A 72,089-nucleotide genomic window follows, 5' to 3' on the forward strand; every position below is an offset into this window, starting at 1 on the left:
TTTATAATTTAATTTTAATATTACTTTTCCTTGAACTTTTTTATATTTTTTGGAATTTTAAAGATCTTTTTAAGTTTGTAGAGATTTTTTTATATTCAATCAGTACCAAATAAAATTAAATGTGTTTGTAACCTCATTGAAAGTGTCAGTAGCCTAGTGGTAAAATGTCTTGCTATTTGTCCCAACTAACCTGAGTTCAAAACCAAGGATCTACTTCTTTTTATTTTAAAATCATGTAAAACGACGTCGTTTCATCTCATTTGAAAACGACGTCGTTTCACTTAACGCCAACATTTAACGTCTAGTTAACGTTCTCTTAACTGTGGGTTCACGGTGTGTTAATATGGCCAGTCAATCCTAAGTTGCTTAATAAACTAAAAAAGTCAACAAAAGTAAAGTATTTTTTTGGTCAAGCTCGAGTACAGAATTTTTTTGGCAATTCGTGCAAAGTTTGTGTTTTTTTTAGCCGAATTCTCATTAAAATATAGTCTTATTTTTATCTACTATAAAAATATAAAAATGTTTCTAGACCAATTCACTAGAAACTTAATATATAATACTTAATATTTAAGAAAATTGAAAGATATTATTCTCCTATATCGTAGATTTTGTGACCAAGATCTTAACAATAGTTTGGTAAATATTATATATTTAAATAGTAAATACATTTATTTGACAAATATATATTTGGTTTACATAACCGTGGGTATATCTATATATTATATATGTATTGTAAACATGTTTACATAAGTTTTTGCATCTAAATATATACACAATATTTTGGAATCCCGTATTTTATTTCAAATAGAAAACGTTGTTATAAAAATATAAAAATAGTAGAACATAGCGATGAAGGTTAGTGATGAAGGTTTAAAATATAGATTATGAAAACTATATAGTGACGAAGGTTTAAAGTACTGTAACAAAAATAAAATTCACCTATTTGTATATAACATTATTTTTAATAATAAAATCAGTTACATTACTATTAATTTAAATTTTGGAGTAAAAATGACAACATGATGCGCGGATTAGAATCTAGTTATAAATAATTACAATGATATGTGACCAAAAAAATTTAAATATAACATATCATATACACGGGTTTTCATCCATATGTGCCCACAGTCACTCACTGATGTAATTCATTGTGACTACATTAATTCATCAATATAATAAAAATTGAAGAAAAAAACATATAATATACAAGTCACTCTTCTTGAAGCCATAATCTCACTATATACAAGAAAACAATGCCCAAACATTGACACCTCTTGGAGACGAAGGCTTTTGCACAACAAGGCGACTTCAATCCATCAGATCATCGTGAATCTCTTTGAGTTTTCAATTTTCATGAGGAAAGTTCGTGGTGGTGGCAGCCAGGCGTAGTATTCGCCTTCCTGTCCCTTGTTGTGGTGGTTCAATTCGTTAGCTACTACTCAACCTTCTCTTTCGATAGTGTCCCGTTCCACGGTCGTGACTCGTGAGCGATCATGAGTCTTGCTGATGTTCTTCATCTTCTAATTATTATTTTTGGTCTTTTTATTTTGTGATATGTATTAATTTGATCAGTGCTGTTTTTGTTCTCATTTTATTGGTAAAATATATTCAGTATGCGTTTTAAGTAAATAAACATTTTAAAATAATTTTTTAAACATATGATCTTATATTATATTCTCAATGCAGTAGCGAGAAGTTTTAGAGTGGTTAATTGTTACGTGTTGTGCACTACATCCGATTAATTAGGATCGAATGATGACTTTCACCTAATGCATCATTACTTAATCTCGCATAGAATATAGAGAAAATTACTTTATGAGTTATCGATTACACATGTACAATTAGAAAATCTGTAACATAGATGTTGAATTTGAAGAAAATAAGAAAGCACGAATGAATCGTACTTTAAACCAATGTTAAACAAATCTTACTTTATACCAAACACAGACTAGAATGTTCATTTCTCAAAGAACATACTCCTCTCATATTCATTACAGGGCATAAATATAAATTTCAAATAATCTGAGAAGGCTAGTAGGACCCTCCATGGGCTCATGGCATCAGGAAACCATACATGAGGAGAACATATGAAAAGTGAAAGAAGCAAGGTCAGGTGGGGACTATAAGAACCAAAGTTTACCCGACAATAACTGCTTTTGCTTTTTATCCATATCAAATTATCAATCTTTGTTCTGTTTGTGAGTTGTAATCTTCCACCTTAAGGTTTTGATATCTCTATTTTTTTTTTCTTTGTGCGGATGTGTATCTCTATACGTTCTAGTACTCAGTGATTAACTTAAAGATCATCTCAAAAACAATTTCAATGAAGAGATACTGTCGAGATTTGTTGCTAATCATCACCATCTTCTTCATCACCTTTGCTTTTGCCGAAGAGCTTCAATGTTGTTCAGACAAAACAACCGACTTGGTTCACAAAGGTTGCTTTCAGTATTTTTTTGAACATCTTATACATACATTTATCAACTGACCTTTGTGTTGTTGCAGAGAGACTAGTGATCAGTGGCAAGAGAGCTCATGGAAGCATTTCACAAATGAGCAGGGCAAGAGGTGTTTATGGAGGTGGATCTCTTATCAGACCTAAAGGAAAAAAGAACATAGCCATGGCCTCCATGACTAAATCTGCTTCACTTGCAATGCTTCAAGTAACAGTTGCAATTCTGATCCATCTTTTCTTGAACTGAAATGTAAAAAATCTTTGATGAATTATTTCTTGATGAGCAAACTGGTCGTGATGCATAAACTAATCTATATACCAAAAGGAGAAACCAATGTATCAAAACACAATTTTAGAACCTAAAAACTACGCTAAGTATTTGATAGTGATCGGGGTTTGATCTAGGGAAGAAAAATGATGTAGGCAACGATATCTTTAGAATACAACGATGTTAAACAGTTTCCAGTAGGTAAAAATGGACTTTATTGATGAATAAGATCGAATACAATGGGTTGAATCAGATCGAGTGATACAAACGAGATCCGTAAAGAAAGAATCTAAGATTGAGATAAGAACAAGGTCGATGTAAGTGTGTCGCTCTCTCTAGGGTTTTCAACGTGTCCTTCTTCATGTCCGTTCTCCTTCCTTTATAGTAAGTCGACCTCGTGACCTTCGTAAGTGCTCCGCGATCTTCGTCTCTTGTTCCGCGATCTTCGGGACTTCGATGTCTTCGTTCTCGAGCTCGATTGCTTGCTATGGGCTTCAGTTCCTTACGGCTCATATCTTTGATCGCGGCCCATTAATTTACTGAGCGAAATTGGTTCCAACAACAATCTTTTACAAATATTTTTCAGTACATAAGTAAACACATTACAAAACAACTTATTGGGTACAAAGAGTGAACAGTTTCAAGAAACAAACATATTCAGACACAGAGTACGTAGAAGAGTTCCAAACTGTTTTAAGATCAAAGCGGACATGATATAGAGAAAGCAGAGCATGAAAGCTGGAAGATCATCCATATCTCGGATGATCCGGTCTTGACATGCGTAGAATCGCCATTGGGAACATGAAATTCGGCTTATTGATCTCCCTCAAACTCATCAAGCTCGAGGTCCACCTAGTTATCTCCTCGCTCCTCAATGATATACACCCGTATAAGTCCATCTACTCAAGATCCGAACATCCTTCACAAACCAAAGCAAGACCTTTAGCAGTCAATGTAGTGTATCGAAACTCCAATCACTTCAGGCATGTGTCTTCCAATCACTTCAGCCTCTACATTGGCGTGTTTAGGATATGTAGCTAGATAGTCAAGTGGCGCGATGATTGTGGGCATGTTGGGATCAAGCAGAGGATATAGATTCCGTTTAAGGATCTTTAGGTTATTAAAGTTCCTCCCCAACATAACCAAAGACTCGTGAGATATGCCATAAGAGTAGCTCATGTCGAATTCCTTCAGGTTTGGACAGTTTGAGGCTATCTTTGTCATTGATGCATCTGTGACATTAGGGCAGCTCTTTATCCAAAGTACCTCTAGTTTAGGGCACCTGAAAATGGAAGAATCATTAACGAAGAGATCACTTCATTTAGCAATAAAATCATCATCTGAAAGAAACGTAACTAGCAAGAAATCAAGCAAAGGGAGCTTAGTTGCTACAAAACTACAAATAATAAATTTCAGATTCTATACTACAACACATTACATTCATAACCGGTTCTACTGATAGACAAGTAAAACACTAACTTAGAATCTCTAGATTTTTAAGATTTAAAGTATCACAACTTTATTCCATTTTTATTTGAAAATATAATTTGCAGTAAAATTTTCCAATCATACTTCATTTTCTGTTATTATATATATATATATATATATATATATATATATATATATATAACAGAGTAAAATTGAGATTACTTCATTTAGAGTTATGATTTTATTTTTTTACTTAGTAATCTATTTTCCATCCAAATAAAATAAAATAAAATTCGACTCTAGATTCACTCTTTTTTTGGAAAATGAAATAATACATTGAAAATGCTCTTAAAATCCATATAAACACATGGTCCAATTGTTAAAACAATTTTTTATTAAAATTCTTACTAAACTATCTATATTCTTCAGAGTCCTAGGGCCATGATTACATTCATTCAATCATGATCATGCAATTGTGTTCCTTGTCTTCCAAGCAAAGCGAGCTGAAATAGTGAAACCTAGCGCAGTTATACGTACCTCTCAGCGGCGTAAGAAAGAGAGCGATCTGTACAGTGCCTGACTCGAATCTCAGTGAGACCGCCTTCGCTCCGGTCAACAACAGATCGGAGGAAGGAATCGACCTTGTCCTCGAATTCAGGATTCCACCAGTTGATCGACTCAGGGAATGACTGAAATCGAGTTTCGAGATCGAATATCGTGTTGAATAACGGGTCATGACATACGTTCATCCAGGTCTTGCAGACCAGCATCGGCCCGATCCATCTTTGGTCTATGCTTAGCCGTGAGAAGATGTCGATGAGACATTCTCTAGTCAAGTCAGCCCAACCCGGGCTGAGTAAGGTTCCCATCTTGAGCTTTTCTCCGTCGACGTTGACTTCCACTATAAGGAGAACTTATAGTTTTCAGGGCGATGACGGAGTACCTACTACCTTCAAAATTTTTGACGTTCTATAACATTTAAAATAATAATATTTCTAGACCATTTTGGTCACATATTATATATCAAGATGGTTTGTTTTCCTTTTTCTATAACGAATGAAATTTAGTAACATTGTTCTCCATAGCGTTGGTTAATTTAACTCAGCAATCCCTTCCTTCCTCACCATTTCGTTTGTTTGTTTGTTTTTTGCTTACTTTTGGTCTTTCATATAAATTGTTCAATTTCCTCTTTATATCTTTTTTAAAAAGGAGTTTCTGATATATCATATCTTGCAACTCTGTATTTTCAAGGCTTTTGTGGTGAAAGTGTTTTGATATCGTTAAAATATCAAAATTCAAATTGCATGGTTTTACATGAGATTTTAAAATGTATTAATGAATGACAAATGAACTTTGTTTGCAGGTCGTAATCCGGTTGCTTTTGAACGGAGGCTAAAGCTCACATCTTGAACTCCATTTTTAGCTTTAGTCTCATCATGTTGTTTAGACTAAACCTGAGCTTGTATCGAAGTGTTTTTTTTTTAATCTTTTCTGGGGGGACTAGGAGCCTCTCTGGTTCAAACGGAGCGGTTGCGGTTGTGGTTGTGGGAGTTTACGGATGCGGGTAGTTACGGTTTCTAGCGGTTTTAAGAGATTTGTACGACTGGTTATGCAGCTATAAATTGATGCGTATACAACATACTTATGACTGGTTAACTACCAAATGCAACAACGGTTAAATAATAAATTAATAATATTTATATTTTATATAATTATAAAAATAACAAAAATCATAATATTATAATAAATATAAAATTATATTTAGAAAGTTACAGTTTTAAATTTTTTAAAAAATTTAGAAAATATTTTTATTTTAAAATTTTATAATATTAATTAAAATATAATATATATATTTTAGTATTTTTATAATTCTTATTTAAAATTATAATTATTTATACTCTATAATAGCAGAATTTATACTAGGATTTTGCTCTTAATTTTTAAACTTATTTACAATGCAATGTTACTGCTTTTTTAAACCTTAAAAAAAAAAATTGGCCAAAATAAATGCAGCCCAAATCATTGCTTTTACCGTTTTGGAAAAAAAAAAAATATCAAAAATATATATCAAAAAAATCCCGCGCGGACGGAAAATCTAGTTCTCTTTATATCTAAATTGAACACCGAGTTGGGAGAATAATCAGTTTTGTGGTTTTCGGGTTTTGTCATCCAATCCAATTTGCTTTAATGGGGCCAATGTTAATTCTAACAAATCCCCAATAATCTCATTAAAAGATACTACGTGTCGTCATATTATTCGTCAATAGAAAATATATCTCCTAATTTCTATCTTTCTCGAATTCGAGATTTCTCTCTCTCTCGGAGGTGAACAATGGCTTCGACGGCGACGACGACTGATTTCTTCAAGCCTTTCCTCTCTCCTTTTCCCAATGGTTAGCCTCTTAAACTCTCTGCGGGTATGTGCCTGAGTGTGTGTGTGTGTTAATTGAAGTGTATAAGCTTTCGGTTTGATGAGCTTTGGAAAATCAGATTTTGAATCACGAATCTTGAGAAAGTCCGCAAGTGTGATTTACCATCTCGATTACACAATCCAATAGCGTTGCAAATACCGAGTTCCATAGTTTTTAAATTCCAGGGAACAAGGCAGGTACTAGACAGAACAACATGGTATGGTTGAATCGAAACAGGTCTCTTCGTGTTAATGGATTGTTCGGAGGTGGAAAGAAAGAGAATAGCGTGGATGGTCAATCAAAGGTACCAACTTTTTCAAAGTTCAATGTCACCATTGGAAACATAGCTGTATGAGACTGTGAAGAAAGCTCAAATGGTTGTCCAAGTTGAGGCTGTTCGTGTCCAGAAGGAGCTTGCTGTGTATGTCCCCCCACTCTATTAACCAAGCCCTTAGTTTCTTCTCATGCCTGCTCTTATTCTGATATTTCCTCAGTGCTGAGTTTGATGGTTATTGTGAAGGCGAGCTTGTCAAGGTATTTATTACACACTCTTTTGATCTCTGTCCTAATATACACACTACGTTTGATATATGTGAGACCAAAGCGTGTCTAATTTGTTACTTTTTGGATAAATTACACCAGTTCTAGCCAATCAGAGTGCTTTGTTTTGTTTGATTATATCTCTTATGTGGTATGTGACATTATTCGGAAGTTTGAATTTGTATCCAGGTTACGTTATCTGGTAACCAGCAACCGATCCGCACTGATATCACTGATGCTGCTATGGAATTAGGTTCAGAAGTGAGTAACTTTTCTCTTGCGTTAGGGAATGATCGAAGTTATATTCTCATGATTTATGTTTTCCTTTGGCAGAAACTATCACTACTGGTTACAGAAGCATACAAGGACGCACATGCAAAGAGTGTACTGGTAAAGACAATCACATACCGTATTATTTTACGATACAACTACTGCCACTATTCATTTTCTTTCATCTCTTGCTTGCTTAATACAACCTTTTGGATTTCACAGGCTATGAAAGAAAGAATGAGTGATCTTGCTCAGAGCTTAGGCATGCCACCAGGACTCAGTGATGGATTAAAGTAACAGAACCAGATCTTTTTTTGTCTTTATACTCAACTTTCATGTATGAGAGAGAAGTCCAGTTTGTTTTTGTATATCAATCGGGCAAAAAGAAACTAGACCTCTGTACTCAACTCTAATGAGCCAAGAGAGAAATATCTGGGGCCCGTCTACTTCTTTGAATATCAACAATTTTCTTGAATGCTCTCAAATCGTTTTTCTGGTTTCCAAATTGTGGAAATGAATCAAGAAGCTTTACACAGAAGAAGACAAAACAAGATTTTACTCGGAATGGATTCTAATTTGGTAGCCATATTGTGTTTGCATGCATCTTTTAGTGGAAACATTTCGAAAACAAACTTTAGATAAATAGTTATTTTCAATAAATTTTCAGAGTTAAAATAAGTTCTCTGTGTGAATTTTACAATATTATTGTAAATAAAGTCATATAGTTTACCTTTGTTCCATGGAACCTTGTTGAGATACAGATTGGAGCCGGTTTTGTTGTCTCATCCATGTCTTTATATGATGCAACTTTTGTTTTGAAGTGTAGACTAATCATAATCATGCAATTCTTGGCAACTTGCTTTAATCATCTGAGATGATTCATCTCTATCATTCTCAATCTAGGCCATTTGACCAGTTATCTCATCAAATGGGTAGAGGCCTTGGCCAGACGGCCATACAGGTAAAGAACAAGACTTAAAATTCGAATGCACGATTATCTATCTCGTTACATGCTAAAAGATTTCCCGTTGAATGACTAGGAGATTCTAGTAAACCTGTTACATTCTTTTAAAACGAATTTTAAACCACGTTAAACTAATTCTTTTTTGAATCTAGACTCCTCCCAACGTCTAGACATTATATCTGAATTAGATTCATAAGTCAAATGAATAATGGTGATTCATGCGATCAATCAAAGGCAATGTTTAGACAAGTTTTAAGGGAAAACAGACATGTTTAAATCTGTCGTTGTTCTACTAATTAATAGCCATTAAGATGTTTGAATCCGTTCTCGATCACAACGTCTCCGCACCGTAAGTCGTAACTATCAATTGTATTCAGAAGACTTGCATGGCTAACGTACCACACTAATACGAGAGTTAGAGGTACTGTTTTATTAGCTCTTATTAATTATTTTTTAAAAAACTGTAACTATTTAGTATAAATCTATTAAATAATTCAAACCAAAGAACTCATGTCGTCGGTTTCTAAATTAATTAATGAATTCTGGAACATTAATTTTGTAATAAAAAGTGATTAAAACTGACATCGATCTAGCAAATCAGAGAGAGAGATGACACTTAAGTATTAATTAAGACCAGATATTCAAAAGCAGAAAACACAGTTAAACTCCAACCCAAAATCGCTATATAAACAGCATCCACCACTTCCAATTATCTTCACCTTTGTGTAAACCAAACCAAACGAGAGACTAACTCTAAAAACTCCAAAAACAAAACTAACCAAAGCTTTGTTCCTACTAAAGAAGAGCTCAAGAAAATGGGTATCATAGTTCCAGTTCTGACTCTTGTCTTCCTCTTACTAACCACAATGAGCCATGCTGCCTCCAAACCGAGGGTGATTCTGGTCGGCGGATCTGCACAGGCATGGAAGGTTCCAGATTCTCCCAGCAACACTCTGAATCACTGGGCTGAGAACAATCGTTTCAAAGTCGGAGACATTCTCGGTACTCTTTTATTTATTCATCTCTTCACATCCATAATATCCATTTCACAAGTTTGGTTTACTAATGATTTTTTCGTTTATATTCCAGAAGCATATCATATATATATAAAATATATATATATATATATATATATATATATATATTTTATTTATTTGATATACTATATGGTTTTATAATGATGAATTCATATCCATTTCACAAATTTGGTTAACTTTATTTTTCCTTTATACTCCGGAAACATGATTTCATGCAATCATATCACATATTTGATATACTATAAGGTTTTATAATGATCATCAACTCATGCATAAATATCCATTTCAAAAGTTTGGTTTAGTTTTGATCCAAAAAAAAAGAAGTTTGGTTTAGCTTTGACATGATATATATGGTTTTACAACGATGTGATCTGTGTTCATGCATGCATGTGGATTATTAGTGTGGAAGTACGACGCGAAAGTTGATTCGGTGTTACAAGTTACAAAAGAAGATTATGATAGTTGTAACACAGAAAAGCCCTTGAAGCAATTCAATGATGGAGACACAAAGTTCGAGCTAGACAATTCAGGAGCTTACTTCTTCATCAGTGGTGCTCCTAATCACTGTGCTAAAGGCCAGAAGATTCAACTTGTTGTATTGGCTGAACGCAATCCTGGTGGTGGTGGTGGTGGTAGCGCTGACCGCGGCGCCGGTGACAATCCTAAGGTTACTCCTGTTAGTCCTCCGGCTAACACTCCAGCTCCAGCTCCAGCCCATAACGCTGCGGGTGGATTGGATGTTGGAAGCGGTTTGTTCTTGGCAGCGTTTGCGATTGGTTTGGCTATGGCTTAGAGGGATTGTGTAATGACCCCAACCCTAGGCTTTGCCCAAGGGTCAAGTCATTTTTCTTTAGAGAGAGAGAGAGAGAGAGAGAGAGAGAGAGAGAGAGAGAGAGAGAGAGAGAGAGAGAGAGAGAGAGAGAGAGAGAGAGAGAGAGAGAGAGAGAGAGAGAGAGGGAAGGAAGAAGCTCACCAAGAGTCCTCGCCGGAGCCACCGCACGCCAGGACGTCATCAAGCTCGTCATCACCATCAACCGCAGCTCGAGGTAACCGGAAACCGCCATGTTTTGAGTTATGTTTCGGTCGTTTTAGTAAATCGATCATAACTTTCTAACCGTAGTGAATCTCGTGCATCCAAGGCCATCATCGTGTTCCTCTCGTCAAGACGAAGCCGTAGACACCAACCGCGTCGCGATCGGAGCCTGGACGAAGCCGTACGCGCCCCCCGAAGATTCGCCTCTGCGCGCGCGTGAGTTACACGCGCCGCCGTCGGACCACCGTCCTCCGCCGCAGCGCCGCCGCCGGACCACCGTTCTCCGCCGTCGCCGCCGGTGACCGACACCGGTGACTCGCCGGCGACTCGCTAACTCGGCCGAGTCGACCCGGTGAGTCAACTCGGTTGACTCGGTTAACCGGTTGGTTAGCCGGTTTGAATTGATTTCAATTCGGTTAGGCTAAACCGGTCGGTTTAAATCAATTGGAAATCGGTTAGGATAAACCGGATTAATTAATTAAATAATTAATTAATTAATTAATTAATTAATTAAATAATTAATCTTTGACCAGCGGGTTGACTTTTCCGTAAATACCCGTTTTAAACCGTTCGAAAGGCGTTCTGACTCGAAATTTCGATCTGATTTCAGATTTGGAGTCCATTTGAGCAGCTGGAGTTCATATATACCACTTCTCTTCATTGCTAAGGTGAGGGCTACTCCGTTAAATCCCGAGCTAGTTTAGTACTACCGTTATGGAAAGTTTAGTTTCGAAACATGATCCGTCTCTGTGAATCGAGTCTGTTTGAGAGTCTTGCTTGTTTATTATTATTATTGATTGTTAAACCGGAAATAGGATAATAGAGGATTCAACGGTTGATTGAAATGATTGATGTTAAGAATTGTTATATATATGTATATATATGCGAGTCCATGTTTTGGAGATTTGCGGGGTGCAGAGACGTTTGCACTGGCTGCCTATGTTTGAGGAGTTTTGCGGGGTGCAGAGACGTTTGCACTGGCTGCCATGTTTGTGGAGATTTGCGGGGGTACAGAGACGTTTGTACTTACGACGCCTTAGAGATTTGCGGGGTGCAGTGTGGACTACTGTGCCAGCGACGCCTGTAGAGTTATATATATTTTTATCCTTATGAGGAAATGTGATATGCTATTATCGCATTGGTTGTATCATGTCTAGTCCACTAGACACATGTGATTGTTCTGTGTGGTGTAATAGGCACCGTGATTGTCTCATGCTAGAGCTAGACCTACATAGTTGTAGTGCTATGAACTGAGTCAGTGGTTTGCGGTTTAGCATCCCATACCTCACTGGGCGATTCCCCTGTCGCTCACCCCTCCTTATTTCCCCCTTTCAGGTGAGACCGATGAGCAGGAGTGATTTTTCGGACCGGTGCTATTGGGCTTTTGGGCTTCTATCGTTTTATCGATTTTATCGTTATCGGGCCTCTAGGCCTTTGGACTTTTATCGTTATGGTATTTCGTATTTTGGATTCTCGGTTTATGTCGTACCTTATGTTTCGGATTTTAATTTATATTATGGAATTCATGCGTGGATGTGGACTTTCAAATATTTATATATGGATATTTCAGATATTTGTATTTATCGAAGTATTTTTACTATTTCGAAAGTGACGGGTGTCACAGATTGGTCGTGAGAATGTAGCGTTTATCGTTTCCAAATTTTAGCAGCATTTTTTCTTCTTCAGATTGTTATATTTTCTTTTGTTCCTTGTTTTTAAATATAAAAGATCTCTCTCTCTCTCTCTCTCTTTTGATTTGTGTTATGGGATTCACTCTCGAAAGTCTATTCTTACGGGATTTTTTTGTAACTGAATTCTTACGACGGGTCGAATCATGATTTGGGATACTTAAAAACAACATTTGTCAGCTCTAATACAAGTACATTATAAAAATTCATAACAAGACAATGTCAATATATCACAATGCATATTGTAAGTATATTGATAGGTCATGGGTTGATATTATACAATTTTAGAAAATACATCGGTTATTAGTGGCTTTTAATTAATTTGTCAATCCCAATTAAGAAATTATTTATGATTAATTTCTTACTAGTAAAGTCGTTTCAATTAGAGATTTCATATCATCGTTTCTGAAGCAAATAGTTATAAAGTAGTGTGAAACGGATGTACTAGTAATTAGTTTCCGAAGCAAATCCGGATCTGTCCCACCCCTAGTATTCAATGACAAACGGCATGCTGATGCAGTGTACAATGACAAACGGCATGCTGTCCCACCCCTAGTATTCAATGCTGATGCAGTGTCACCGCTCTATAAGATTAAGATGTGTGACCCTTTCAAAGTTAATGGTAAGGCAATAAAGTTTGTCTTTCTGAAGAACACAACACACTGGTGAGTTCTTGAAGCGGTCCTGTTGCTGATAAGTTTTGAATCAGTCTTTGCTCCACATAAGGACTTGTAGATTATATATACTGCTCACTCAAAGTGAGATGAGTCTCCAGTTCATGTATTGAGTCTTTTTTAGCTGCTGCTTCGAGAGGAAGACGTAGTGGTGTAACCGCATTATAAGATGTGATCCTTTCAAAGTTTATGATAAGAAACCATGGAGATTAAGTGAGTTTGCAAGAAATATCACTGTGAGATCGGATCTTTCAGGAGCTGCAACTCCTGACTTTACTTATCCGGAACCAGGTTTACATCTGCTTTGCTAGATTATTCTTCATTTTGTTTGTTTCTGTCTCTGTATACACAACCCTTTCCTGTCTTTAAATTTTGAAGTGTAGAGATTAAGTTGAGCTCAAGACTCAGAGGGATATATATGCTTTCGTCTCGTTGCTGCCATCTCTACAATTTTTCTCATTGTTCTTATGATTATTGGCAATTCTTTCGTCGTCCTCTTGGACCGCTATAGGAGAAAGTATCATCACTTCATTGCTAAAATTTGGGCTTCCATTAGCATCTATCCGTTTTATAAAATCGACATCCAAGGCTTGGAGAATCTGCCTCCATCAGACACTCCTGCTGTATATGTATCAAACCCACCAAAGTTTTCTAGATATATACACACTTCTCAGCCTTGGCCAAAGCTATAAGTTCATCAGCAAGACAGGGATATTCATGATTCTGGTTATCGGTTGGGCCATGTGGATGATGGGCGTGGTACCCTTGAAGCGGATGGAACCAAGAAGCCAAGTGGTATTCAAGTGTTAAAACTCATAATTCATAACTCTTTTGCGTTTTTATAGGATTTTGCTTAAAACGTTGCATGGAGCTAGTAAAGAAAGGAACATCTGACTGAATTTGTTTTTTTAGTTTGATTTGTATTGTAACACTAAGAAACAGGTGGTGGTAATATAAAATGATTATTTCTGATTGTTTTCATGTTTTTCCTTAATGTCTGTTGAAGATAATAAATATGAAGGAAGTTGCAGGTTTTCATGGCAAAGCAAACTAAACATGCTCAGATTTGACCTTTCAGAAAGTTTTTACAGAGCTTCTGCCATAGATCCTTGTCTGGTTCCGCGGTCTCCATCGTACTCTTAGCCTTATCCGCAAACTCTTGCTGAAAAAAAAAAATCCAAGAAAAAGATGGATCACATTGCAATACTTATACGTTAAACGACATAGAGGGGGGGGCATGAACAAACCTCCATAAGCTTCATGTTGAGGACACGGTCGACGATCTCAAAGAGAATCTCTTTGTTATACTCGGGATGACCTTGGATGCATAGTAAGTGGTCTCCAATAGAGAACATCTCGACTTGGCATACCTCGGAAGAGGCCAAGACTGTGGCAGAGTCAGGGAGTTCCAACACTTCGTCCTGATGGCATTTTACAATGGCTAAAGATGCCGGGACCTCGTCTCCAAAGTAAAGGCCGAGTTTCTCGGTGTCCTTTGATATGGTTATGGTTCTCAGTCCCATGTCTGGGCCTTGACGAGCCCTTCCTATTTTCCCTCCTTTGACTCTAGTTATTATCTGGACCAAAAAAAGAAGAAGAGAGAAACACTTTATGGATCAAACAAAACCGCTTAATCAATTTGCAAGGCACTTAAACACATCACCACAAAAATAATAATCTCTTCATGCCAATGAATCAAAAAGATCATTTACAATTCATCCATTTAGAGGAGAAAGTAAAATGATTCGACAGTGCCAAAAGCATTTGACTTTCTCTTCAGAGACTTAAACTAGAGATAAGGGATGGTAGGGACACAGTTTCAACCTACCAATCAAATTAAACTTGAATATGAACTCAAAATATCATGAAGATCTCATAAAATGCAGTGATCAATTGGATAAAAATCGAAAATGCCCCAGTAAATAAATAAGATTACCAAAGTTTGGGACTTTGACTAATGATAGTTCACAACGTGGAGATGTTATAATAAAATGCAGTTCAACAACAAATGCCCAGAGTTAACTAACTATAGATTACCAAAGTCTGAGACTTTAACTAATAATAATATTTCACAACATGAAGATGTAATAAAAATGCAATTCAACAACATGGAATCTGGAAATGCCCAGAGTAACTAACTATATATTACCAAAGTCTGAGACTTTAAACCCAAATAGTTGCTGAAACAGAGCTCTCACCCTAAGAATCCAATTCGATCAGATACCCAAATCAAAGAAACCCTTTACCTGGTGGCCGAAACAGATGCCGAGAACCTTCTTCTCCATCTCATCGAGCTTCTGACAAAGCGAGCAAAGCTTGACGATCCAATCAGCGTCTGCAAACGCGTCGTGCGGGCTACCACTGATGATAAAACCGTCGTAGCTATCGAGATCCTTGTCGTCGGGGAAGTCGCCGTCGACGACTCGGAAGAGATCCCACTGCTCGCCTTCGTCGCCGAAAGTGGAGATGAATACGTTGAAGTAGCCGCCGTAAGCTTTCTTCACGAACTCGGAGTCGCACGTGGCGAGAAACAGAGCGAACCTCTTCGTCTTCTTGTGCTCCTGCTCCACCACCATTGTTTTTTTTTTTTTGATTCTCGGGGAAAAAGAGGTCAACTTTATTATAATATAGAGGAGAAGAAGGAAGAAGATGATCGCTCTCTCTCTCTCTCTCTCTCTCGCTCGCACACGCTTTAAATAAAGTGAATACGTTTTGGAGAAGAATCCTACTCGGATGATGGGAAGATCCCTTAAATAAAGGCTGAGACTTTTTATTATTTTATTTTATTTTATTAGCTGTATCTCTCTCTATGTGAAAAGGAACAGTACTCCACCGCTAATTACAAAAAGATGATCAAACAAAATACACATTCATGTGTATCCCATGGCTAGATTTGCTTTTACTATATGATGATTGTGACCTAGTAATACAGTATGTGTGAATGTATGTCTTTTATATGGAATTTGATGTTTTTTTCTCCATATTTCATGAATTCAATCATTTTAGATATTAAGCTCGATCGTCTGTAGCTCTTATATTATTCTTGGGGAGAAATATTTTTTGACAAGTTTATATGACGATAAATATTTAGAAAATTGGAGTATTATGGTTTTAATCTTTATTACTTTGAGTCATAAAAATTACTAATTTAGTACATGTTATTGCGTGACATGTTTATGTGATTTCAAAGTATGCATTCGTTAATTAATGTGATGACACCAATCATTAATATATTTCGCTTAACCGATCAAAATTGTTATGCTGTCAATATGTGCATGCTAACAGTATATAAATGGTATCCCGCAGGTTAATCAAAATAAAATACTAAGGAAACAATGCAAAAACTATAACTGGTGTTTATTAAATTCATTTCATTACACAAAACATAAGTAAACGATGCCAGGCTTGAGATTAATAGGTTATTATTATACACTGAAAAGGGATAAAGCAAGATGATAAAACCACAACATAAGAAGAGACGACGGGATGTGGTAGCTCACTTGGTAAGGACCTTGTGGGCCAATTGTCATGCTCACGGGTTCGACGCCAAGCGGAGGCGAACTACCCATTCTGTCATCAAATGCGGTACTGGGTGTTGGGCCTTGTCCCCAACCCAGGTAAAGCCCTCCCGGGTGAAGTGGACCGCTGCCTAACCGGGCCCAGGGGAATGACCCACGTAAGTGGGGAACCCCTGGATTATCAAAAAAAAAAAAAAAAAAAACATAAGAAGAGCCAAATAGATCATATGGGAGTGAAACTAATTAGCTGGAACTCTGCCTTTAAGAAAATTCTTGCAAATCGTCTCCAATAGTTTCCTGTCTGCTCCCCTATTCTCCAGCGTGGCCTTTGCCGAATCCGCCATTTCTTTCTGCAAAATTAATTCATTATTTTTCAAATTAATACCATATTTTTACAAACAAAAATAATAATATACCAAGTTCTATTTTTGGTAATTTTTTTTATATAATTGTGTTTCGTAAAGGGGGATAAAGGGAAATGAAGCTAACCGTGATGTAGCCAAGACGAAGGACACGATCTACAATCTCAAAGAGAATGTCTCTGTTGTACTCAGGATGTCCTTGAATACAGAAGAAATGATCCTCAATGGTGAACATCTCCACCTCGTACTTGTCGGAATAAGCTAGTACTTTGGCAGTTTCTGGTAGCACTAACACTTCATCCTGGTGCAATTTTATGATCGCTAAGCTATCCGGGATCTCGTTTCCGAAGTAACTTCCTGGTGTAATCGCATCTTTCACGATGGTTATGTCTGCAAGCTTGAGTTCTGGTCCCTTCCTTGCTCTTCCCACTGTTCCTCCTCTTACTCTCGCTATGATCTAAAGGAGATCGGAAATTTTCTGGTTAGATGAGTCTCGTTAATCTCAATCGAAAATATTATATTAAGTGGTTAGTGAGTTTCATACTAGTAGATCCTAACTTTTATTGACATGCTTATTGAATACTTCTTCACTAGTTCACTCATAAATATATTTCACCTACTTATCGGAAATACTACTATACAAACAAAGGAGTATGATGCATTTGTTAATTTCAAAACATTATACCAATAAAAAAAATGACCAAATTCATTCATTAACTTGAAATTATTTTTCTAATAGGCATTTTATATTTTTACGCAAAATTCAAATAAAGACATCATTACTGGTAAGAACTCATGTGAGTATTTCACTATAATAATAATAATAGTAATAATTTTACTATAACTAAGTTAGGTAATTAAATTTAAAATTAGAAAATGTATAAACTAATAATACACATTCATTTTTCTAAAGTTTCTCAATTTTTTATATAGATATTCTGATTTTTATTTTTATTTTTATATTCATATGTTAACAATTGAAAACAAATCAAAATAAGCCTAACGAAAATGCTCTAAAATGGCTAAAAGCCTAGAATCAGCAAAACTTATGAGATAAGAGAGGTTTACATACGAAAAAAATCGTAACAGTGAATAAAAATTCCAATAAATTTTCTCTGTGTAGAATGGTACCTTAATATGCTACGGTTAATGTCACTAAATATAATTATAAAAAATCAATATATAGTCTTAAAGTGAAAGATTTCAATTTAAAACCAATAGTTAATAGCTAAATTAGTGAATAAATAAAAAAAATATTCTAAAAAGGGGTAATAATAGGTAAAAGAAGAATAGAACCTGATGACCGAAGCAGATGCCAAGAACTTTCTTCTTCATCTCATCAAGTTTCTTGACGATCTCACATAGCCTAAGAATCCAAGGGTCATTCTCGAACGAATCATGAGAGCTTCCGCTAATAACGAAACCATCGTACTTCTCAAGATCTTTCTCCTCAGGGAACTCGCCCTCGACAACCCTAAACGAGTCCCAGTGCTCTCCTTCGTCTCCAAACGTCTCCACAAACACGTTGTGGTACCCTCCGTACGTTTTCTTCACGAACTCTGAATCAAGAGTCGCTAGAAACAGAGCGTACCTTTTCTGCTCAACCATTTTCACGGTGAAAGAAAACCCAAGAGAGAGAGAAAGAGAGAATGATTAGGAGGTAGAGATGGAGACAAAGGCATAGATTTTATGTGTATTTATATAAGATTGGTTTTGGTAGACCCACCTACTTGGTTTTGAAACTTCCACGTTTTATGTAGTAGTGTTATGTAATGGACAGCTAGCTTACCATTGTTGACCTTTATTGTATTCTGAAGGATACCATTTATAAATAATTTTTACGTTGACTAAGACTATTCCGGGCTTAGCCCAGGTTTGTCTTCTATAGTTTTAGAATTTATAACTTGAATTTATAACTTAACATTTGTATTTGTAAATGTACATTAGAATCAATTATAAATTATAAAATAATAGAAAAATCTAAATTTATTTAGAAATTTTAAATTTATTTTATGTTTTCATTGTTTTCCAATGAATTCAAAATGGTTAAAACTCACAATTTGTTGTGTATTTTTTAGGAAATTTTATATAGAATGGTCAGAAAAATGGACTGACAGTTATTAAACTTTAGTAATGTTCAGAGATCTATTTTATTTCGATTATTTTTATGTTAAATAATTGATAAATTTACAAATTACTTAACCTTTTTTTTTTTGACAGCCAACAAATTACTTAACCATTGTTATGGTTTAAGAATTATTGAGTTAGGTCTTCCGTCCTAAAAAAAAAGTACAAACCAACATATTAACGGGCTTTTTACTTCGTTTATTTCAGTTGAGAAATTAAGTTCATTGGTCTAACTAAGTTCACAGTTGATGAAATCTCAGCAAAAATAGGATAAATAAAATTAGTTAAAATGGTTTCTGTTTAAAATAGCCCATGATTTAAATCTGTTATTTTTATGCCAAACATAACAATCTTATGATCTGGGATAAGTTAAGTAAAATTATAACCAAAACTACAAAAGAGTATTGTCGCTTTATCGCTATATTTGAAGTACAAACCCATAAGTTGTGCTGATAAGTAGTATGATGTTTGAGGTTGGGTTATGATCTTGGAGGTTTTTTTTTTGTTGTTGTTGTGGACGTTTTGTTGTGGAGTTTTTTTTTAAAAAATATGCATGAATGTGTTTCCAAATAATGATCTTATTAAGATGCCTACATTAATTAATCTGAAATTGTAATAAACTATGAATTAGACTTTCGCTAGTTTTAATTTTTTATATTCAAACGGAAGTAATATCTTCGAGAGCAATAGTTTTTTTTGTCTGTTTTTTTGGTTTTGTTTACCAAATCCTAACATTTCTTTTAAAAAGAGTGGAAGTAGGTTGTTGTAACTGACATTTTATTGTAGGCTCCCGCATGATTTTGAATGGCGTGAGACTGAAAATTTTAAACTATGAAAATTCTAGTAGACGATGGTGATACACTTAAATTTGTTTAGTTGTAGACTATGCCTTATTAAGTACTTTGTAGCTTCGTTCGGTTCATTTTACCGCCTACAAAAAAGATGGACTAATGCATTAAGGTAAGAAGATTTTCAATATGCAGAAACCCGTCAACACAGCCTTTTTTATATAAAATCAAAGTCTCTATCCTCCGCGTGGGAGGTAGTTTGCTGAAGATGCAAGAGACAACAAAAGTTCAAAATGGGGAAAACATAGGAATGCAGAAATTTTAAAAGACATGAAAGGTAAGTGGGGTTGACAGTATGATCGACTTAAAACTATCATTCACGGGGGCATTTTGCGGCTGTTTTCTTTCTCTGCAATCAACGCCCATTGCTATCTTCGCCCGTTCAACCAAGTTGCTGGCAGATGCTGTTAGTTGTCCATCTTCCCCGTCAATCACTGCAGTTGGGTTGCTGGTGCAACTCTGAGACACAGTTGTACATGTGTTTTCAAAAATCTGTAAGAAGAATTTTTTTTTGGAAAACTCGTGTGTAACGCACCTCTGCGTGAGCGTGAGTGCAAAAGGAGCTAGCATCACTGATTGCAGAGACGGTGAAGGTACGGTGGTTAGGGGTGAAACTGTACGGAGTCACACGAATTTGGAAAACATAGTCCTTCCCAGCTAGCTCTTCAAGGCATCTTGGTAGCTCTTGCCCTTCACCCCCACTTATCTGTAGTAGATTTAATGTTTTAGAGCCATTCAGAGTGATCGTGACCACTGTTAACGTAGGAAAAATGTAGCACAGTAGCAAAAATGTACCTCGTCGAGAGCTAGAGTGTCTGCTTCTTGCTCGGTGTGCTTACTCATCTCCCTATCTTTCTACCACAAAACGTGGCACAATCGTTGCCATCATCATCTGCTAGCTCAACACGGAACCTGTAAAAAGAGGCCGATAAATGTTAAGCCTATCTAAGTAAGGGTATTCGCTTATATATGGATCAGGATGTAAACTTCGTACCTGATAACCCCGGTAATGTTCGTAGAAACACATCTGTTGCAGCGAAGGGAAGTGCCAGATTTGTCTAACTTCATGCCGCATCCGGTGTGACCAACCATTTTGTTGGAGTACCCCAACGACCAGAGCTTTACATAGGAAATCGGCTTCCTCTGTCTTAACGGATTCAAAAGAGTTACCATTTGCTCGTGCAATTTATAAGACACAAAGAACTAACTAAATTTGTTGCAATCCCTGAGTGTTAACTGATCGCTAGAGTTGGAGATGAACGTGTTTAAATCTCCAATTGACACAAGCTCTTTCTTTTTGATCCCTTCCATGGTATCAATACATGGAATACCTCTACTGCTGCACCTCCCAAACTGCAGGAAGAACGTATGTTTGACGAAGATTGACAGACATTTAAATTTGAGTTTAAACCAAGACATAATTAGTTGTAACCTGCTTGTGAACTCTTCGATGGCAGGAATGTTCCTGTCAAAATAAAACTTGGATGCGGGTGTGGAGTTTAGATAGAGGTAACCTGCATAAGCAAGTTTTCCAGACTCTGGTATTAAGTAAAATAGGTACGGAAACTACAGAAGTAATCATGTTGTCAACTTAACAATACATGACCATACCTCAATAATTTTAGGATTGACAGATTGGGTTTTATTGCCAGAGCTTAGAAGACCCCTGAACGTTGCTGCAGCTTCGTCCCATAAGGACAAGTAAACAACCACCGTACTGGTATTGGAGAATATAAGAGTTATTTCAAATAAGGAGGAAATGGAGATAAGTATTATAATTTTTTGTAGCTCAGTTAATGACTTTATGTGTCAATGAGAAAGCGTACCACAAGTCGAGCTGTTGCTGCAGCGTTGTTAAGGACAGACCCTTGGACGGACCAAATTTGCCCAACAACATCTGAAAGTTAACGAAATCTAGTGTTTTTAAAACCGGACCGGAAGCTGAACCGGATAATTTTTGGGTCACGGTTCAATATGGTTCAACCAGGTCAAACCTGGTTCAATAATCTGAGTTAATATATTTCTAGTTTATAAATTTAAAAGTAATGTTATTATAAATGATTTTAAAACATAAACATTGTAAATATAAATTAGTTTTATGTTTATATGGATGATTTAGAGTTTTTTGATAGTTTTAAATGGTTTTTATCAGTTTAATAACTCTTAAATCCAGTTTGACTACGTGGCGGTTCATAGTCGAACCAGTTATTAGACCCAACCCGACTATTTATCTGGTTCATAGTCGAACCCGGTTCAATCATCGGTCGGTCCGGTTTTAAAAACACTGACGAAATCAAATATTACACTATGGTTGTGTCATAATTATATGGTAAGGAATTTTTTTGAAATTCCTTAAAAATACAAGGGAGTTCTAAATTTGTGTTTGCAAGAGAGATGGTCAAACTTGCGATCTTGGATCACAAAATTCTGCATAAGGAGACATAAGAGTAAAACCACACATTATTTAGAGAATTGATAAGGCAGAGTTGGAGTATACAATTCGTGATAAAGTGAAGATAATGATACCTTTTCATCTATGAAGAGAAGGGTGGTTCTCATAAATTCACCGTTTGTCTTGACGTTTCGCGAATCCCATATATCATATATGGGGGCATGGAATGAGATGACTCGCTTGAGCAACAGAAAAATCAGAGGAAGACATTTCGATGAGTGGATGAAATCTAATCCGGTTCAGAAAAACTGTGAATTGAAATGAGATGCACGGGCCTGGTGTTTGACATGAACTGGGAGAAATTCGAAGCGGATATATAACCCAACCATTATCGAAGGGTTGAGTAAAGACTGGAAGATGTAGAGATAGATGAAGATTAAGAGTTTAAGAATTCAATTTGAGAAGTAGAAAGGTTAAGGTTTGTGATATGATGGAGGAACCCTAAAAATCTAAACCGAAGACGAAAGGGTTTTTATTTTTTTTTATCATAATACGGTTTTAGTAAAATGGACCTAAGCTGGACATTCTATTAATGGGCCACTGAGCGCATTGGAGTGAGTAATGCCACAAAACAGATGGAAATAACAAACGTAAAGATTAATTTTTATGCGGGACCCACTTATATAAGGAAATCGCTGACGTGGCAAAATAGAAAGTTCTGATTGGTCAATTTTATTTGGGGACGTGGACACTCTCTCCATGGCTTATATTTGCGTTTTAGTATTGTATATGATTGTTGACAACAATAAAATTTAATAGAATTGTTTGTATTGGATTTATTATCCTGCCAAAAGCAATTAATTAACGCGCATCAGAATTTTTTTTGTTAAAAGTATATAATGTTTTGTTATGTAATCGGATCGTTAAAGCTCCAATTGATCGACTTTCTTGACTAATTTAGACCTTTCTAAGAACATCATTAAAATATATATTTGATTAACTTATTACAACATCACTGATTAACTTATTAAATCATTTTCAAAAGAAAAACTTAGAAAATATTGTTTGATATAATAGCATCACTATTATTTAAAAAAATATATATATTTGTGTGATGGCCAATATCAAATACCTGAAGCTTTTTAATAAAAAAACATTTATGTGATTTTCTTTTCAAAAGTAAGAAATTAAAGTCATCAATAATAAATACCTGAAGCTTTTTAATAAAAAAACATTTATGTGATTTTCTTTTCAAAAGTAAGAAATTAAAGTCATCAATAATAAATCCAAGTTATATGTTTAAATCAAACTTGTTTAGGTAGAATAAGAATTAACTATCGATGACTTGCTTGGCTATATTATAGCTACGTAACTCTAAGAGCATATCCAACCCAACTTAAAATCCTCAAATTTTGAAGTTTTTGCCATTCTAACCCAACCTCAAATCTTAAAATTTTGAGGTTTTGAATAGTAACACCTCAAATTTAAGATTTTACTATTAAAAACTTCAAAACTACTATTCATTTTCTTTTTAGTCATTATAACTATTTTCTTTCACAAATAGATCCACTAACTTTATTTAGAATATTTTAAATACACCAAAATAAAATAAAATAGAATAGAATAAATATTACATAACATTAAAATAAAATTCACACAAATAGAAAAATAGATTAATTAAATCACACACAAAATAAAATTCACACAAAGATAAAAATATATTAAATAAAGCTCACAAAAAATAAAAATGTATTAAACAAATTTAACATAAATTAAAGCAAATTACATAATATAAATTTCTAAAATTTGTGTGTATGTGTGTTGTTTTACTATATATGTAATTTGTATTATTTTTATTATATAATATTGTAATATTGTACGTTGTATGATATTTAAAAGTATGTTTTATATGTATTTGTAAAGTTTTATTCTTATTTAGTAACTTTTGTTAATGTCAAGGACTATAATGCAAAAAAATAAATTTTTAAAGATTTTTTTGAGGATTCATGGTTGGAGTAACCACCCTTCAAATCCTCATTTTGAGGTTTTGCTCCCTTAAAATGAGGTCTTGCGTTGAAGTTTCCAAAACTCTATATTTGAAGTTTAAAGGTGTTCTTATCCAAAAGCAAAACTTCAAACTCAACTTCAAAACTATTTATATTTTATAATATGGTCCTTATATTTGTCACAACTAATTTGAATTCATAAAAATTTTGTAAATAACTAGCACATATATAAACATATCACAACAATATTAATTAATAAAATATTCTATTAAATATAAAAATTTAAATAAAAATAACTTAATTAATATTAAACTTTAAACAAAATAACATATTATTTCATAAAATGATTTTCTTAATGCATAGATGATCTATTAGTGCATTTCGAAGTAAAAATAGCTCTCCTCATTTTTACTTTGTAGGTTCAGAGCTAAAAGTTGTTGAAATCTGGTAATATTGATACTTGTAAATACATTAGATCGGAACAAGAAAGTAAAAGAGAAACATAAAATATTGCTAAAAGACTAATTTCTTTTTGATGATATTAATATTCGTGAATATATTCAATATGAAAAAGAAAGAATTGTACGAAAAAGACATCAAAAACAACAACAACAACGATCATCAGTTACACAAAAAAAATGGACAATATTTGAAAATTTGAAGGTTCCGGAACTTACTTGACTATTAGTGTTGTTATAATATTTAAATTTGTATAATAGTTATGTCTTCATGTAATTTTTAAAAATCTTTTTGTTAAGTTTTTTTTGTATATTATTGTTGTCTAAATCTAGGTTAAAATATTTTAATTCTTATTTTAAAGTTTTATTTAATTTTAGGTGTAAAATTTAAAATCTGTAAAAAAAATTTAAAATATTTATGAGATATAATTTTTTAAGGATTAAAACAATAAACGAGAAAATATTTATGAATCATAGAGGTGATGTGTGATTATAGGGACCAAATGCAAATAAAAATATGAAACTTCAAATTTGAAGTTTTGAGTAGTGAAACTTCAAATATAGAGTTTCACTCCTCAAAACTTTAAATTTGAAGTTTTGAAGTTTCTTTTTGGAGAGCAAAAAACTTCATATTTGAAGTTATAGAGTGTCTTTTGGAGATGCTCTTAAGCACGTGGATTTAGAATTCGAAATTTTCTTATAGTCTTATTTAGTTTTGAAAATTGTTTTTTTTAGACTAAAAAATGGCAACTATGTCCCATTAGACTAATCTCATATACTTTATGTTCCATTAGGCTAATTATTTTCAAAATGACAATAATGTCCCTTAATTTCAATTATAAATTTGAAACTACAATTAACAAAACATTTGTTAAATATTAAAATATAATAAATAATTAAGTAATTAAAATAAAAAAACACTAAAAATCCTCAAATCAAAAAAAAAAATTAAACCTACACTTTATGACCCATGATTTTTATTTTATTTTTTCTCAAAAATCGTTTTTTCATATATGGAAACTGAATATTTTAAACCAATTTTTTTTATATTTTTTTCATTTATGGAAACTGAATATTTTCAAAATGATTTTTTTATTTTTATTTTTTTCTGAAAAATCTATTTTTTTCATATATGGAAACTGAATATTTTTAAATATTTTCTTTCCATATTTTTTGGAACTGATTATTCTTATCCGTAGAATACAGTAAATCTGTAGAACTCTGTTTTTACAAATTTTTAGATTTATAGTAATGTGTAGATTTCGATTTCTACAGGTTTTAGATTTACAGTAAATCTGTAGAAAGTTCTACAGGTTTTTAGATTTATAGTAATGTGTAGATTTCGATTTCTAGATGTTTTGGATTTATAGTAATCTGTAGATTCCGATTTCTACAGATTTTAGAACGATAGATTAAGCACGGTTATTTACGTAGATCATGTATTCTAAACATAGTAGATTCAATGAAAAAATGGATTTCATTTTCTACCTCGTAGAATGTCAATTCTACTTTATGTAGAACATAATTTGAAATTATGATTTAAATATTTTTAAAATTGAAAAAATATTACTAAGTTTATATGGGTATTTCATCAGTAGTTACTATTTTTCCAATTTTTTATTTACTTTGTAAAAATATTTATTTGATTTATTTTTAAAAATACTAAAAGACATTAAAGATAAAAATGGTACAAAATAAGAATTAGCCTAATAGGTCATAATTACCTTCTTTTTGGGTCTAAAAAAACAACCCTATTTAGTTTTGTCTTTATTTATTGCACGCTTTTGACCGAGAATCAAAAGTTTGAACTTGAAAAAACGAAACCTCGCTTGTTTTTTCTCTTAAGTATCATCTATTCTTGACCAGGACCATTATATAATCCGTAAGTCGCAAGTCAGTAACGCCGGTTTTTATAAGTTCGCGCAACACTAATGCGTTGAAAATATATTTCATACTTTTTTTTAATCATTTTTAATCTGAACGTACTTTAAAATTAACTATTGAAATAGTCTATAAATTAGTTATGTTAAGATTATATTATTTTATTAATTTATAAATAATATCCTTTTTTAGATTTCTATATTTATATTATTTTGTAAAATAATAAATTCACTGTTTATATATTCACTATATTTTATAATTTGATTTTTCAAATGATTTTTATTATATTATTTGATGTATATGAAATGTGTATCACACTACTAAATATATTTTTAAATATAATTTTATTAAGTATCATTAAAATTAATAAAATTTAGCAAATCGAAATAAAGTCTATTGTGAATATAAAAAAATATAATTTATTATTTGTTTAACTATTTATATATATACATATAAAATTATTAATTAATATGTTAGTAAAACTACATATCTACATAGCATTTTAAATATTATTATCTTAACACTTTATCAATTTATGTTACATTTTGAATTAATATTCCTTTAGAATTAGGATCAATAAAATTTATTTTTTTTATTATTAATAATATAAAATGCTTCTCGTGAGAATTTAAATGAAACGGTATCCTTGTTAGGGAATTTTTTTTATTAATATATTATATTTATTTATTTGTAGAATATTAATTTATAGAATTTCTACCTTATATTTGCCGAGCATGGCTTTGATCTAATATTTTCCTCAAATGCACATGATTTAATTCTCTTTGATTTTGATTCTGATGATTTTCGCATATTAATACTTTCTATTTATTAATTTAAATATCTTTAGGGGGGTTGGATTTGACATCAAAACGCCTAATTTCGGCTCGGGGGCTGCCAGCGCCAAAGACTCCCCATTTCCCCTTACTCCTTTCTCTTTGAAAGCTTGGGTATGTGGTACCTGCCAGCGTTTTTGGTTCCAAGGCCCGAGTTTCATTACGAAGTGGTTCCGGTTGTTGGCTATGGAGTGAGACATGGTGCCAGATGTAGCTGGTTCCTGTCGGGATTGCTATGTTCCAGTGATGAGGTGTTCATATATTTTGGTGATTAGCGCTTGTGCTTTAATGATTAATCTTGATCTGGTTTTAGCTTAGGTCTGGGTATAGGTTCTTCACTATAGAGGTCGAATGTTAGGGGTTTAAGAGGCATCTCTTTGTCTTAGACAGAACTTGTTCTTACTTGGTTTAATTATATCAAAGGGTAAATTTGGTTTGTGTAGGATCCAAGGTAGTGATCCTGGATGAAACTGAATTACTTTGTATGTAAATATAGTTGAATGATCTTGTGGTAGAAAACATCTAATTCCCATTTGGTCAATGACAAGTTTTATTTGAGCAAAAAAGAAAGAAAGAAAAAGACATAGTTTGATACATACTCCCTCTGTTTTTAAAAGATACATATTCTAGACTTTTCACATATATTAAGAAAACTCATTAAATATGCATTATTTTTTGTGAATAACAATTTTTCATAATTTTTAGCCAATAGAAATTCAATAAACACCATTAATTTTTTTTGAAACTTACAATTTTTCATAAAATCATACATTGAAAAAGTAAAAAATATATCTTTTTGAAACAAATTTTTTTTCCAGAACATACATCTTTTAGGAACGGAGGGAGTATTACATAGTTTGAAAGCATCTAATTCCCATTTGGTCAATGACAAGTTTCCTACCCATCACTACGAAGAAATAATATATTATTTGTTTTCTTTTTCATGTTAGTTTAACAGAAAATAATATATTTTATGAGGGTGGGAATTTGTCAGGCAGTGAAGCCGTTGTTGAAATTCCTCTGTGTTGACCAGAACGCCTAGAACAAAAACTGGTTTCACACCCCTTGATCTCCTTCGAGACAGTGGCGGAGCTACGTTGGTGGAGAGCGGGGCAGCTGCCCCAGATAAAACAAAATATTTAATCCAAATCGTTAAGTAATTAACCAAAGTTTCATTAGATCAGCTTATCTTGCCCCCGCTGAAATTTTCTTCCTACCCCCACCAAACTTTCGCTCAAGCTTCACATCTCACCATTTTCAGTTTTTTTTTTAATCTCATATTTATCAGTTGTAATAAATTATTGATAATTTCCTATTTTGCATGTATACTAATATCCATGACAAAATATTCAATGCATTTTTGTATTTTATTTAAAGAGGTTTGTTCAGTAACTTTCGTTGTTCAATAACTCTTTTATATATTTTTCATTGGTTAACTATTTGATGAGATAATTATGTTTTTATTATTTCCCCATGAACAATGATTAGGTTACTTTCTTTACAAATACCATATACATTTTTTATTAAAAATATTTAAGTTATAGGTTAAATCATATAAATGATACAAATATTTATATAAAAATACCAGCTGTTTATCACTTTATTTAATAATAAATATTTATTTATTTATTTATATAAATAATTTATTTAATATTAAATATTATTTTTAAAAAATTATGCCTCCGATAAAAAAAGTTTAGAGCCACTGCTTCGAGACAACGGTCGCTTCATGGACAAACGAACTAAAAACCCAATAGAAAATCGGGTGGAAAAAGCAAGGCTTCTCTATCTAAAGTCAAGACATCGTCTGAATTTTTAAGATCACCGGTTAACTTCTGCGAATAATGCTCAACACAATGACACGTTACATGAGCGGCATATCAAATGGGGGTAAACGAAAACCACCTCGACCGGATCAGAGTGAAACAAATAGAAATGCGCTTGTGGTCATAACCATGATCATACTTGTCATCACGGCTACTCGTACGAAGTGTCGTTCGAAGATGTTAAGGGGACTAATGTCAGTTTTTTTTAATGATTATCAATAATTTTATTTTGTGTGTGCTTACAAACGATTAGAATAGTACATATATTGAATATATCTATAACTAAAAATCTATACTATATAAAAGTTGAGGCTATAAGCCAATGATGGCATCCACATAAGATTTAAACGATCAATCTTAGTATGACAAATCAACATTTTAATTTGTTACTTTTAGATATGTCAATATTCCCGAAAACTGTTTATTTCATAATAAAAAAATCAGTATCAAATAAAGCAAACTGAGAAAAGTAAAAAAATTATACATATATTAACTTAATATATATATATCTCGAAGTGTGATATTAAAATAAAATACAAAATAAGAATTAATATTAAAAATACAAGACTTTCAAACAATTATAAGAAAATTAATTTAACTCATGATTTTAAAGTTTAGGCTATATGCTATTGAAAATATGATTACAAAAAAAAAATAATCAAAATATGAAAAATCATAATTATAGTTTACTATTTTTAAAATGTTAAAATTTCCAAAATTAAAAATATAAAATGGAATTCAACACCAAATAAGGTAAACTATTAAATAAAGTTGAGGCAATAAGCCATTGAGAGTGTTCACGTATGATTTAAAATAACCAATCATATTAAGACAAATAAGCATTTTAATTTGTTATTTTCTCCAAAAAACTTTTTATTTTATAATAAAAAAAAACCAATATCGAATAAGGCAAACTAACAAAAGCAAAATCATTATACATATATTAACATAATATATATATATATATATAATAATTTCAAAATTTAACATAAATTAACTAAAAATAATAATTAATTTTAAAATGCAATAATTAAAATAATTTTAACTATAGATTTAACTCATGATTTTCAAATTCAGGTTATATGCTATTGAAAATATTCATAAATAACATACATTATATATAAGCTAAGACTATAAATCAGTGAGAAATAATTCATTATATTTTGATTAGGATTTAAAAAATTCCATAAAATCAATTAAAATAAAATAGAAACCAATATCAAACAAGGTAAGTTAACAAAAGTAAAACATTATAAATAAATTTACTTAATACATAATACTAGGTGTTTTGCTCGCACATGCGTGCATAATCATCTTACGAATACTTATTATTTTATGTCTTATTAATCCAAAAATCGACATTATAAAACTCTAATTGGTGAACATTTTGAAAGAAAAAAAATTATGGAAAATTATTTGTTCCTCAAAATTTATATCAGTTATATTGAAATTTTAGTTAAATTATTGAAAGGTAGATCCCACTTTTTTCTTCTAAATTCCCCATGGAGGAATGAATTTATAAGAAAAAATTTCCCTATGCAATTTTTATAAGGAACAAATTGAACAAAAATTCATATTTTTTTATTTTTTCAATTTCTCTAATAAAATTTTTTTTTTTATTTTTTTCATTCTTCTAGTGGTCACCAACTGAAGCTATAGTGTTTTACGGATTAAACTAAAACTGGTTTAAAGTAAAAGCAAGGAAATTTGTGTTGAACTCAATCACAGGTTAAGTTATTATTTATGATTTTAAATAGTTAAATCAAACATCAAATTATTTATAAATGTCAAAAAACGTTCATCAAACTATGTACATATTATTGTGTTAAAAGTTTTAAGACACTTATATATTAGAAATAGTTTAGAAAATATCTTTATATAAATATTTTTGTTTGACTAATATTTAAATATAAACTGTTTTATATCTTATTTTCTTAACTTTATAATAAAAATATTTTTTTCAGATAGCAACACAATATATATAAGAATTCTCTTAATTTTTAAATATATTTTCACAATTTTAGTATATTAGTTTATAATTAATTATTTAATATAACATATAAATTTAATATTATTAAAATAAAATGTGTGTTTTTATTATATATAAAATTTAATACGCGTTTTGTGAAAATTAATAAATAAAACTAATAATAAATCAATGACCTATATGAAAGCTTAAAATCTAATAAAATATGACAAATAAGAAAATAAGAATTTTAATATAACATATTGATTTAAATATTATTAAATAAAATTCGCTTTTAATTATATATAAAATTCATTACGGATATTGTTTTAAATTAATAAATTAGTGATTCAGTTAAAAATTATTACTAAATCAATGAAAAACCTAAAACCTAATAAAAACACGACAAATAAGCAAAATTGACTATAATCATGGAAAACATGAAAAATAAGCAAAATCAAAATAATTATATATCTAATTACATATTTTATAGTTATATTATTTAAATTAATAAATTATGGATTCAACTAAAAACTATTAATAAATTAATGACTCATCTTAAACCTAATTAAAACATGATAAATAAGCAAAATTACCTAAAATCATGGAAATTGTGACAAATAAGCTAAATCACTTCATAAATAATAGTATAGATTTCTTGAAATGTAAAATAAGAATTAATATTAAGAATACAAGACTTTCAAACAATTATAAGTAATTAATTTAACTCATTGTTTTCAAAGTTTTGGCTATATACCAGAGGCGGGCCTACGTTGACAAATAGGGTGTCAACTGACACATGTTAAAAATAACTAATTGTTATGAAAGATTAGCCGCAAACGTTGAAAAATATAAAAGATATGGGGCCCGCTGCACTATTTGCACAGTGAATTTCTCTTCTATATAAACGATCGTTTCGATCGATTGTAAACACACCATTTCCTTCTTCTTCTAATAACACATCCTCTCTTGCTATCAGTGTTATCTTCTCATACGGGTATAAAATTTTACCCTTATTTAAATTTCTTCGATACAATAAAATTCTATTTTTTATAACACGTTATCAGCACGATCGTTCTGAAATTCGGTAAAATTTATTGTATCATATATACCCTGTTATAATGGTCGGTATACCGCCTGTACTATTATTTATATTATGTTATAATGGCCGGAATACCGCCTATATTATTTATTAATATTTTAATTAATTTATTGGTCGGCCGAGCCGCCTTATATTTTATTTATTGTTAACTGGACGGCCGAGCCGCCTTTATTTTATATTTGTTGTTAACTGGTCGGCTGAGCCGCCTTATATTTTGTTTATTGCTAATTGGTCGGCTGAGCCGCCGTATAATTTATTTATTACTCTGCATTGATCGGCTGAGCCGTCGCATGATTTGTTGCCATAACATAAATATTTCATTGTCATAATTTTTTACTTTTATGAAATTTTATAGATTTGATTGACCTTTTAATGCGATATTTTCAGACTGATTTTTAGTGCACTCGATTTAACCCCAACGGTCACAAAGATTTTTTTTTAAAAATTTCCCCTTTCTCCAACGGTTATGAACAGTATTTTTCACCTATAAATACAACTCATTTTCACTCCATTTCATCATCCAAAACATTTCATCTTCTCTCAAAAAAAAAATTTCAAATCGCTCTCCTCCGATTTTTCATTTCAAGAAAGATGATTCGCGCACTTTTGTTTTTATGTGCCATTTTTATTTGTGTTTCTATTTATGCTTTATTCGTTGGAGAATTTACTCCGAGTGAATTTAAGATGAATATCGGTTTAATTTTCTTTACATCGCTTCTCCTTGTAATTGCTTGTATGATTAATGTAAACGGTTTTTAAATTATGAAGTTCTAATAAAATTATTATTTTGTGTTTTAGAAATACAAATGGCAAACATCGAGAAACTCCAGTTCCCGGCTCTGAAAGTAACCGGCGAAAATTATGTCAGATGGGTCACAAATGTGAAACCTTATCTTGTAATAAAAAAGATAACCGAAGCGATAGAAGTCGGTAACAAATCGCCACCCGAGCATATAGCCGAAGCGATTATCTTCCTGAAGAAGCATTTAGATGAGAATCTAACTCACGACTATGGAGACGTTGAGGACCCAGCCGTACTATGGCAAGCCTTGAAAGACAGGTTCGATAATCAAAAGGAAATCAATCTCCCTCACGCTCTTGAAGAGTGGAAAACCCTGAGGTTTCAGGATTTCCAAAGGGTTAGAGATTACAATTCCACTATCTTGAGGATAGTTGCACAATTAAAATATTGTGGTAACCCTGTCACCGAAGCAGAAATGCTTGACAAGACATATAATACTTTCCACAAAGAACACAACGTCTTATCCCGAATTTACAGAAAATGTGGGTACACCAAATTTTCTGAATTGATGGTAACACTCATGTTGGCTGAAAAGAACGATGAGTTACTAATCAAAAACCATAATTCCCGACCTACGGGAGCCAAGGCATTTCCCGAAGTGAATGCTACGGCGGTAGAATATTCGGGAAGGAGAAACCAGACCAACCGAGGTCGTGGTCGGCGTTTCAACAACAAACGTGGAAAGCCTTACTATCCTAAAAGTATTAGATCTAACAAATGGGTTAGATCTGAACAACCTCCTAAAGGCAAAGAAACCGAAGAGGATACCACAAAGAAAAGTGAGACTGTATGTTACAGATGTGGATGTAAGGGACATTGGTCCCGTACCTGTCGTACTCCCCCACATTTGTGCAAGTTATATCAAGAGTCCATAAAAGGAAAGGCTAAAGAGGTGAACCTCACAGAAAATGTTGAAGGGACTTCATACCTTGAATCCTCCGACTTCGCTAATGAGCTGGACTAGATTACTCCTGAAGAGAATCGAAATGCCTATGATAAGAGTATTGAATAGTTTTCAGTATTACCATGTATAATTATTACATTTCTTGTTTTAAACAAATAATGATGTTTTAACATCACCTTAATGTATAATTATTGTGTTTTTCCTTATATGAATGAATTTTATGTTTCCTTTTATATTTATGACAATTTCAGAAATGGATCATAATGCTAATGGAGCAAAATCCAAGAAACGGATTCGTGAAATATGCATACCAGATAGTGGAACAACGCACACTATTCTGAGACAAAAGAGATATTTCTCTAATATAAAACCAACAAGAATTGTCGTCAATACAATATCAGGTCCTGCAGACGTGATTGAAGGAACTGGTAAAGCAAACTTTACTTTACCGAATGGAACAAAATTTTCCATAAATAAGGCTCTATATTCTCCAAGTTCTAAAAGGAATTTGTTGAGTTTTAAAGACATATATCTTCACGGATATGACACTCAGTCTGCAACTGAGGATGGAAAGAAATACATGTATGTAACTTCTGAGAAATGTGGCAGAAAACACATATTGGAAAAGTTTCCAGAGCTTCCTTCGGGGTTACATCATACTTATATCGATGAGATCGAATCAAATCTTGTAGTAGAACGGAACCCAGAAGAGTTCACGTTATGGCATGATCGCCTTGGCCACCCAGGAACTACAATGATGCGTAAAATCATAGAAAGTTCACATGGTCATCCACTGAAAATCCAGGAGATTTCTCAAGGGAATAAAATGACATGTGTTGCATGTTCTCTAGGAAAATTGATCGTAAGGCCATCGCCAACCAAAATCGATAAAGAATCACCAAAGTTCCTTGAAAGAATTCAAGGCGATATATGTGGACCTATACACCCACCTTGTGGACCATTCCACTATTTTATGGTATTAATTGACGCATCCAGTAGATGGTCACACGTTTGTCTATTATCATCTCGAAATGTGGCATTTGCGAGATTTCTAACTCAGATAATCAAACTGCGAACACAGTTTCCTGATTATACTATTAAAAGAGTTAGACTAGACAACGCTGGTGAATTCACATCCCAAGCATTCAATGACTATTGTATGGTAATGGGAATTGAAGTTGAACATTCGGTTGCTCATGTTCATACGCAAAATGGTTTGGCTGAATCTTTAATTAAGCGTCTGCAATTGATTGCAAGACCATTGATCATGAGATCAAAACTTCCAACCTCTGTATGGGGACATGCCATTTTGCATGCAGAAGCACTCATTCGGATCAGACCGAGTGCATACCATAAGTATTCCCCACTACAGTTAGCGTTTGGTCGAGAACCAAACATTTCCCACTTTAGAATCTTTGGTTGTGCGGTATATGTGCCTGTAGCACCACCACAACGTACAAAGATGGGACCACAAAGAAGATTGGGAATATATGTTGGTTTTGATTCCCCATCAATTATAAGATACCTAGAACCACAGACTGGTGACGTCTTTACAGCACGTTTTGCTGATTGTCATTTTGACGAAAATGTATTCCCAGTTCTAGGGGGAGAAAACAAAAATGTTGGAAGTGATATAAAATGGAGTGTACCATCATTGTTATATCTTGATCCTCCTACTAAAGAGTCAGAACTAGAAGTTCGACGAATTATGCATTTACAGAGTATAGCTAACCAGCTACCTGATGCATTTGTAGATACCAAGACGGTAACTAAATCTCATATACCAGCTGCAAATGCTCCTGCTCGTATCAAAATGCCAAATGAACAAGAAAAGGAGGATGACACACGAGAGCCAAAAACACGCCTGAAGCGTGGTAGACCTGTTGGTTCTAAGGATAAGAATCCTAGGAAACAAAAGAAAGCTGAAATATATGATGCACCCAAAATAGCAGAAAATATTTTGGAAGAAATAAATGATAAGGATTCTGATGAATCAGAGCATCATGAATCAGAGCATCATGAATCGAAAGATAATCATGAGATTTCTATTAATTACATCCATAATAAAAGGATATGGAATAGAAATGAACAAAATGACCTTGATGATGCTTTCTCATATATTGTGTCAAGTGAAATAAATGAAGAAATCGATGATCCAGAACCAAAATCTGTCTATGAATGTCAAAAGAGACATGATTGGGAAAAATGGAAAAATGCAATACAAGCTGAACTTGATTCGCTTAATAAACGAAAAGTATTTGGATCCATTGTACTCACACCTGCAGATGTGAGACCAGTTGGGTACAAATGGGTTTTCGTTCGAAAGCGAAATGAGAAAAATGAGATTACGAGATACAAAGCTCGTCTAGTGGCTCAAGGTTTTTCTCAAAGACCTGGAATCGATTATGAAGAAACGTATTCTCCAGTTATGGATGCCATTACATTTAGATTCCTGATGAGTCTAGCAGCTGATAAAAATCTAGAGATGCGTCTCATGGATGTTGTTACAGCTTATCTATATGGATCATTAGATACTGATATCTACATGAAAGTTCCTGATGGATTTAAAATGCCAGAAGCATTAAGTTCCAAACCTAAAGAGTTATGTGCAATAAAATTGCAAAGATCATTATATGGGTTAAAGCAATCTGGACGTATGTGGTATAATCGTCTCAGTGATCATTTAACAAAAGAAGGATATGTGAATGATCCTATATGCCCATGTGTTTTCATCAAGAAAACAATATCCGGATTTGTAATAATCGCGGTATATGTTGATGATCTTAACATCATCGGAACTCAAAAAGAAATACAAAAGGCATCAGACTATCTCAAAGGAGAATTTGAGATGAAAGATCTTGGACAGACACAGTATTGTCTTGGACTACAAATAGAACATTCACAAAATGGTATATTTGTGTATCAATCCACATACACTAAAAGAGTGTTGAAACGATTTAACATGGATAAATCAACTCCTCTTAGCACCCCGATGGTCGTTAGGTCACTTAATATTGAAAGTGATCCATTTAGACCACCTGAGGAGAAAGAAGAGATACTTGGTCCGGAAGTACCATATCTAAGTGCAATTGGAGCACTGATGTACCTTGCAAATTGTACACGGCCTGATATATCATTTGCTGTGAACCTTTTGGCAAGATTCAGCTCATCTCCAACTCGAAGACATTGGAATGGGATTAAACATGTTTTTCGTTACCTCCAAGGGACAATTGATTTGGGCTTATTTTATCCTAAAAGTTCAAAAGGTCAAATGGTTGGTTTTGCAGATGCAGGATATCTTTCAGATCCACACAAAGCCCGATCGCAAACAGGATACGTTTTTACGATCGGAGGCACTGCTATATCTTGGCGTTCCCAGAAACAAACGCTCGTGGCTACTTCTTCAAATCATGCTGAGATCATTGCACTCCATGAAGCAAGTAGAGAATGTGTATGGCTGAGATCAATGAGCCGACACATCTGTTCAAGCAGCGGAATTGGCGAAAATACGGAGCCAACTATTTTATATGAAGATAATGCAGCATGTGTTGCTCAAACAAAGGACGGATATATCAAAAGCGATAGAACGAAGCATATTCATCCGAAGTTCTTCTCATACACTCAAGAGCTCGTAAAGAAGAAAGAGATTGAAATAAGATATGTCCAATCATGCGACAATGCAGCTGACCTCTTCACAAAATCACTTCCGAATTCAGTATTCAGAAAACATGTTCGTAACATTGGAATGCGTCATCAGAAGGATCTATGACTGCTCATTCGAGGGGGAGCTTACGTAGTTGTACTCTTTTTACCTTACTATGGTTTTTCCCATTGGGTTTTCCTAGAAAGGTTTTTAACGAGGCAACATAGACGTTAAGCGAGAGTGGATAGTGACACCGGTCCCCAAGGGGGAGTGTTATGAAAGATTAGCCGCAAACGTTGAAAAATATAAAAGATATGGGGCCCGCTGCACTATTTGCACAGTGAATTTCTCTTCTATATAAACGATCGTTTCGATCGATTGTAAACACACCATTTCCTTCTTCTTCTAATAACACATCCTCTCTTGCTATCAGTGTTATCTTCTCATACGGGTATAAAATTTTACCCTTATTTAAATTTCTTCGATACAATAAAATTCTATTTTTTATAACACTAATAGCATTTTTAATATGTACCATTGAAGATCTGATGGTTCATTTGGTTAACAATCTCATTAATTGACCCTCCTTTTCTCAGGTTCGAATCACTTCAAGCGCATCTTCACCATAATAATTTACCCTGGGTCCGCTACTGCTATATACTATTGAAAATATTCAAAAATAACATATACTATATATGAGTCTATAAGTCACTGAGAGTATACACATAGAATTAGAAAAAAAAACAATCAAAATATGAAAAATCATAATTATAGTTTACTATTTTAAAGTGTTAAATCCAAAATTGATAATACAAAATGGAATTCCACATCAAATAAGGTAAACTAATAAATAAATCATTAAATTAAATTGATTCATATATATATATATATTTAATATCTGGAAATTTAACAAACAAATTAACCAAAATAATATAAAATATAAAGATACAATATTTTTCCTTCCAAGAACACAAAATAAAAATATACTCTTCAAAATAAAATTTTAAAAAGTGTATTTTCAAAATAAATTATAAATAAATATCAAATGTATTTTCTTTAATAATATCCAAATCGAAAAACCAAACATAATCTTCATGAACAAGGAACGCGTCAAGAATATAGGATTTGAAGTGAATGAGAAATAGTACAAAGAAAAACGTAAAACATCCGCGACGGAATGTAGACATACAAAACCGAAGACAAAATTCAGTAGACGAAAAATGTATCACACCAAAAAATTGGATAGAGTAGAGAAAAATGCTTTGAAATTTACATTCGCTCTATCTGAAAGATGTTAAGTAAGAGAACAAAGAGAGAGTCGCAAGCCACAATTTGTTTATGAGTTTCAAATTATTTTAATCAATCAAAAAACTAACAAATTTATTTATCCGTTAAATTTTTAAATATTAATCAATACTATTATTTTATGTTTGTAAGAATGTTCTTTTAGTCAGTTAGAGTCAAAATCTTCATAGAAACTAAACATATAAGCTATACTGAAATAAATCTAACATGACGTGATCCACAAGATTTTTAAAAGTTATTGTTATTAAAGTAAACTAAAATATGAATTCTTATAATCATTAGTCTAATTCACCTCATATAACATATAAAGTTTAAGATGTTCCCTATTGAGTTATGTTGAAGAAAATATTTAGAGAACAATGTTTACAAGTTAGAAAAAGAAAATAAAGAGTCTAAGAAAGCATGTCAAATAAGTGAATTAAGATTTTTAATAAAATTATAAGGACGACCAGCAATAAATTAGCATGAAGGATAACATAAAAGAATGATAGAAAAAATAATCAATATGAATTTATCATCAACAAACTAAAAACAGATAAATTTACAAACTTATAACATTTGAAAAAATCTCAAGATTACAACGAGTACGCTATCTAAGACGTTCGTTATCTTATTGACAGCTTTTAGCAATTAGAAATATTTTTATCAATTATATAATAGTTTTTAAAGGATCTTAAAAATATTCGTGGACACTCCGAAAAAAATATATATTATCTATCCTACCAAAATAATATTTTTCATATAAAAAAGTAAATTATGATATATTGTAATGCATTATACAATCATACAAGCTTCACTACTATACAACTAAATAACTAGATCAAATAATATATAAATATTATACTTTAGGTTATCTATATTATTAATTAAATAAATAAATATTACTTAACATTTGTTTAATTCATTATATTTACTTTAAATTAATATTTTCTTACAAAGATTATTAATATTAATTAAAGTTCATCAAAATATTTGTTTCGATTAAATTTTAAATCTAAATATTATACTATCATATATATATATATATATATATATGTATAACAATCACACATTAATTATAAAGTTTTTTCTGAATATAAAGCAAAATTAGATATTATGCAGATAGTTTAATCGATTATGTTATTAAAATAAAATATATATAATTTTTTGATCAAATATTATAATGTATTAATAGTTTACATGCATTGAATAATCTACATGATATTTTAAAATATAATTTAATATATTCAAAAACTATGAATATGTTTATAAACATGATTGTTGCATCTATAAATACAAATAACTAAAAAGCTAATAACATGGTATAATTATAAATAAAAATAAATATTAATTTTAAAATGCAATAATTCAAACAATTATAACTATAAATTTAACTCATGATTTTCAAAATTTAGTCTACATGCTATTGAAAATATTCATAAATAACATAGATCACATATAAGCTAAGACTATAAATAAGTGAGAAAAAATCATTATATTTTTATTAAATTTAAAATATTCCATAAAATTATTTAAAATAAAATAGAAATCAATGTCAAAAAAGGTAAGTTAACAAAAGTAAAACATTATAAATAAATTAACTTAATATATAATATTTCTCGAAATCCCTAGGCTATATTTGCGAAGTGATTTATACACATGTCGTCACTACAATCATTCTCGCTGAAAAAAGATGACATGGAACTTAAAAAAAATGACATCTATATTAATAAAAGAGAAGTACTCATTTGAAAATATTTTTACTTCATTAATTAAACTCTTTTTTTTTTGCTTGTCTTTTTCAGTTGCATTTATGAAATATCCTAAAATGAATAAAATTGCCTAATTTATTACTTGTCTTTTCAGTTACATTAATGAAATATTCTTAAATGAATTTAAACTTCCTATTTTATTGTTTGTATTTTTCACTTACCTTAATGAAATATCCTTAAATAAATTTGGACATAATGTCATTTAATCAACCAAAAGAACTCATGAGTTATCCTTACGTGCATAATTTTAATAATGGAGATTTTTAAAAACGTGCATCATTAAAATGTTACCTAAAACATGCAGCACTAATATATAACATGCATCAATAAAACTAGAATTTGACTCACCCAATTGTACGGATATTATTTTCAGTTGATTAAATTTAAAAATAATTATTTATTCAAAAAATATTTAAGAATGAATATGTTTTTAAAAATTATATGGTATTATTTGCTCATAACTCATTTGTCATTTGCTAAATTGTTAGAAAAAAAAATTTAGCATAATATAACTCAGTTGTCATTTGCTAAATTTATGGTTTTTATTTATATTTTTTATTATTTAATTATAATATTTTCATTTTATATTTGAAAGATAAATGAATTTTTTTTTCAAACAATATATTTGTAAATGTATTTTTTTAAAAATAATCAATTTAAATTGTTATTATCATTGAATATACTTATTTTTGACATAATTTGAATTTTCATTTACATCAAAACTTATCATATTTTAGGATAATTTTAATTTAAAATGTAATTTTCATATTTTTCAAACAAATTCTAAAAATATTTTTTAAATATTTTGTTATAATTTTTTAAAAAATATTGAGTTGCATTTCAAATAAAAAGGTAAAGATATTAAAAATATTCTAATTAAAATATGTAAAATTTATTATAGTTTTAAGGAAATGGTCAAAATAAAAAAATTACACATAAAAAAAATCATGATTTTTGTTAACTGGGCGGATCATTATTTATATGATATCGCACACAAAAGAAAAATTTCTGTTTCTACAATTATCTAATTAACTCTATATACTCATTTTTATATATTTTTATATGATATCACATATTCCTAAAAAAATAGATATTTTAAGATGCAAAAAACAAAATATTTACTTAATGAATATAATATGAACGAATATTACAAATACATCATTTAATAAAATAAATAATTAAAAACTGAAAATTCATACTCGCGCTAGCGCGCAGATCAGGGTCTAGTGACACTTAAAATAGATGACATGGTTTTTGAAAATAGTGACATGACATCATATTAATTGTGAGATGTAAAATTTTCTTATAAAAATTTAAATTTTTTTGCAGGAATTTTAAATATGGTAATAAAATTAACTCATATATCATCATTAATGTCAATTTTTCATATAAATATTTATTTATGGTAAACTATTAAATATATTAATAATTCGTATATCACAATTAAAATAATAATATATATGTAAATATGTATCATACATTAACAAAAATAAACTACATAAAGTAACACTAATCCAAAAAAAAATTGATAGCTAAATATTTAAAAATTATTTAAATTTATCTGTTCATATTCATCATTTAAATTAATAAAAACATTTTTCAGTTTAACTAAAACAAACAAATTCTCAAATTTATTACAATTTATATTTATATGTAAATATATATATGTATATATTTAAAATTAGATGGGAAGAATAATTATTAAACACAATAATATAATTAAAACTATTTTTATAAAATCTAATTTTATCTTTATTAAAAATTAAATCAAATCAAATTTAAATAATTATACCAAATAAAAAAAAATAAGATTACAAAAATATGTTTATTTATTTTTTATAACTATTAAAGTTAAAATATAAATTAATAATGTTGAAATATAAATCAAAATTTTCTTTCGAAATAAAAAATTTTATATTAAAAATTACTATTTATGCGCATGTCGCAGGAAAACTCCTAGTGTAACATTAAAATAAAATACAAAATATGAATTAATATTAAAAATACAAGACTTTCAACCAATTATAAGTAAATTAATTTAACTCATGGTTATCAATATAAGAAATATATAGTATTTCTCGAAATGTAACATTAAAATAAAATACAAAATAATAATTAATATTAATACAAGACTTTTAAACAATTATAAGTAAATATATTAGCTAAGACTATAAATCAGTGAGAAACAATTGATTATATTTTGATTAGGATTTAAAAAATTTCATAAATTCATTTAAAATAAAATAAAACCAATATCAAACAAGGTAAGTTAGCAAAAGAAAAATGTTATAAATAAATTTACTTAATACATAATATTTCTCAAAATGTAACATTAAAATAAAATACAAACCAAGAACTAATATTAAAAATACAAGGCTTTCAAACAATTATAAGTAAACTAATTTAACTCATGGTTTTCAAAGTTTAGGCTATATATTATTGAAAATATTGAAAATAACATATGCTATATATGAGGCTATAATTCCCAATGATTGATGCTATAGTAGTGCTAACTCCTATGAGATTTATTCAACTTTCTAGTGATTCTCCACTATTTTATGTGTCCAAATACAACTTCTTACATCGCGGTTCATCCTGGCTTGAATAGAATGACGAAGAAGTTGTCATATTCCCGAAATGGAAAACTGGGATCACATAATTTGAAAGTGGGATAGTTTCTTCATGCTAACTCCTATTATATTTATTCAACTTCCTAGTGATTCTACACTACTTTAGGTGTCCAAATACATATTCTTACATCGCGGTTCATCCTACTTTGATTAGAATGACGAAGAAGTTGTCATATTCCCAAACAGGAAAACTGGAATCACCTGATTTGAAAGTGGGATAGAATCACTAGGAAGTTGATTAAATCACATTGGAGTCAAGATGAATAAGCTATCCCACCTTCAAAGCAAGGGATCTCAGTTTTCCTGTTTGGGAATATGACAACTTCTTCGTCATTCTAATCAAACCAGGATGAGTCGCGATGTAAGAAGCTTGATTTGGATACATAAAGTAGTGGAGACTCACCAACAAGTTGAATAAATCTCATAGGAGATAGGATGAAGAAGCTATCTCACTGTCAAATCAGGTGATCCCAATATTCCTGTTTGGGAATATGACAACTTCTTCGTCATTCTAATCAAACCAGGATGAATTACAGTGTAAGAAGGTTGATTTGGATACATAAAATAGTAGAGACTCACCAGGAAGTTCAATAAATCTCATAGGAGTTAGGATAAAGAAGCTATCTCACTTTCAAAGCAAGGGATCTCAGTTTTCCTGTTTGGGAATATGACAACTTCTTCGTCATTCTAATCAAACCAGGATGAATCCATAAAGGGCGGTGAATAGACGGGGCAATTTTCCGGGCCTAAATTCAGCTGTTTTGACCCTCAAACGGGCTGCAGAAAGTTACGGGACGTAAAAAAGGATCCCAATCGGATTTTCAGGGTGTTTTTTTTATGCTTTCTTAACGCCACTAACCTCGATGCACTATTTCGCTGGAAAAAAAACAGTCAGAAAATCATGTGGGCCCCCACGGCCTTACACTTGGATTGGCCGAAACAAAAGATATATGGAAACGCGAGTGATGTACTACGGGTGCGATCATACCAGCACTAATGCACCGGATCCCATCAGAACTCCTCAGTTAAGCGTGCTTGGGCGAGAGCAGTATTAGGATGGGTGACCTCCCGGGAAGTCCTCGTGTTGCACCCCTTTTTCTTTTATTTTTTATTTTTTTTCGGCCTAAAACGAGTATAAACTTGGAAACCTCATAACTTTTGAACCGTGAGGAACTACGTCGTCCTTAACCGGTATTTGTCTCTTTCAAAAAAAAGAAAAAAAGTCATTTAAAAATATAAAATGTTTAAAAAAATTAAAATAACTATTTTGTGAATATACAATAAACTATTAAAATTGTTGGCCAGTTTGGCTTGTATCTATAAATTAATAGGACCAAAGAGTTACTTAGAGTTTCTCAAGTGTACCTAGTTGTACAGAGCAAGGCAACAACATGTAACCGGCAGGGGAATCATCATCTTTAAACTGGCCACCGGTTGCTGTTCCCCTGCCATCCATATGCGGGTATATTGCAAACACATTATCGTCGTGCCGTTGTTCCTTTTGGTTTTCTTTCAGGCCTGCCAGTGATCCTAAGGTGAAAGAGGACATTTTAAAATCTAAAAAGAAAATTTCAAAGTTTCAAGCGTAATTTTTAAAATATTTTTTCAGCTTGGACCAAGCGGTTCAGGTTGCCCTCAGTCACAAGTCTCCTTGCGAAACCCTTTATTGCCTTGCTATACTTATTCTGAGTCTTTTTTAGGCCTGGTTGTGAGCTTAAGGTGCCAAAGGACATAATAAAAGCTAAACTAATTTTTCAAATTCTCAAGCGTCCTTAATCAACCGGTCTTTTCCTTTTTCAAAAACAAATGGTAACTAACCGGTAGTATACAGTATGGTGCCAAAGGACATAATAAAACCTAAACTAATTTTTCAAATTTCCAAGCGTCCTTAACCGGTATTTGCCTTTTTCAAAAAAAAAACAAAAAGTCATTTAAAAATATAAAATGTTAAAAGAATTAAAATAGCTATTTTGTGAATATACAATAAACTATTAAAATTATTGGTTTGTACAAATATAAATTTTGGCTTGTATCTGTAAAATTAATAGGACAAAAGAGTTACTTAGAGTTTCTCAAGTTTACCTAGTTGTACAGAGCAAGACAACAGCATGTAACCGGCAGGGGAATCATCAGCTTTAAACTGGCCACCGGTTTATGTTTCCTTGCCATCCATCTGCAGGTATATTGCGAACACATTATCGCTTAGCCGTTGTTTCTTTTGGTTTTCTTTCAGGCCTGCCAGGGATCCTAAGGTGAAAGAGGACTTTTTAAAATCTAAAAAGAAAATTTCAGTTTCATGCGTAATTTAAAAAATATTTTTTGAAGCTTGGACCAAGCGGTTGCGGTTGCCCTCAGTCACAAGTCTCCTTGCGAAACACTTTATTGCCTTGCTATAGCGGTTCATCTTGGTTTGATAAGAATGACGAAGAAGTTGTCATATTCTCAAACAAGAAAACTGGGATCACCTGATTTGAAAGTGGGATAGCTTCTTCATCCTAACTCCTATGAGATTTATTCAAACTTCCTGGTGATTCTCCACTACTTTATGTATCCATATCAAGCTTCTTATATCCCGGTTTATACTGGTTTGATTAGAATGACAAAAAAAATTGTCATATTTCCAAACAGGAAAACTAGGATCACCTAATTAGCTTCTTCATCCTAACTCCTATGAGATTTATTCAACTTCCTGGTGATTCTCCACTACTTTATGTATCCAAATCAAGCTTTTTACATCCCGGTTCGTGCTGGTTTGATTAGAATGACGAAGAAACTATCATATTCCCAAACAAGAAAACTGGGATCACCTGATTTGAAAGTGGGATAGCTTCTTCATCCTAACTCCTATGAGATTTATTCAACTTCCTGGTGATTCTCCACTACTTTATGTATCCAAATCAAGCTTCTTATATAGCGGTTCATGCTGGTTTGATAAGAATGACGAAGAAGTTGTCATATTCTCAAACAGAAAAAGTGGGATCACCTGATTTGAAAGTGGGATAGCTTCTTCATCCTAACTCCTATGAGATTTATTCAATTTCTTGGTGATTCTCCACTACTTTATGTACCCATATCAAGCTTCTTACATCCCGGTTCATGCTGGTTTGATTAGAATGACGAAGAAGTTGTCATATTCCCAAACAAAAAAACTGAGATCACCTGATTTGAAAGTAGGATAGCTTCTTCATCCTAACTCCTATGAGATTTATTCAACTTCATTTCGCTTTCCCCACATTAATTTCATAATCAAATTTTTTTTTTTACTTGTGGCTAATGTAATCACCAGTTTAGCACTTTGTTCATTTTCACTAATCTTGGGACCTAAATAAAAAATAAGGAAACATAATTTCTTAAAATAATAGGAAGTTGCCAAAGAATCTGGAACATTTCTTATGCTCAACACGTCACCATCTTAAAATAAACAACTTAAGCACGTCGTCTATATGTGTTGGAAGTGCCACACACGAACCCAGGTCGGGAGAATAATATAAACTTTACACAAAAAGCGACTATATATCAATGGACTTAACGTTGAACTATATCATAACAAAGAAGAGAAACTAAAAAGAGCAGGTACGGGTAGAATGAGATCCCCAAAAATTATGGGATTAGGGCATTGCATGGTTTATGTTGTGGTCTTTAGCGCCATCGTAGCTGCAGCTTACCCTTATGAATCTCCCCCAACAACACAGAAATATCCCCCAGTCCATAAAACCAAATCACCATATCCACCCAAAAAGAATTCCCCATATTACTCGGCACCACCATCTCCTCCACCACAATATAGAAGACAAGGCCCTAAATATACACCACCTCCAAAACCATATATCTACAGTTCCCCACCACCTCCGTCATACTACTCTCCTTCCCCGAAGGTCGAATACAATTCTCCGCCACCACCATACGTTTACAAATCTCCACCACCTCCACCATACTACTCTCCTTCTCCTAAGGCCGAATACAAATTTCCACCACCACCATACGTGTACAGCTCCCCACCACCTCCGCCATACTACTCACCTTCTCCGAAGGTAGAGTACAAGTCTCCACCACCTCCATATGTCTACAGCTCCCCACCACCTCCGCCATACTACTCTCCTTCTCCGAAGGTAGAGTACAAGTCTCCACCACCTCCATACGTTAACAACTCCCCACCACCTCCACCATACTACTCTCCTTCACCAAAAGTAGAGTACAAATCTCCACCACCTCCATACGTCTACAGCTCCCCACCACCTCCACCATACTACTCTCCTTCCCAAAAGTTGACTACAAGTCTCCACCACCGCCATACGTCTACAGCTCTCCACCACCTCCACCATACTACTCTCCTTCCCCGAAGGTAGACTACAAGTCCCCACCACCGCCATACTTATACAGCTCTCCACCACCGCCACCATACTACTTTCCTTCTCCGAAGGTAGACTACAAGTCTCCACCACCACCATACGTTTACAGCTCTCCACCACCTCCACCATACTACTCTCCTTCCCCGAAGGTCGAATACAAATCTCCACCACCGCCTTACGTCTACAGCTCCCCACCACCTCCGCCATACTACTCTCCTTCTCCGAAGGTAGAGTACAAGTCTCCACCACCTCCATACGTTTACAACTCCCCACCACCTCCACCATACTACTCTCCTTCACCAAAAGTAGAGTACAAATCTCCACCACCTCCATACGTCTACAGCTCCCCACCACCTCCACCATACTACTCTCCTTCCCCAAAAGTTGACTACAAGTCTCCACCACCGCCATACGTCTACAGCTCTCCACCACCTCCACCATACTACTCTCCTTCCCCGAAGTTAGACTACAAGTCTCCACCATCGCCATACGTATACAGCTCTCCACCACCGCCACCATACTACTCTCCTTCCCCGAAGGTAGACTACAAGTCTCCACCATCACCATACGTTTACAGCTCTCCACCACCCCCATCATACTACTCTCCTTCTCCTAAGGTTGAATACAAATCTCCACCACCACCATACGTTTACAACTCCCCACCACCTCCGCCATACTACTCTCCTTCTCCGAAGGTAGAGTACAAGTATCCACCACCTCCATACGTCTACAACTCCCCACCACCTCCACCATACTACTCTCCTTCCCCAAAAGATGACTACAAGTCTCCACCGCCACCATACGTCTACAGCTCACCACCACCACCACCATACTACTCTCCTTCCCCGAAGGTATACTACAAGTCTCCGCCACCGCCATACGTATACAGCTCCCCACCACCTCCACCATACTACTCTCCTTCGCCAAAGATGGCCTACAAGTCTCCACCACCGCCATACGTCTACAGCTCCCCACCACCTCCTCCATACTATTCTCCTTCCCCGAAGGCAAACTACAAATCTCCACCACCGCCATACGTCTACAGCTCCCCACCACCTCCACCATACTATTCTCCTTCCCCGAAGGTAAACTACAAGTCTCCACCACCGCCATACGTCTACAGCTCACCACCACCTCCACCATTCTACTCTCCTTCCCCGAAGGCCGAATACAAGTCTCCACCTCCGCCATACGTGTACAGCTCCCCACCACCTCCACCATACTATTCTCCGTCGCCAAAGGTTGACTACAAGTCTCCACCACCGCCATATGTCTACAGCTCCCCACCACCTCCACCATACTACTCGCCTTCCCCAAAAGTTTACTACAAGTCTCCACCACCTCCACCATATGTCTACAAAATGCCCTACTACTAACTTTTAAATTATTCTTTAACGAGCAACATGATTCATTGCTATTGTTTTTTTTTTAATGAAATTGTCTTTTGATTTTCTGTTGTTGTTGCTTCCTCTATTTTATGGTTTTATAATATCAATAAAATTTGGCTACTTTTTGGATGCACCTATTTATTGGTTGATGTTGTTCAAACTCACTCTAAATTTGAAATAATTACATTTTGCTATCCAATAATTTGCATTTAAATTAAATTTAGTCATTTTTATATCCAATAATTTGCATTTAAATTAAATTTAGTCATTTTTATATGGAATTCGGTTCATTAGTTTCATATTGGTGAAACATTGAAAAAATGTTGATGTAGTTTGTAGTTTTCTTTTTAGTGAAATAGTCTGTACACCAACAAGATAATTTTGAGTAATTAAGCTGAATTGAAATAAAACATTCTTGATATAATTCTATTGTAGTGCATATTAAATCCAAAATCCATATATGTGTATTAGAATTTTATAGATCTTTTTTGCTCCTCACTAACTGATGTTGTTGTTTATTCTGAATGCTTTTTATCTAACCAAAATATATAGCCTCAATTACACAATTAAATATGGTCGGATTGGTAGCCGACTACCCAATAAATTTCAAGGACGGTAGATATTGGAGGAAATATTAACAATACTAATATTTGGAATCCCTTGGTTTATAAATTATTTTTTGAAAATGTAACAATTGCCTGAAATTTAACTTTCTCGATAAAAATCGACTTTATTTTTATATTTAGCTACGACAGTTTTGTAACTAGGTGAATCTTTGGAAAGAGATGAATGAGAGAAGACACCAAACGGGGTTTCGGACAGTGGAACATGTGGTTCGGATCATTGATAAGGCTATGCGAAATAGGATTACTTCTCTTCGATATAAGGTTGACCACAAGTTTACAGGCTTGATGTGTCGGTGGTTCGAAGTTACGGCTTAGCTCACAGGATCTTGAAATTCATTTTTTACATGTATTGTATAGTTTTTCTTTTATAGCTCTTATAGTCTCTCACAACCTTTTGTAAATTCCTAATATTATTCATTGATCAATAAATTTCACATTTTATCAACAAAAAAAACTAGGCGAATCTTTTTTTTCACAATAAAAAGACATCGTGATAAAATAGAATTTGTTGATTTCAATATATTTTGATGATCTTTAGTAAATTTATATCTAAAACGAAAATTAAAGTCTTTGAAACATATTTTATATACGTAAAAGCTATACGAAAATTCCATTTCAAAAATTTAATTAATGTATATACGGTATAATCAAATATTTTTTATTTTATAAAAAATATTTTATTATAAAAAAATCTGAAAAACAGATTTTTTCTAAATTAATAAATCTGCAAATTAATAAAATGTTATAGCCCCACCATTATTAATTTATAGACTTTTTACTGTAGTACAATTTCAGGTGCATAGCTCAAAATAGAATATAATGAATTACATGGTAAATGTGATATGTTACATGACAAAATATGAATTGCTTAATATCAACTTGTCTTATTCCAAACATCGTTACAAGGTATTTATACAATCTCTGTGTTAGTTCCTAAATCTAATCATGAATAAGGCAATATGTAGAAATAGGAAACTAACATATATACAAATATATGAGAATATATCATATCGTAATACCCCCCCTCAAGTTGGAGCATGCAAGTTTCGGATGCCCAACTTGAAAAGAAAACTTTCAAATTCCTTACGTCCCAAAGCTTTAGTCAGAATGTCTGCAAGTTGGTTTGTAGTAGAGACGTAGGATGGTTTTAGGACTCCCTTGATGATCTCATCTCGAATAAAATGGCATTCTATCTCAATATTCTTCGTACGTTCATGGAAAACTGGGTTAGAACTGATATGAATCGCAGACTGACTATCACAAAACAGTGTAATAGGACCATTGTGCTCAATTCCAATCTCACGAAGCAATGATTTTAGCCAGAGAAGCTCTTTCGTAATTGCTCCCATCGCTCGATACTCTGCTTCTGCTGAGGAACACACAACTGTATCTTGTTTCTTGGTTCTCCATGAAACTGGAGATGATCCCAACTGAACAATCCAACCAGTAAGCGAACGACGCGTGATCGGGCAACCTCCCCAATCTGAATCACACCAGCCTGTTAAGTGGAATGGAGATTCAGCTCGTAGTATGATACCCTGTCCAAGAGTGCCTTTCAAATATCGAACCACCTTCAGTGCAGCCAGCCATTGTTCTTCTTTAGGTGATTGCATAAACTGTGATAATATGTGCACTGCATACGTCAAATCTGGTCTTGTGGCAGAAAGGTAAATGAGCCTCCCAACAATTCGACGATAACGTGCGGGTTCAGACATGACCGGTCCTTTTACACGACCAAGTTTATGGTTTTGGTCCATGGGAGATCCTGCTGGCTTACAGCCAAGAAGTCCTGCTTCCGTAACAATGTCTGTGGCGTACTTACGTTGAGACAAATAGAAACCAGTAGGGCTCCTTGCAACTTCAATACCAAGAAAATATTTCAGAATGCCCAGATCCTTCATGTGAAAACATGTCGACAAGTAATCTTTGAGCAGCTGGATCTCTGATGGACTACTTCCCGAGATTATCAAATCATCAACATATGCCAAAACCTTGAGAGATACTCCACGTTTCGAGTAAATAAAAAGAGAGTAATCAGACTTGGTCTGTGTGAAACCATATTTGAGGAGAGCATCTCTGAGTTTTGCGAACCAGCACCGCGGAGCCTGCTTTAACCCATAGAGAGATTTGCAAAGTCTGCATACACGAGTTTCATTTGGAGAAGAAAACCCCTGCGGAATTTTCATATAAACTTCCTCATGAAGATCACCATGGAGAAATGCGTTGTGAACGTCCATCTGATGAACCTCATGATTCTTCTTAGCTGCATAATCCAAGAAAACTCGAACTGTCGTCATCTTTGCAACAGGCGAGAATGTATCAGTATAGTCGACCCCTTCCTTCTGCCGGTTTCCACATACAACTAACCTCGCCTTGAAGCGTTCAATAGTACCATCAGATCGGTATTTTATCGTAAAAACCCACTTACTATCAAGAGCTCTCTTGTTTGGTGGAAGCTCTTGAAGATCCCATGTATGTTGACTTTCAAGAGCATGTACTTCAGTACCCTTAGCCTCTCTCCATATCTTATCAAGCATCGCCTCTTTGAACGACTTTGGAATATCATGAGCCGTTATGGCTGCTAAGAAGCTGCGATGCAACGCAGAAAATTTTTCACAAGATAAGAATTCAGAAAGAGGGTAAACCGAACCTGAAGACAACTGTGGAGAGGGTGAAGATGATGAGAGAGAGAGAGAGAGGACATTCGATGGTGACTGTGCTGACTACGTAGTCACGTAACCTTGTCGAAGGAACCTTTGAACGATGACCACATCCCAAGTCAGCCGGTATCTGCTCCTCTAAGTCAATATTAGCAGCCTCTTGTGGTTCTGTTGTAGGAACCATAGTACCCATAGTATCAGTATTTGTAGCTTCTGGTGAATCTGCCATAGGAATCGCAGTATCAGTCTCCATTGCTACACTTGGTGTCGCAGTTTCTGGTACAAGAGACGTTAGGATCGGAGTCTCAGTACCCACTGGTTCTTCTGTATCCGACACCTCACTTTCAGAATCAGACGCATCAAAGGAGATCGCCCTTGTTTCTAGGTTCACGTCTGATGTAGCAGGCACTGGTGTGATCAGGGAATTGGAGAATGGGAACGTATCCTCACAAAACACAACATCTCACGAGATGAAGACAGTTTCTTTTTCTAGATCAAGTAACGTCCATCCCTTTTTCCCAACTGGATACCCAAGAAAGACGCACTTCCTGCTCCGTGGAGCAAATTTGTCCCCCTTGTGATTGATATTATGGGCATATGCTAAGCAACCAAAGGTGTGAAGATGGCTAAATGATGGAACCCTTCCATGTAGCTTTTCAAAAGGAGTTTTACCTTTGTGGAGCTGGGACGGCGTCCTGTTAATGAGATAGACCGCTGTCTTCACACATTCTCCCCAATATTCAATAGGAAGGTGAGCTTGAAATCGCAATGCTCGGGCTACATTTAATATATGTCGATGCTTGCGCTCGACACGTCCATTCTGCTGCGGTGTATACACGCATGATGTCTCATGATGAATCCCATTCTCCTGAAAAAATCTTGAGAGACAAAGAAATTCTGTCCCATTATCACTTCTTATTGTCTTTACTTTCTTTGAGAACTGCGTCTGAACCAAAGCCACAAAATTCTGTATATGACTTGACACAGATTTCTTATCTTGTAAAAGATATACCCAAACAGCTCGAGAATGATCGTCAACAATAGTTAAAAAATAATGTGTGCCACATAGAGCCGTAGTACGATACGGACCCCATAAATCGCAATGAATCAAATCAAAAATTGCATTAGAATATGTTGAACTGTCTGGAAAACATTGACGAGTCTGTTTAGCACGGAAGCAAATATCACATTGTTTCAAAATCTCATTGCTACTACCACTACAAACACCAGGAAGCAAACTAATAATCCGAGGAGAAGGATGACCTAGTCGGTGATGCCATAGAACCAAGTCATCTCGAACACTTGTATGCAGCGAAGTCACTTTCCCAACACCACAGAGCCGGTACAGTCCCTCTCTCTCTCTTTCACCCATCCCAATCAGCGTCTTCGTAGTGCGGTCCTGTAATAACAAGAGCTTATCAGTGATCTGTCCAACCAGTCTATTATCCGAAACCAATTGGCCAAAAGATATCAAATTGGTGTCAAAACCATCCACGAGATAGACATTATGGAGTATTAAGTTTGGATTCAAAGTAACAGTTCCTTGCTGTGAAGCAAGAACGTTTAAACCATTGGGTAATCGCACGGACACCGGAAGTATAAGATGAATGTCTTCCAGACACTCTACTTTTCCAGTCATATGATGTGTCGCACCTGTATCCAAAATCCAGTCAGTATGATCAATCTTACCACTTAAAGACTCTGGCTTTGGTGTCTGTCCCACCATACGGTGAATTATCTTCCACTGGTCATCGGAGATGCCACTAAGCCCCTGTCGATCTGCATCTGTAAGAGTCACCGGTGATGCAATAGCTGCGGCATTGGCTCCCATTATCTGTGTGCTGTTTGCTCTTGGCATAGCTCCACGACCACGACCTGAAGTGCCGCGTCCACGACCTGAGGATCCATACCCCTCTGGATATCCAATAACTTTATAGCAGGAACTTGCCTCATGTCCCATCCGACCGCACACTGAACACTTTCGAGTTGGATCACGGTTAGCAGGATGCATCCGATTGTTTCCAATTGGACGAAGAGTCTGCTCCTTGTTGTATGCTGAAGCTGCAAGTTGTGAGGCAAAACTCATTACCGGAGTTTCTTGAGCTACAGTGGAGCGTATTGTTTCATTCTGGACAATGGTTTGATACACACTGTCGAGCTCAGGTAATGGAGTGATGGCACAGATCTGAGAACGGATAACTCCATGTGCTGAGTCGTCTAAACCTGAGAGAAATTCATGAACCCGTAAAACCTCTCTCTCTGCTTCGTGGGCTGTATTAAGATCGCACTCACACTTTCCACAATTGCATTGTTTTGAATTCATACACTCCCTGATGCCATCCCAAATCTTCGTCAGTCTTCCAAAATAGTCGTCGACAGAAGCTCCATTCTGTTTGCAAGTAGCCAGCGAGTTGCGAAGCTGCTGAAGACGAGCGCCACTCTTCACTGAAAACCTCTTTTTGATGATATCCCATAGTTCCTTTGCCACCTCTCTAGTCGAGATTGATGACCATAGTTTAGGCTCAATGGTTTGTTTAATCCAACCCACCAACAGGTGATTGTTGGCTACCCAGTCTTCTAGGTTCTCCGAATCTGCTGCTGGCTTTGGTATACTTCCATCAATAAAGCCGAATTTCTTGCGCGAGCTGAGAGCCATACGCAAGTTAATTGCCCACTCGTCATAGTTCGTACCGTTAAGTAACGGGGATGAAATGACAGCACCCGGGTTGTCACTGGATGTCAGATCGTAGGGCGAGATGGTACGTCGTTTAGTTTTTGTGGTTGTGGTTGAAAGAGCCATCGTACACAGACCACTATGGATTCAACAAGATGCTCTGTTTTGCGAGCTTTCTGTTTGTCAAGCGGCTCTGTTTTCTGTATTTAGAAACAGAGGCGGCTCTGTAGAAGAAAGATATACTTCAAGCAATCGAAAATAATGGATCAATGCTCTGATACCATGACAAAATATGAATTGCTTAATATCAACTTGTCTTATTCCAAACATGTTACAAGGTATTTATACAATCTCTGTGGTAGTTCCTAAACCTAATCATGAATAAGGCAATATGTAGAAATAGGAAACTAACATATATACAAAGATATGAGAATATATCACATCGTAATATTACATCTTTGCTTTTGCGTCTAGGAGTAACTATAGATTTCCAGTTCGCCTATAGCCTTAGGTTTAGTAATATTGAGGGTATGAATGAACACAAGCGAAGAGCATCCCATAGACATTGCCAATTTGTGATATAAAATTCTAAAGGGGGTGCTAATGAGTTTTTATGGGATGATGCATGCATTTATTTTGGTAGGTCTAATTACTAAAATGATTCACCACCATTTGCTGCTAGCATTATTCATTCATCTTTAGACTGCAAGAATAACAAATTATATGGAGTGTAAATAATTTTTCTTTTTTTCATCTGAAAAGAATAAAGTACAAATAATAGGATAAACCCTAGATCATGTATGAAACCACGTTGGTAAGTTGTATGTATCGATATGACTATTTGTCCACATATAGCATATGAATTTGTGTCTAACATGCATGAATGATAAACGAAAATTTTGTTTCTCTTAGGATTTAAGCAATTGATAAGAATAGTTTTTATCGATCACCTCCTTTAGGAAAACAGCATGCATATACGTTTTACTTATATGTGTATATATGATCTATTTAAAACTGTTACTGGTAGATAAAAGCCAGATGAGGAATCCATATGGAGAGTGCTGATGATATAAAAGCAACCAAACAATACACTGAATACAACTAGCTAGACATGGAGCATACTCGTCAAAATGTTCATAACAACAGAAGTGTATTGTTTCAAACGACGATGTTCGCATGACTTCAATTTTTTTATTTATAGTTTGTGTTACATAACATTCACAAAAATATGTAAAAGTTATTTGATTTTTTGATAAAAAGGTACTTGTAATAATGAAATAATCTTCGCTTTCCCCACATTAATTTCATAATCAAATTTTTTTTTTTACTTGTGGCTAATGTAATCACCAGTTTAGCACTTTGTTTATTTTCACTAATCTTGGGACCTAAATAAAAAATAAGGAAACATAATTTCTTAAAATAATAGGAAGTTGCCAAAGAATCTGGAACATTTCTTATGCTCAACACGTCACCATCTTAAAATAAACAACTTAAGCACGTCGTCTATATGTGTTGGAAGTGCCACACACGAACCCAGGTCGGGAGAATAATATAAACTTTACACAAAAAGCGACTATATATCAATGGACTTCACGTTGAACTATATCATAACAAAGAAGAGAAACTAAAAAGAGCAGGTACGGGTAGAATGAGATCCCCAAAAATTATGGGATTAGGGCATTGCATGGTTTATGTTGTGGTCTTTAGCGCCATCGTAGCTGCAGCTTACCCTTATGAATCTCCCCCAACAACACAGAAATATCCCCCAGTCCATAAAACCAAATCACCATATCCACCCAAAAAGAATTCCCCATATTACTCGGCACCACCATCTCCTCCACCACAATATAGAAGACAAGGCCCTAAATATACACCACCTCCAAAACCATATATCTACAGTTCCCCACCACCTCCGTCATACTACTCTCCTTCCCCGAAGGTCGAATACAAATCTCCACCACCGCCTTACGTCTACAGCTCCCCACCACCTCCACCATACTACTCTCCTTCCCCGAAGGTAGACTACAAGTCTCCACCACCGCCATATGTATACAGCTCTCCACCACCGCCACCATACTATTCTCCTTCCCCGACGGTAGAGTACAATTCTCCGCCACCACCATACGTTTACAAATCTCCACCACCTCCACCATACTACTCTCCTTCTCCTAAGGCCGAATACAAATTTCCACCACCACCATACGTGTACAGCTCCCCACCACCTCCGCCATACTACTCACCTTCTCCGAAGGTAGAGTACAAGTCTCCACCACCTCCATATGTCTACAGCTCCCCACCACCTCCGCCATACTACTCTCCTTCTCCGAAGGTAGAGTACAAGTCTCCACCACCTCCATACGTTAACAACTCCCCACCACCTCCACCATACTACTCTCCTTCACCAAAAGTAGAGTACAAATCTCCACCACCTCCATACGTCTACAGCTCCCCACCACCTCCACCATACTACTCTCCTTCCCCAAAAGTTGACAACAAGTCTCCACCACCGCCATACGTCTACAGCTCTCCACCACCTCCACCATACTACTCTCCTTCCCCGAAGGTAGACTACAAGTCCCCACCACCGCCATACTTATACAGCTCTCCACCACCGCCACCATACTACTTTCCTTCTCCGAAGGTAGACTACAAGTCTCCACCACCACCATACGTTTACAGCTCTTCACCACCTCCACCATACTACTCTCCTTCCCCGAAGGTCGAATACAAATCTCCACCACCGCCTTACGTCTACAGCTCCCCACCACCTCCGCCATACTACTCTCCTGCTCCGAAGGTAGAGTACAAGTCTCCACCACCTCCATACGTTAACAACTCCCCACCACCTCCACCATACTACTCTCCTTCACCAAAAGTAGAGTACAAATCTCCACCACCTCCATACGTCTACAGCTCCCCACCACCTCCACCATACTACTCTCCTTCCCCAAAAGTTGACTACAAGTCTCCACCACCGCCATACGTCTACAGCTCTCCACCACCTCCACCATACTACTCTCCTTCCCCGAAGGTAGACTACAAGTCCCCACCACCGCCATACGTATACAGCTCTCCACCACCGCCACCATACTACTTTCCATCCCCGATGGTAGACTACAAGTCTCCACCACCACCATACGTTTACAGCTCTCCACCACCTCCACCATACTACTCTCCTTCCCCGAAGGTCGAATACAAATCTCCACCACCGCCTTACGTCTACAGCTCCCCACCACCTCCGCCATACTACTCTCCTGCTCCGAAGGTAGAGTACAAGTCTCCACCACCTCCATACGTTTACAACTCCCCACCACCTCCACCATACTACTCTCCTTCACCAAAAGTAGAGTACAAATCTCCACCACCTCCATACGTCTACACCTCCCCACCACCTCCACCATACTACTCTCCTTCCCCAAAAGTTGACTACAAGTCTCCACCACCGCCATACGTCTACAGCTCTCCACCACCTCCACCATACTACTCTCCTTCCCCGAAGTTAGACTACAAGTCTCCACCACCGCCATACGTATACAGCTCTCCACCACCGCCACCATACTACTCTCCTTCCCCGAAGGTAGACTACAAGTCTCCACCATCACCATACGTTTACAGCTCTCCACCACCCCCATCATACTACTCTCCTTCTCCTAAGGTCGAATACAAATCTCCACCACCACCATACGTTTACAACTCCCCACCACCTCCGCCATACTACTCTCCTTCTCCGAAGGTAGAGTACAAGTCTCCACCACCTCCATACGTCTACAACTCCCCACCACCTCCACCATACTACTCTCCTTCCCCAAAAGATGACTACAAGTCTCCACCGCCACCATACGTCTACAGCTCACCACCACCACCACCATACTACTCTCCTTCCCCGAAGGTATACTACAAGTCTCCGCCACCGCCATACGTATACAGCTCCCCACCACCTCCACCATACTACTCTCCTTCGCCAAAGATGGCCTACAAGTCTCCACCACCGCCATACGTCTACAGCTCCCCACCACCTCCTCCATACTATTCTCCTTCCCCGAAGGCAAACTACAAATCTCCACCACCACCATACGTCTACAGCTCCCCACCACCTCCACCATACTATTCTCCTTCCCCGAAGGTAAACTACAAGTCTCCACCACCGCCATACGTCTACAGCTCACCACCACCTCCACCATTCTACTCTCCTTCCCCGAAGGCCGAATACAAGTCTCCACCTCCGCCATACGTGTACAGCTCCCCACCACCTCCACCATACTATTCTCCATCGCCAAAGGTTGACTACAAGTCTCCACCACCGCCATATGTCTACAGCTCCCAACAACCTCCACCATACTACTCGCCTTCCCCAAAAGTTTACTACAAGTCTCCACCACCTCCACCATATGTCTACAAAATGCCCTACTACTAATTTTTAAATTATTCTTTAACAAGCAACATGATTTATTGCTATTGTTTTTTTTTTTTTATGAAATTGTCTTTTGATTTTCTGTTGTTGTTGCTTCCTCTATTTTATGGTTTTATAATATCAATAAAATTTGGCTACTTTTTGGATGCACCTATTTATTGGTTGATGTTGTTCAAACTCACTCTAAATTTGAAATAATTACATTTTGCTATCCAATAATTTGCATTTAAATTAAATTTAGTCATTTTTATATGGAATTCGGTTCATTAGTTTCATATTGGTGAAACATTGAAAAAATGTTGATGTATGTTTGTAGTTTTCTTTTTAGTGAAATAGTCTGTACACCAACAAGATAATTTTGAGTAATTAAGCTGAATTGAAATAAAACATTCTTGATATAATTCTATTGTAGTGCATATTAAATCCAAAATCCATATATGTGTATTAGAATTTTATAGATCTTTTTTGCTCCTCACTAACTGATGTTGTTGTTTATTCTGAATGCTTTTTATCTAACCAAAATATATAGCCTCAATTACACAGTTAAATATGGTCGGATTGATAGCCGACTACCCGATAAATTTCAAGGACGGTAGATATTGGAGGAAATATTAACAATACTAATATTTGGAATCCCTTGGTTTATAAATTATTTGTTGAAAATGTAACAAAGCCCAAAACACGTTACAAAGAGGACAGGGAACCCAACACAAAGGGCAAACTAAAAGGCTATAGTGGGTCTCAGCCCAGAACCGTAATCCTGTAAGCGCCATATTGCACCACGCGTATTTCGTGGTCGGGACACGTTTTAAGATCTTCACCAGCGAGGAACACGTGTCACAAGGCCGCCACAACTTTACTGAAACCTCCACTCGAGGGCACGTGTCGCAAGATCAGATCGCCGCCGCTCTTCACCGACATGCAAGACGCCGCCGAAACACTAAACAGCATCCACCGGAAGCACACCGGAAAACAAGGTGCCGAGATCAGACATCACACATCGGATGGTGAAGATCTTCCACCATAGTCGGAGAAAGGCGCGACCCAACACCGCCCTCAAGCCCACCAACCCCACCACCGATCCACGCTTTGAAGAAACAAATCAATCATCTACGATCGATCCAAGAACAACCAACATGGAGTTTGAATCGAGAGTCGATTGAGCGAAGAGAGAACAAAAGCGAAGATCGTAGACCGAGAAGCCGGAGAAAAACGTCGCCAGCTTAGTTTCCGAGAACCGGTGGCTCCGATAGCATCGGTTTCGTCGGCTTTCGATTCCGGGAATCGGTGGTTCTAAAAGCACTGCCTCCCAGAATCGAACCTGATAGACTGGAACCGGAACCATAAGAAACTCCGGCCGAGGTTTCATCTCCTCCTTCCTCTGTGTCAGATCGTAGAGAGGGAACAGAGCTGAAGGAGAGAGAACCATAAACAGAAGAAGTACAAACTATAAATAGGGAACAATATACTATATATATATATACTGCATTCTATAAATAAATAAAATGATCAACCATATATTTATGCCTTCAACTTTGATTAATCTATCATAATATCATATACAAATTAACTCATGGGTTTTTCAAGTAATCTCTATTTTATGTTCTTCATGGTCTACAGTCTGGTAGCTCTTCTTCTTTCTGCACCGGTGCCAACATCGTCAGCCTTCTCGGATCCTGCATCGGGAGAACTAAACCCAAGACGCTTGTTTACCTTAAATAGAAAAACCTTTATAATAATTAATTCATTACCAAACAAACTTACTTTGAATTTTCACTGTAAATCTGGAGATGATGATTTGGGGTTAAGAAGTCTCCCTTCGGGTCAGAGTTGAGAATTCAAATTTAGAGTAAATTTTATGAGGACTACGAAGTATAGCTGCATTTTTTCTTGGCATACCGGTGGATCTCATGAGTTTGATATATATTTTTTTTTTTTTTGATAATCCAGGTATCCGGACCTTAGTCCGACTATCCCACCGCGTCCAATTGGAACTGGAAAGTCCTGGCGGCCAAACGGAAACTATGTTAAATCCGCTGTGGCCGGGACTCGAACTCGTGATGGCGGACACCTCAGCCGAGGTTCCTTTACCACCAGACCACGAGGCCCGGTTATGAGTTTGATATATTTACAGTGGACAGAGACAATAATGATGCAGGAAGACCATGCAGAGTATGTATTTGGGAGGTCGTAGGTGAGGGAAGGGAAAAACCAATTTGTCGTAAAAGACGAGATAATGGACCTGATTGGTGTTTTGATTGGAAACCTTAAAAAGTATAAATTAATTATTTTCTGTAGATTGAAGAAAAAACTGTCAATCAGAGAAGAATTTATACTTTTAATGATTTGTAAATATTATCGATCCTATATGACCATCTTAATTTATGTCTTGTATAAAATGTATTTTTTCATATAACTACGGTATATAAATCTTCTTACGTACATTATTATTTATTTTTCATTTCTTCACAAATTATAAACTAATAAATCATAAATATATATTGAATAATTGAAAAATAAATAACTATTATATATATAATTAAATTGGTACGAAGACATAAATCAAAATAATGACTATTTTTATTAACAATCTTTTTATGATAAATAAATCAAAATAATTATATTTACCTATTTTCTATTGTATATAGTTAAATTTAAATGATATTAACATACATATATAATATACTTCTTAATATAGTTATATATTAAATAAAAATTCTTACTCATATGATTTCATGATCATTTGTATTTTTATGATAAGAACTTTAAATTTCTGAAAACGAAAATTTCAATGTAGACTTTTAATAATTTTAGTAATTTATAATCATAAATATTTGTTCAATGCAAATTTAAGGACTAAAATATTTATTTTTATATGGTATGTAATTTAATTAAACATTATTAAAAAATAATATATATATATATATATATATATATATATATATATATTGATATGAATATCTATTAAATGAGAATTTATATTCATATAGTTTTAAGATCATTGTATCTTGTTATAACAAAAATTTAAACCATAGATCACAAATTTTTAAATGTAAGACTTTTAACAATTTTAGTACTTTAAAGTATTTTTCATAAATTAAAAATGTAAAAATACACGAAAATATCATTTTTACTATGTAGTGAATATAATTTTTAATTTATTTTAGTAATATTAAATTTAAAAATGATGAAGGATATACAAGTTTTTTTTACCAAATCTTTATTATTCAAAATCATTAATTGTAATATATATTTTATTATATTAGGTAATTTCAAACTTTTATTGAAGTAAGAAAGAAAATATTTTTTTATACATTAATAATTAATTTATGTTTAGTTTAATAAAAGTATAGTTTATATTTAGATGGACCAACTTAATTTTTTAGTGATTCTAAAAATCATTGTAGTGATAACAAGTATCACTGATAAAATGTTATAATGCTTCTATTTTAATATATAAATTTTTTATTTATATAATAATTCAAATAACCAAAATAAGTCTTTTTCGATTTTTTTATTTTATTTGGAACTATTTGTAAGTATTGATTTTAAATTTTAATAAAAAGTTCGCCCTATTGTAGAATTTGCGTTCCTACAGTCAAGACAATCAAAGAGTAGGTGTTGTCGTGATTCATGACTTGTACCGCATAGTAAGCACTCTGGTGGAACAAGTAAAACCTTTGTAGTTATCTTCTCCACCTACACTAACGAGTAGAACAAACCATATTTATCATTTTGTATTTGAAGGTAGCAAGCAAAGAAGAGCCCATCAATAGGAACTTGAAGAAATGGTATTGAAGTTTTCGAAAATTTATGATAACATTGAAGTTTTTTGGTATATAGCCTTTCAAGGTTTAGCATGTGTTTTTAAATAAGAAAACATTTCAAGAACAAGACTCAAAGTTCTAAACGGATCTAGAATTCTTGATTTCCCCCTGTTATGGCAAATATCATATCGTAGTGTGCTTCTTATTTAGACTGGACTATGATATTTTTCATTAATAAATCATTTTACTGTTTTTTTACTATAGCAAAACATCTTTTTAAAATTCTGAAAATAGAAGAATGAAATATTCTTGAATCAGTTTAGTTGTTGCTGTGTTTTGATTTCTTCAGTTGATATCTATTTTGACAGAAGGGGATCCTCAAGATCTCTGTTACAGTTTGTTGTGCTTGAAAAATCTTCGTTATGAATCTTCACTTCTGAGTCGTTTTCACTGTCTCTCTGTTCTTGATTCATCATGACATCTTTTGCTTTACCCCAAAGCACAATGTAAAGTCCCATAATGACACCTAATCCTCCGATTAAACTATTCCAAAAGATCAAAAATGATAAAACAGATTATCTTTATGGATTGTAGTTCTCTTACGATTAAAAAGGATATTTTATTACCTTCCAATGTAAATCTCTTCTTGGAAGAACAGAGCAGCCAAGATTGTGACGATGACTGTGCAGAGAGGATTAAACAATGCAGAGAAAACAGGACCTCTCTTTGATATAGCCCAAGCTTGGACCGTAAACGAAAGTGCTGACGCCCCAACTCCCTAACAAACACATTTCATTTCAAGATTAAGATTTATACTAGTCTTTGGGTCACAGAGGATGCGTTTAAAAAAATAGAAAAATGTTAAATTTATTCAAACAAAAAATCATTTATACAATGAATGCGACTACATCGGAGTGTTTTATGCCCTTACTGCGTAAAGACAGGTTGCAAACTCGGAGTATGAATGGAGAATCCAAACGTTTGGGTCCTTCTCAAGGAAGAAAGTGACCACTGCGCATTGTATTGTTCCAAATAAACACATCCAAGCTGATAAAGAGAGGTGATCTGGGTAATAGGCAGAGATTGGAACCTAGGGTTTTGTTGAAACAAAGTTTACTTGTAAAGCAAGACATCTAACAAAAAAGGTTATTATATTTGATTTTCTAAACGGAGTAAAATTTACCTGAAGCGTAAGCCAAAAGGACCAGCAAAGAGTGCTAGAGAACAAGAACAAACAACCAAACAGCCACGTGTTCTGGTCTTTCAAATCTCCTAATAATGCATTGGCTACTGGTAAAGTGGATCCTGAGTTGAGAATCTTTGGTCCACGAAGAAGAGTCATGGAGGTCGCTCCTGCTACACAGAGGATCGTCCCTGCCATCTTCGCTAGGCCTCTTTTATCCCAGAGGTTCACTTTCTCATATCTAAAGATCAGTAATTAATACTTTAGTTACACATCATGAATCTTGTTGTTCAAAGTTTTCATCTTAAGATATGTATGTTTACCCTGCGAGAAATGAGATGAGGAAGGTGATCGCAGGGATGATGTTACCCACGGCGCTTCCCATTGCCGATGAAGCTAAGTAAAGACCTTCAAGATACAGGTTTTGATTGATAGTAATGCTGCAAAAATATAGCAAAATGGTCCAAGATTCTATAAACAAAAGTTTCTAAGAAGAAAAAATAGTAGAATATTTCATAATGTACTACATATATACTTACCCTACAAGCGAGACCAAGAAAATTAAAGAAAAACTCTTGAGATCCAGTGAAGATATCTTCGGTTTTCCCCTACAATCCATAGAAAAAAGTATTAAACACAAGAGTTACCAAGAACTATTTAGTAATTACCAAATCATATTAATTTTTTTTCTAACGACCATGAGATTCTTGATCGTACATCTCCTAATAGAAATTCAAATTATGTTAAATTAACTCTTCTTATGAGAGCAGATTCCTTCTAAGGGGAATCGAGCCCATGATCCTTTAAATTTCTACTATGTGAGCTAAGAGTTTTAGTTACTAGGTTAGTTCTTAATTTGTTAGTCACTCATATCCATATATGAGAGAGAAAGAGCTAGATGTGATCTAAATTACCTTGAGAAGTAGAGAAACGGGAAGATGAACATGGTCGCAAAGGCTTGTCTGTAGAGGATAAAAACACGAGGGCTTAATCCATTAACCATAGTAGCTCTTGCAGAAAGAGTCACTCCTGCGTAACACATCTGAATCCCGGTCATGGCCATTGCTGGCTTGTACTCCTCGAACTTTCCCATCTCCTCTTGAATCTTGCTATCTCTCTCTCTCTCTCGGTTCTCTTTGTCTGTTTATGTCAAGAGTAGTAGTAGACTCTATTGTTATATGACGTTCTTGTTATATATACCAACGTTTACGTGTTCACAAAACCGAATCATCTCATGTTAAATAGACAAGTAAGTACTATTATGACGTTGTTAGTATAAATTATTGTTAATCATTTCAATAATACACTACATATGCTAAAAGAAACCAAAACGACTCGGTTGGCGACCACGTACTTGTGTTGTCGTATAGGGGTTTCAAAATTTCAAGTGGTCTTCTCGAAGTTGGATGTATTCTACATGACTATACATCGTGTCATCTAATGTTTTCTGGAGCGACCAAATCCTTTTAAAAATACTAAACCATTTCAGATCTTTTATTTTTGTTGGATCCTGTTTAAATTCGAAATGGAACAAATATAATTATACTTTGAAAAAACTAGTTGAGTTTAGACAATATCCAACCACTTTTATATTTTTCTTCTAAAATAGAAAACCTCTACTACATAGGTGAAATTTGGTTAGAAATTTATAAGTTAATATTTGACAAATTAATAACTACGCTAAATTAATAAATTTCTAATTATAAATTTAAAAATCCTATGTAAATATATAGTCCTAATAAAATTATAAATTAATAATTTATATATATAAAGTTTATATAAGTACAAAAATATTGTATTATTTGTTTTATATTCTTAATGAAGTTCATTTCTATTTTTCTTAACAGTTCACCATATTTGAATAATACTTAGTAAAATTTTTATATAAAACTACATTTAATCCTATGAAACATATTTCGTACACACCAAATAATATAACCAAAATGATATAAAACTTAAATTTTTAAAATTTAATTAATATATATACAACAAAATTAACTATTTTTTATTTTATAAAAAAATATTTCTAATAAAAGTTTTTTAAAAATTAATAAAATTACATAATCCCAACATTTTTATTATTTTCTTTTGTAATTGAATCCCGACTTTATTAATTTATAGAGTTTTTTACTGTATTGCACCTATGTTCTTGCTTCATCATGGTACCTTTTGCTTTACCCCAGAGATCACAATGTAAAGTCCCATTATTACACATAATCCTCCGATTAAGGTAGAAAACATCAAAAATATACAAAGATGATGATGAATGTTTCAAAAAATAATATATATATACACAAAGATGATGTATATGGATTGTAGTAAAATCTTATATCAAGGAAGATTTGCTTTATACCTTCTGGTGAAAATCTCTTCTTGTAGGAACAGAGTTTAGTTTTTTTTTGTAAAGCAAGTCACCGCCCAGAAAAAACTAATGATCTTTTTTTTGTTAATAAAGTTTACCTGAAATGTGATACAAAAAGACCAGGAAAGAGTGCTAGAGAACTAGAACAAACAAACCAATATAACACATGTCCTGGTCATTAAAAGCTCCTAGTAACGATTTCCCTATCGGTAGTTGAATCAATTCAATTTGGTCGACGAGCTTATATATAACTCTAATTTGTGTTTCTGCTAATTAACTTAAAGCCAGAAAATATATATATGGAAAGTTGTTATTTTAAATCGACCGTATATTGAGGATTTTGAATTTTAACCTGATCTTACACTATGAATGGTAACCGAAGAACAACGAGAAATAATGCATTTCCTAACATTTCTAAAAAGAATCATCATTTATAAGAAATAATTTTTTTTCTCATTCTCTACCATTCTTTTTTTTTGTACAGAAATAAAGAACAAAGTTATTTTTTATTAATGGAATAGAATAATCATTCTTTTTCATTCCTGTAATTTTATTCTTCTGTGTTTATTTCCTATCCGTTCTTTTTGTTTTCTACAATCGTCACCATGGTAACACATGTGATTACCAGCGAGTTTACTAATAGATAGATTAAATTAAGATCCAACCTTTAAAATGAATGGGAAAATCATATTAAAATACACAAAATGTGAAAAGGGGACTTAGGAGGTCTGAAGCCTTGATCACTGAGAAAAGTTTGCACATGGTAGCTAGCACTCAACTAGGCCCATATGTGTAGGTCCTATATATGCATGGTATGATTACTCCACGAAAATCTATATATATATATATACAACGGTCTGTTTCATAACAATAATATAATAACGTTAACATTAAAACATATGGTGAACCATTTTTTTTTTTTTTTTTTTTTTTTTGTAATCCAGGGGTTCCCCGCTTACGCGGGTCATTCCCCTGGGCCCGGTCAGGCAGCAGGTAAACCATAGTCCGATTACATGCTTATATCATCTCTCCTCATATGATTTCAGGTTATGATACTCGATACTCGGCTGGTACCCGCTACTTGTCCCGTACTTGTCCCGTAAATCAAGTATTTGTAGTGATCAAACCAAGTAACAAGTATCTCAAATGAAAAACTTGTAAGTACAAGCCAAGTACCAAGTCCTTAAAAAAAATACAACTACTTAACTCGTTTGTACTTGTTACTTGTTATAAATTTTTATAGTTTCACAATTTTAATCCATTTACATTTTAAAATTAGATGAGTCATGTTTCTTTTACTTGTCTTGTTTGTCTTATTTCACTTAAAATTCAAGTTCTCGACACTGTTAAGTCGGATAATAAGTTAATAAATCTTATTATTTGTAAATGTAAGTCATCAAATATCTTTATATCTTTTAATATTTGCCTAATTACTATTTTTTTTACCTAATATTCGCTACTTGTTTCTAATTTTTTATTATATATTTAACATATTTTATTTATTATTTATATTGTAACTGAAATCAAATAAATATATTAGATTCGCGTAAAAGTTTTTAATAAAAAAAAAAGCAAAATTCATTGTATGAGATTATGCTTTATTTTAGTTATTTGCAAATAATAAATATTTTATCAAGTACCAAATCTGATCAAATAACTTGCAAGTACTGATTTTTTTCTCGAGTACTTGATATAGCAAGTACTTATTTTAGACAAGCCAAATTCAAGTCTCAAATACAATTACTTGAACGAGCCAAGCCAAGTATCAAGCTTTCGAAAATTAGCAAGTACTTCGCTTATGTCCACCCTTATTTGTGTTACAAACTTACAATATACATCAATAAGTACAATATGTTCAAGGCGGGGTGTTATTATAACACAATTACCAAGTACAAAACGGGCAAACGGCCCAAAGTCAACCTTCTGTTGGCTACCATTAACGAGAGAAGATTCGTAAATGGAGACACCCACTTCTCTAATTTTTGTGTTGTATTTTAAGGTTCTGCTCTAGAAACGTGTTTGTTTGTTCCGCTTCGTAGTAAAGCCTTACCCACCTTCGTTAAGGCTAGAGAGTCTTACTTACTCAAGGGGGTTAAGCTTTTTGACTTTTTTCAATCTTCTCCGATGAACAACTAATTTAAGTACTTAGGGGATGAGATTCTTTTACTTTTGTCCTTGGAAGAGTACAGCAGAAGCGACTAATTTAATCTTTCCCTTGATTTGAGGGGACAACCATATCATTAAAAGGAGATTATGTTTGTTGATTTTAGATTATACACAAAGCATTATCCAATTATTATATACTATCCAAACTTCTTTGTTCTTCTAAGTCCTAGGGGAAGAGAAGCTCTAAGAGTACACGCAATACACGGTAGGAATAGGATACTACAAATTAGAGGGTCCAAGCGTTTTACTTTTGGCCTATATCTCAGTCGTAGACTCGTAATATGCATCATGAAATTGAAGCTAATCCACTCACCATTCCACTGGTTACGTTCTACTGCTTTTAACTTCAAATTATTTCACATGGCTTCAGGGTGTTCTTACGATATAAATTTTGAGGCATTAGACAAGCCCCCCCCCCCTCATATTGTAAAATTTTGGGACTCCGCATTCATAGAGTTAGCACAGGCAAACAGATAAAATAATATGTTTTCTTAATCATCTTTTTTTCTTTCAATTATAGGCATTTTCTTGTTATTTTTTGTGTTGAAAGTTGAAAACTTCTCCATCCGCTCATAAATTTTTCCACTAGATGTATTCATAATTATTATATTCAATCTCATAAAGCAACTCAAAAATAAATAAAATGTCTTATTTGTATAGCAATAAATTTAATCTTACATTAAAAGAGGGCAATGTTACTAATGTGACTATTATTTTTGACTAATATAATGTTACTATTATTTTTTGTCAACATATAATGTTACTATTATTAAAAATGAAATTAACTACTTGTTTTGTTTTGCTTCAGGCTCTTAATATCCGAGGCACGACACTGCATGGCCGACCTATTAATATGATCAGAATTGAGATCGTAAATAGTAGATCAGATAAATTTCAGTGAAAAGAATAGTTAATCTATAATCAAGTAGTTTTAGTCTAATGGTAAAATACTCATAGCTGTGAGTACCGTATTGGGTTCGATTTCCCTTAGCACCCGGAACGCTTTAAGTGGTAAGAAAACGCGGATCTTGCGGTTTTCGTGGTGATTAGTCTTTAGGCCTAGAAAGCATTTGAGATCATCACACCATGATTATCAAAAAAAAAAAAATTAATCGCATTACAATATTAAAATATTCGCGTCCTCACCAAATCACTCACACGGTAATTTAATTTGGTTCCCATCACTGGCTTAATTTAGAGCAAAAATATTCAAACTACTAAACTAGATCGTTCGACTTAAAACAAATTGGTCATAAATGTACTGTTTCATCTCATTTATATGTTAAATAAAATCATTTCCAATTTCTAATGTGAGATGATATCCTTTATAAAACTCTAAGAAATGATGGCTCTTTCACTATCAATTTTGGAATGTTCACATGAAAATCAATGGACTGACTTTGGCTATATCAATAGATCGAGTTTGAATGAGTGGATTGGACTTTGATATCATATTATTAATTAAGGTTATGAATGGGAACGACGTTTTTTGAATCGCGGGACGGTAATCACATATATCAATGCTATGTTTACCATTCAGCAACATTACCAAAATGTAGTGCGTTTTTTTTTTGGTAATAAAATAAAACACACAAGTGTGTTATTCATATTACAAAGAAAAGTAAAGTTTTGTGTTCTACAGTGATAACGCATGGTATTTCATGTGTTTTAAGTTGGTTAGGTGCGGTTTTGGATATTTTAGTTAAGAAAATAGGAAAAATAATAAGAAGCAAATATACAGAAACTATACATAAATAAAATAATGAATATTTATATTAATATTTTTATAAATGTATATTTCCTGTTTTTGAAAGCTTATAGTAAATTTAGTAATGATATTTATATTAATATTTTTTCTTTATTGCATTCTTTTGTTACTTAACATTTTATTCAATATATATTTATATATATTTGAATTTTCCTATTAATTTAGTAGTAAAAGTTATAAAAAGATAAAAGAATTTATAAAAATAATAAAATACTGTTACATTCTAACTTAATAGAAAATTTTGAACTTTTTATAATATATATATATATATATATATATATTTTTTTTATATTATTTTTTTTTCAAAACTGCACTATTTTTTCTAACAAAACCACACTACTTTTTCTAACAAAACCAGACTTATCCCACAAAACGCACGAACCGCAGTTGAACTGTCATGCATTTAAATTCTGTACCGCTTATATTACTAATTCCGCGGTCACCATGCGGATCCTAAGATATGTGAATTTTGAACTTATAATAAATTAACGATAAATAAGTTGATATATCTTCTTTTATGTATTACTTAAATATATTTTCTAACTTTTGTTGTGTCCCAAACTCCCAATACAAACAACAACAAACGAACTTTAACCGACGCCAAACAACTATCAAGCTTGTTGCTGTATTTTTTTTTTTTTTTGACAAAGGGCTTATTGTTGATGTATTTAAACAACAACAAAACAACTTGGTTAATGTAATTTAGGTTAAGCAACTCACATTTCCAAAAAAATAAGCAGCTCACTTAATAAAATGAAAGTCTCTCTTTTCCTTAGAAACCTGCAAACACGCTTTTGGACTAACTTGCAAACACTCTTAAGCAAATTTTCCAACAAACTTCATGGTTTTAGGAGTTCGACAAGATGCAAAGTTTCGAATCACGGCCGTCCTTCTAAGAGACACGGAGAAGGATGTGGTTAGGCATGGGCACGGATCGGATATCCGGGTTTTTGAAGATATTTGTGATTTGGTTCGTATGTCACGGATATCTAATTTTTCGATTTGCTTTGCTTCTGAAAAATACAGATATTCGGAAAAACAGATATCCGGAAAATAAATAGATATTTTCGGACATTTGCGGATACTTACGGATATCTCATATGTTTTGATTAATACAAATAATCTTAAAAATTTGATACAAATTTTTTTGTACAATATTTTTATGCAGGATATATATGATAAAAATTAAAATAAGTAGGGAATCTACATAGGTTGTAAATTTTTTGAACTTAGTTAACAATTATAATAACACAAAACTTAAGAAAAAAATTATAATTGTCATAAATATGTTCTCTTCCTTTTATGTAATACTTTTATACTTTTATATAAGTAATAATATGAATAGAATTTATAAAAACATATGTTAGAATAATAATTATATAATTTTATACATTAAAAATTTTAAATATAATGAAGATATATATGTATTTATATATTGCCGGATCGGATCGGATATCCGCTTCCCAAAATTTTAATATTTGTGATTTGCTTCGATTTTAACGGATATTGATTTTTTAGTATTTACTTTGCTTCGAAAATTTACGAATATCCAAAAAATTTGGATCGTATCGAAATAAATAACGAATTGAATCAAATTGGACAAAACAGTTTTG

General features: G+C 33.8%; 7 protein-coding genes, 1 long non-coding RNA gene, 1 other non-coding gene and 3 pseudogenes across 12 annotated transcripts; 8 read left to right on the top strand and 4 right to left on the bottom strand.

Moving 5' to 3' along the window:
• The first annotated feature begins 1,271 nt into the window (after positions 1 to 1,271).
• BNAC03G77510D lies at positions 1,272 to 2,738 on the top strand. Its single transcript, XR_007320517.1, has 2 exons — positions 1,272 to 2,438; positions 2,506 to 2,738. It is a non-coding gene; the product is annotated as an uncharacterized BNAC03G77510D (long non-coding RNA).
• A 197-nt stretch (positions 2,739 to 2,935) lies between these two features.
• Positions 2,936 to 5,745, bottom strand: LOC106364340 (annotated as a pseudogene).
• Positions 5,746 to 6,325: 580 nt separating this feature from the next.
• Positions 6,326 to 7,851, top strand: LOC106378422 (nucleoid-associated protein At4g30620, chloroplastic). Its single transcript, XM_048750480.1, is given in 7 exon segments — positions 6,326 to 6,544; positions 6,748 to 6,907; positions 6,909 to 6,983; positions 7,057 to 7,096; positions 7,292 to 7,363; positions 7,436 to 7,492; positions 7,595 to 7,851. Coding segments are annotated over 7 exon segments (540 nt in total). The 5' UTR covers positions 6,326 to 6,483; the 3' UTR covers positions 7,670 to 7,851.
• A 910-nt stretch (positions 7,852 to 8,761) lies between these two features.
• LOC106424178 (early nodulin-like protein 3) lies at positions 8,762 to 11,979 on the top strand. Of its 3 annotated transcripts, none has more exons than XR_007320519.1 (4): positions 8,762 to 9,338; positions 9,775 to 10,419; positions 10,494 to 11,074; positions 11,742 to 11,979. XR_007320519.1 is itself a non-coding variant. In XM_013864919.3 (2 exons), the coding sequence occupies exons 1-2, from the start codon at positions 9,152 to 9,154 to the stop codon at positions 10,164 to 10,166; spliced, it is 579 nt and encodes a 192-aa protein (XP_013720373.2). In that variant the 5' UTR covers positions 8,762 to 9,151; the 3' UTR covers positions 10,167 to 10,423. The 3 variants fall into 3 exon arrangements, 1 of the variants encoding a protein (XP_013720373.2); XR_007320518.1 differs by having other exon boundaries at positions 10,513 to 11,074; XM_013864919.3 differs by lacking the exons at positions 10,494 to 11,074; positions 11,742 to 11,979 and having other exon boundaries at positions 9,775 to 10,423.
• Positions 11,980 to 12,691: 712 nt separating this feature from the next.
• On the top strand, positions 12,692 to 13,747 carry LOC125583310 (annotated as a pseudogene).
• On the bottom strand, positions 13,712 to 15,571 carry LOC125583484 (gamma-glutamyl peptidase 3-like). The gene is made up of 3 exons (XM_048750477.1): positions 15,015 to 15,571; positions 14,016 to 14,345; positions 13,712 to 13,930 (listed from the first exon to the last, which is right to left on the bottom strand). The coding sequence occupies exons 1-3, from the start codon at positions 15,342 to 15,344 to the stop codon at positions 13,829 to 13,831; spliced, it is 762 nt and encodes a 253-aa protein (XP_048606434.1). The 5' UTR covers positions 15,345 to 15,571; the 3' UTR covers positions 13,712 to 13,828.
• A 533-nt stretch (positions 15,572 to 16,104) lies between these two features.
• Positions 16,105 to 18,339, bottom strand: LOC125583485 (gamma-glutamyl peptidase 1-like). Its single transcript, XM_048750478.1, has 4 exons — positions 17,945 to 18,339; positions 16,776 to 17,105; positions 16,491 to 16,636; positions 16,105 to 16,236 (listed from the first exon to the last, which is right to left on the bottom strand). The coding sequence occupies exons 1-3, from the start codon at positions 18,254 to 18,256 to the stop codon at positions 16,526 to 16,528; spliced, it is 753 nt and encodes a 250-aa protein (XP_048606435.1). The 5' UTR covers positions 18,257 to 18,339; the 3' UTR covers positions 16,105 to 16,236; positions 16,491 to 16,525.
• Positions 18,340 to 32,893: 14,554 nt separating this feature from the next.
• LOC125583486 lies at positions 32,894 to 33,853 on the top strand. Its single transcript, XM_048750481.1, has one exon. It carries the CDS (start codon positions 32,894 to 32,896, stop codon positions 33,851 to 33,853), a length of 960 nt encoding a protein of 319 aa, XP_048606438.1.
• Positions 33,854 to 44,096: 10,243 nt separating this feature from the next.
• On the top strand, positions 44,097 to 44,215 carry LOC125584579. The gene has a single exon (XR_007321492.1). It is a non-coding gene; the product is annotated as a 5S ribosomal RNA (ribosomal RNA).
• A 2,437-nt stretch (positions 44,216 to 46,652) lies between these two features.
• On the top strand, positions 46,653 to 48,979 carry LOC125583488 (annotated as a pseudogene).
• A 7,389-nt stretch (positions 48,980 to 56,368) lies between these two features.
• On the top strand, positions 56,369 to 59,384 carry LOC125583487 (extensin-2-like). Its single transcript, XM_048750482.1, has one exon. The coding sequence runs from the start codon at positions 56,468 to 56,470 to the stop codon at positions 59,231 to 59,233; it is 2,766 nt and encodes a 921-aa protein (XP_048606439.1). The 5' UTR covers positions 56,369 to 56,467; the 3' UTR covers positions 59,234 to 59,384.
• Positions 59,385 to 63,206: 3,822 nt separating this feature from the next.
• LOC106443972 (WAT1-related protein At4g30420-like) lies at positions 63,207 to 65,673 on the bottom strand. 2 transcript variants are annotated; one of them, XM_013885514.3, is made up of 7 exons: positions 65,095 to 65,661; positions 64,720 to 64,788; positions 64,504 to 64,620; positions 64,181 to 64,421; positions 63,929 to 64,087; positions 63,624 to 63,775; positions 63,207 to 63,540 (listed from the first exon to the last, which is right to left on the bottom strand). In XM_013885514.3, exons 1-7 carry the CDS (start codon positions 65,271 to 65,273, stop codon positions 63,354 to 63,356), a joined length of 1,104 nt encoding a protein of 367 aa, XP_013740968.2. In that variant the 5' UTR covers positions 65,274 to 65,661; the 3' UTR covers positions 63,207 to 63,353. The 2 variants fall into 2 exon arrangements, with proteins under 2 accessions (XP_013740968.2, XP_022554075.2); XM_022698354.2 differs by lacking the exon at positions 63,929 to 64,087 and having other exon boundaries at positions 65,095 to 65,673.
• Positions 65,674 to 72,089: the final 6,416 nt, after the last annotated feature.

Source organism: Brassica napus, chromosome C3 (assembly GCF_020379485.1).
Source record: "Brassica napus cultivar Da-Ae chromosome C3, Da-Ae, whole genome shotgun sequence".
Classification (NCBI taxonomy): domain Eukaryota; kingdom Viridiplantae; phylum Streptophyta; class Magnoliopsida; order Brassicales; family Brassicaceae; genus Brassica; species Brassica napus.

Excerpts from the sequence above, each read along its gene's own strand:
- LOC106424178 (XM_013864919.3), top strand. The coding sequence starts at position 9,152 with ATGGGTATCATAGTTCCAGTTCTGACTCTTGTCTTCCTCTTACTAACC. Across the intron at positions 9,339-9,774 it reads CAAAGTCGGAGACATTCTCG|TGTGGAAGTACGACGCGAAA; the intron begins GTACTCTTTTAT and ends GTGGATTATTAG.
- LOC125583484 (XM_048750477.1), bottom strand. The coding sequence starts at position 15,344 with ATGGTGGTGGAGCAGGAGCACAAGAAGACGAAGAGGTTCGCTCTGTTT. Across the intron at positions 14,346-15,014 it reads GCATCTGTTTCGGCCACCAG|ATAATAACTAGAGTCAAAGG; the intron begins GTAAAGGGTTTC and ends TTTTTGGTCCAG. Across the intron at positions 13,931-14,015 it reads TCAACATGAAGCTTATGGAG|CAAGAGTTTGCGGATAAGGC; the intron begins GTTTGTTCATGC and ends TTTTTTTTTCAG.
- LOC125583485 (XM_048750478.1), bottom strand. The coding sequence starts at position 18,256 with ATGGTTGAGCAGAAAAGGTACGCTCTGTTTCTAGCGACTCTTGATTCA. Across the intron at positions 17,106-17,944 it reads GCATCTGCTTCGGTCATCAG|ATCATAGCGAGAGTAAGAGG; the intron begins GTTCTATTCTTC and ends GATCTCCTTTAG. Across the intron at positions 16,637-16,775 it reads TTCGTCTTGGCTACATCACG|AAAGAAATGGCGGATTCGGC; the intron begins GTTAGCTTCATT and ends TTAATTTTGCAG.
- LOC125583486 (XM_048750481.1), top strand. The coding sequence starts at position 32,894 with ATGGCAAACATCGAGAAACTCCAGTTCCCGGCTCTGAAAGTAACCGGC.
- LOC125583487 (XM_048750482.1), top strand. The coding sequence starts at position 56,468 with ATGAGATCCCCAAAAATTATGGGATTAGGGCATTGCATGGTTTATGTT.
- LOC106443972 (XM_013885514.3), bottom strand. The coding sequence starts at position 65,273 with ATGGGAAAGTTCGAGGAGTACAAGCCAGCAATGGCCATGACCGGGATT. Across the intron at positions 64,422-64,503 it reads CTCATCTCATTTCTCGCAGG|ATATGAGAAAGTGAACCTCT; the intron begins GTAAACATACAT and ends ACTGATCTTTAG. Across the intron at positions 64,088-64,180 it reads CCTTTTGGCTTACGCTTCAG|GTTCCAATCTCTGCCTATTA; the intron begins GTAAATTTTACT and ends ACAAAACCCTAG.